General features: G+C 40.2%; 2 long non-coding RNA genes across 2 annotated transcripts; one reads left to right on the top strand and one right to left on the bottom strand.

The window, feature by feature from the left end:
- Positions 1 to 31961: 31961 nt before the first annotated feature.
- LOC122431126 lies at positions 31962 to 53471 on the top strand. The gene is made up of 3 exons (XR_006266450.1): positions 31962 to 32093; positions 39522 to 39526; positions 53460 to 53471. It is a non-coding gene; the product is annotated as an uncharacterized LOC122431126 (long non-coding RNA).
- On the bottom strand, positions 51394 to 71603 carry LOC122431125. The gene is made up of 3 exons (XR_006266449.1): positions 71459 to 71603; positions 66957 to 66960; positions 51394 to 51405 (listed from the first exon to the last, which is right to left on the bottom strand). It is a non-coding gene; the product is annotated as an uncharacterized LOC122431125 (long non-coding RNA).
- Positions 71604 to 72089: the final 486 nt, after the last annotated feature.

The following is a 72089-nucleotide window of genomic DNA, read 5'->3' as shown; positions in this document are numbered from 1 at the left end:
CTGACTCTTTGTGACCCCATGGACTGTAGCCTTACAGGCTCCTCCATCCATGGGATTTTCCAGGCAAGAGTACTGGAGTGGGTTGCCATTTCCTTCTCCGGTCCCATCACTAGAAAGTGATAAATCTGATATCTAAACTCAGGTCTCTTTTCCAAAGTGTGTACTCTTTCCAATATATGTTGCTCATTATTATCCAAGTCAATGATCTTTTGATCTCATCTGATCTCATCTTGTCCAATCTTACCATGGTCAATAGCTGTGGATCTGAGCAGAAGGTGTTTCCTGTTAAAGAACTGAATTTCTTAATTTACTGGGCAGATATTTTTGATATTTTTCTCTTTTATTAATCTGGGAATTATCTTTTTTTTTTTTTTTCTCACCTTGCCTCCTCTCTCTCTGTCTCTCCCTGTCTGTGTGTGTGTGTATATATGACTTTCTCCTATGAAGATTTTGTTAAGAAAGTACTATTTCATGTCTTTAGTTAAGTGACCCTTCCAATATCCATTGGGAAATCAAACTTTTACAAAAATTAACTAAAAGATTGGGTTTTTATTAAGCCTGGAAAAAAATATATATATACATATATATATATATGAGTCCTGAAATAAAATAACTGAAGTTCTAACAGACTCTGCTGCTGCTGTTGCTGCTAAGTCGCTTCAGTCGTGTCTGACTCTGTGTGACCCCATAGACAGCAGCCCAACAGGCTCCTCTGTCCCTGGGATTCTCCAGGCAAGAACACTGGAGTGGGTTGCCATTGCCTTCTAGGACGAGACAAATATTTTGTTTCTCATCTGAAAACCTTTGTACTCTTTTGGCTAGTGTGAGCTGGGCCTGAGAGAAGGATTAAGTTTACTAGTAAGTCAGGTTATATCAGAAATTATATCAGAGTTAGATGAAAAATAGGTGGGTAATGATGAAATAACATTATTTCTATAAATCTTCCTATAAACTTCTTATTAGTGAGAAAGAGACTTCTGCAAATCCAACCTAAGTTCTAACCAAAGGTTGGCTCAGGGTTGTAGAGGGCCTCAATAACGCTTAGGATTTGAATTTGGTATTAATCTAACATGAGGTTAACAGCTTCAGAGTTGATGCTGCATAAAATTCTTTTTGCAGCATATAAAGTTTGTTGTGGAAGTTGTAAATATATTAGGTAATATTTTAAGTGCCCAAATCCCTCTTTTCTCAAAATCTATTAACTTTGGGTGAGAAGCAAACTAGTTATACCCTTAGATTGATAAGACACCAAATGAAAAATAGAAGTTGATAATAGTGGTGTTTACTCCTGTCAAGTCAGTGGTGGTTCTCTTTCTTAGTTAATGGGGATCCTTTCTTGAACTCTTTTGTAAAATAAATCCAGGACTGGAATGAAGGAACCTCACCTAATTCTCCCACCAGTGTCACCTATATCTTTACCCCGATTTTACCTTCTTGACCCCTTTTTTACTGCTTGTCAGTCTCACTAGATCATAACTCCAGCATCATCCAGATGGGAGGTATGACTTATCAAACTCTCCTCACATGCTAGTGTTCTTCTAGCATTTTTCAAGGATTAGTTTATTAAAATTTCTTCATACCTCCATCAGGTAGCTAGTTTCATTATACTATTTTACATGTGAGGAAATCAAGACCCATACAAGTTAAGTAACTTGCAAGGCCACACAACTCCTAAGTGGATAAACAAGATTTGAACTTGAGAATTTTGTTGCCAGAGTCCAAACTCTAAACTATCAAGATATACTGCCAAAATAAATGCCTGTGGAATGAATGTCTTTAGTCTGTGTTAATAATTACATATGGACATATTCTATATAGTCAGCATATTTGTTTATATTTATGTTAAGCATACAGTATATATGTACTGTATTGACTTATTTTATATTAAAGCTGTTAGCATATTATGTATGCTAACAGTATTTATCTAGCAAAGACACACCCATGTGTAACATAGGACTTTCCAAGTTGCTCACTGGTAAGGAATCCACCTGCCAATGCCGGAGACATGGGTCCGATCCCTGAGTCAGAAAGATCCCCCAGAGAAGGAAATGGCAAATCACTCCAATATTCTTCCCTGGGATATCCCACGGACTGAGGATTCTGGTGGGCTACAGTCCATGAGGTCACAAAAGAGTCGGACACGACTGAGTGACTAAACAACAATATGTGACATATATGGTACCTGAAAGTGTAAAGTGAAAGTGAAAGTCGTTCAGTCGTGTCTGACTCTTGGTGACCCATGGACTATACAGTCCATAGAATTCTCCAGGCCAGGATACTGGAGTGGGTAGCATTCTCTTCTCCAGGGGATCTTCCCAGCCAGGGATCAAACCCAGGTCTCCCACACTGCGGGCGGATTCTTTACCAGCTGAGCTACCAGGGAAGCCCATATGGTACCTGACTTTATCATCATTCCACAAATATTTGTCAGGGTAATGTATTATATATTATTACATATAATATATATAATAAACGAATATTGAACTCGATATATGATTTATAAAGCATGAGTAGAGAATTAATACTAATATTTATTTCATGAATAAACGAACATATTCCCTGTGGTCAGCTTAGCCCGGTGCCTCCTTTCACATTCCTTCTTGCTCTGTCCCTGTGACTCTGGTGGCAATCAGTGATTCAGGGAGTATGCATTCAGGCCGTATATACAGAAGTGATGGAAGCCTCTATGCTCTCAGTTATTACTTTTGGTTCCCCAGTTCCTGAAAGAACAAATGCTCTTTACTGTGGTAACTTTCCATCACTTTTTTTTTAGTGATGCAAAGCAAAACTCGTTTTTCTAGGACCTTTTTGTACCCAAGGCTTTTTTTGATTTCGTTCTCCCTACATCTTCCTATCGATGTATAAGTCATAGTTAAGAGCATCCTAAGTATGGCCAAATACACTTTTCTCAGGGTTTCCCTGGTGCCTCAGATGGTAAAGAATCTGCCTGCAACGCCAGAGACCTAAGTTCAGTCCCTGAGTTGGGAAGATCCCCTGGAGAAGGAAATGGCAACCCACTCCGGCATTCTTGCCTGGAAAATCCCATGGACAGAGGAGCCTGGCGGGCTACAGTTCATGGGATCACAGAGTTGGACACAACTGAGCAACTAACAACACACACTTTTCTTAAGAAGAAGCAGAATATTGACTGAGGACAGATCTCTTACAGATGATCATTCATTTCCTTTGTCTGAAGGATGAGCACACTCCTAGCTTTCCCTGCTAAAAGATACACCTTGTAATTGGCAATTAAATGAGAGAGAAAAAGTGATAACCAAGTCCCCTACATTAATTTTTTAATGAGGGAAAAAAAAAAACCTACAGTTTTGATCAAACAGCAAACTGCAGACTAAGAGAGAAATTTGGGAATATCTACTCAGATTGACTGATTCAAATTGTGGAATTTCGGCAACATTCCCAGGTTGGAAATTGGGCAAAAGATGACCATTAGAGCCAAGAATAAAGGAGTTAAGAGTCTTTGATTATATATATTGCCTCATCCTGAACCAAGAGTAGACAGACAGATTTTCAATGAAATACCTCTAGCTTGGATATCGAAGGATCTCTGTCTCTTTATATACATGTACATACTCCTTTGTTGGTCAAATAAAGTTGTTTGTATTCATGCTGTTGCTTTAAGACCCCGGTCTTTAGTGAGAGCTTCCATTTTCCCAGAGCAGTTCAAATGAACATGGAATTGAAAACAGATGTGGGCTTCAGCGTGTTATTGCACCAGGGCAAGTGGGGCACATGGAGGGGAGGAGGGGGAGGTGGCAGGGACCGCGCCAAGGGACCTTCAGCAGCCCCAGGACTCTCATCACTCGAGGGGGTCTGAACTCGGAATTCCACCAGCCTGCACTCTGAAAATGAACTCCTAACAGAAAACAGATGGGGTGGCCCTCGAGGTGGGGGAGGGGGGACAGAGGGAGGCGCCACGGGGAAAGTGTGGTAAGGAAGGTGAGAGCAGGAAAGGCAGAGAGGGTGTATTCTCATTCCCGCCTAAGGAAATAAAAGTGCAAGAGGAGGTGATGGGACTGAGACTTGCCTAGAACACCTAGCGCCGCCTGCAGACAGAATTCCCCTGGTTGTTGCCCCGCTGAGAAGAAGAACCAGTGACATTAAGACGCTGCAAGAGGAGGGATCATCAAGCCAGATTTTTTTTTTCTTTCTTTTTTTTTTTGCCTGGGAAACATCTCATCCAAACAGACCACTTGCTTTTTGCAAATGCCAGTAGTCCTGATAAATCAAACTCGCTGGAGTCAGCACAGTCCTCATGTTACTTTCCATCAGGGCTTTGTCTGAGCAGAGGCATGCCAAGGGGTGTCTGATGTGGGGGAGGAGGCAGCCGGTGGAGTGCATAGTCTGGACAATAATACCTCCTAGGTCTTTCCATCCTGGGAACCAGAGTTGATTCACTTCTGTTTTCTTGGACCAACTTATCAGAGATTTGACAGTTTCCAGATTTAAATGAGACTTTTCCCACTTTTTTTTTCTTTTTCTTTCTTTCTTTCTTTTTTAAACAGCTTGATTCTGCCTCTTCAGTAAACAGAAGAAGTAGAGAGCTATAGGGCTAGAGTGAATCTAAGTAGTATGTCATTTGGGGGTTTGTTATGTTGCATATTAAGGATGCTGAGCTTGCACTACATGCTTGGGGGATTATTTGGCCCTGGATGTACTTGTTTGGCAAAATAGCTTTAAAGGTTCTCATACATACCATATAATCACAAAGTAGTGACTCTCAGTGGGAGGGGATGTTGGGGAAGGGGTTTTTGCCTCCTAGGAGATTTTGGCAATGCACAAAGACTGGTGCTGAAGCTGAAGCTCCAATACAACTCTGGCCACCTGATGCCAAGGGCCAACTTATTGGAAAAGACACTGATGCTGGGAAAGATTGAGGGCAAGAGGAGAAAGGGATGACAGAGAAAGAGATGGTTAGATGGCCTCACTGACTCAGTTGACATGAGTCTGAGCAAACGCTGGGAAATAGCGAAGGACAGGGAAGCCTGGCGTGCTGCAGTCTGTGGGATCACAAAGAGTTGGACATCACTAAGCCACTAAACAACAACAGCAAAGTCACTTTTGGTTGCCTCTGGAATGGTGGTTACTATCTTCATGGGTGGAAGCCAGGAATGCTGCTAATATCCTACAATTCACAGGACAGCACCCGACAGCAATGAATTATCTGGCCTAAAATGTCATCATGCTAACACAGAAAATCTATTTATAATGTTTATAGGATCCTTGTGACAATTTGAGGAGAAGGATGATATGGATATACAAAATTCAAGGATCATCCTTAAATCTCATTTTAAGGTTATATCTTCTTCTTTAAAATAAAATTTATCTAGCGGTGCCAGGTCTTAGTGGTGGCACGTGGGATCTAGTTTTCTGACTGGGGATCGAATCCCCGCTCCCTGAATTGGGAGTGCAGTCTTAGCCACTGGACCGCCAGGGAAGTCCCAAGGTCACATCTTTAAAACCTGATGCTCCCCAAACAAACTGATGATGCTAATGACAAAATAGCAATAAGGACTAGTAGCTATATTTCACTGCATGCCAAGGCACTGTGTCAAGCATTTTACATAATAACACACTTGTTTTTCACAACAGTTTTGTGAGCTAGATACAATTATTTTCCTAATTTACAAGAGAAAAAACTGAGAGCTTCAGTAATATGTCTGAGGTCATAAAGCTACTGAGTGGCTTCATGCATGTTTAGCCTGTGTGTAGTCACATGGTGTCTGTGCTTAGGGGGGCCATGCTTGGTTTAACATTCTGTTGTCACTGCCTTAAGTTCTTCATAATTTTATCATTGAACATGTGTTTGTAAATGAGGGTCAACGGGCAATAGATCACGCACATGAGCAGAGGAGGAATGGGTCTTACAGGAGTTGCTTGTTGACTCAGCTCACATGCAGTGTTCATGGTGTTCCATGAACACAGAATTCCAGTGGATCCACCATGTATGGGGGTCCAGAGAGACTTACAGCAGGTACAGTATAAGCAGGTTATAGATATGACTAAGCACGGTCATTGGGAGCCCAGTTCCTAACACTGTCTTTTCACCCAGAATTGGCATTGAACACACAAAGAAGGCAGGAGCATTCTAAAAAATGCCTATGTCCAGGCATCCTAGTCTGTCCCTTCTTACTCACATTATTTCCCTGTATTAGCCAACAACTGGTGCTTGAAATGATGACATAGAAGGAAAGGGCAAGGTAGGAATGCCCATAATTTCTCTTCCTTTCATCCTCCCTTACATATCAGTAGTACAGAGTGTTGCTAGGAGGGTCTCACATCAAAATGTGAACTAAAAAGCAGTTGACTCAGTTTTGTGCCATGTTTTCACTGCTTTGCTGAGAACAAAATAGCTATGCATATAGGAGCTATGGAATATGAATTGTGCAATTTCAATGATTCTGCCTACACTTCAAATGCTCTTATATTTGCATTGAAACTGGTATTGCACAATGTAAAGATGGATGGTGAAATTTGTGCTGACAATTTAATTTGACATTAAATTGCAAATAAAACACCATGACACAAAAGAGAAACTGTGGAAGAAAGGAAAAGCCTCATCTTTTTGTGTCTTTAATGGCACTTTCTCCCTGATATGTGGACAAGGGACCCTGCAATTTTAGTTTGAGCTGGGTCCTGCAAATTATGCAGCTGACTCTGAATGACAGATTCAGGATTCAAATCCTGGCAGCGTAGACCTGAAATGTATGTTCTTATCTACTAGGATACCCATTGCTACTGTAGGATCCAATGTGGTAAAAATGAGCCAGTCTTTCAGAGGAATATCTTCATTTGTGGCAAGATGCTTGTGAGGGTACAAATGTTACCAGTCTGTTGGAGGGGTGAGGGTGGGTCTTTTTCCTTCACATGGCAATTGTTGATATCTGTGGGTGTCCTGAAGGGCTCTTCCTGGGCTGCGTGCTCAAAACTAAGGGAGAAACTGATCTTTTATGTGGCGCACACCAATTTGTATGTTTTAATACTATACTTTCTGGTGGCCTATGACTCTAGTGGGCAATAACTGTGGATTTTGCTTATTGATCTCTGTGATTTTATTTATATATACACATACATGTATCATGTGTGCCAAGTTGCTTCCGTTGTGTCCAACTCTTTGTGACCCTATAGACTGTAGCCCACCATGCTGTATATGTACCATATACATCTATATACGATCTCCTTTTACATGTGTTATCTCAGATTAAACTTCCCCATGTCTTTAAAAGCTGTCTCCTTCTCCTCTCCTCTGCCGGCAGGGCATCTGTGCTGGCCATTCTGTTAGGCTTTCAGTTAATGTCTTTTGCGAAGTGAAATATTATTTAGGGAAGTCCCCGTGATTTTTAACACATCCAATAAAGTTGATATCTTTGGAAAGCTGCATTTTTATAAGATTTATTAATTTGTAGCATCTTGGCTTATAATCAGACATACTGAAGCCACTTATAGAGCCCAAGAGAATTACTCAGTAGTATTTTGATGAAATAAGTGAAAATGACCTAGAAATGCTTTCCTCTAAAATACATGAGGGTAAAAAGTTGAGGTGAAATAATTCTCAAGTGTTGTTGAACTGGATAAGAAGTTCATTTGGGTGTTTCTGTGACATGCTACCCAAAACCCTGAATGAACTTTTTGGCCAACTGAATATATATGTTTGGGACATTTGGGGTTTTTGTCCTGGACGTAAACTTCAGTGAAATTGTTTGGCCTTTGCTTCTGTTTTAAAACCCCATGGGAAATGGTCAAGGAAAGGCAATTCTAAGAAAATTTCATCTAATCTACATTGTTAAACTTCAACATTGCTAAGAAAATCACATTTATCTTGAGGAACTGTATTCACAGCCTTTGATCTAGCACATGAAATGATGAATAAATTGGCATTCACCTTCCTTAGGAGGCATGATGTAAGTATGCATCTTACCTCTCAGACCCATGACTAAGAGGTATGATTCAATACACACTCCTTACGCACAGGACCCTGGAGCAGTAGAGGGGGTGGAAGCATCTTACACTGTTCAAAGAACACATTATCTTCAACTTTTCAAGAAAAATACATAGAAATATATAAGCCGTTTGACATACAATTATTCTTTAAATATAGGGTTTGTGTGTACATCTTACTTATTACTATTATTGTTGTTATTATTATTATTTTGGCCAACTTAAGTCAAAAGAGCAAAGAAGTTATCATTGCCCATAGCTTATGGAGTCATACATAACTGGGTTTAATTTCCACTACCTATTTATTATTATGATTTTTTAACTTGGGTACATTTCCATGACCTCTCTAAACTTCACTTTCTTCATTTATACATTTAAATAAAAGTCATCTATCTACTCTATGGGGATGTTAAAAGATTGTTTTTATTCAGTCACTATGTTGTGTCCGACTCTTTGGGATCCTATGGACAGCAGCACACTAGGCTTCTCTGTCCTTCACCATCTCCCAGAGTTTGGACATCAAACTCGTGTCTATAACAGAACAGAAATGTAAATTAACCAGCCCATAGCAAATGCTCAATAAATCAATACACGGTGCTTATTACATTGTGGACACAAGAAAAATGACTAGTTAGTTTTGTCCTTAAATATTAAGAAGAGCTATGCTGAAATCTGTCCAGTTTCTGTTGATACCAACAAACTGCAATTACTAAAACACAATTGCCAAAATACTACAATTACTTTTGCAATAATATATTCTGTTTTAAAATGATAAAATGCTTGGTCAGCCAAGACACATAATTGTGAGTTACTAGATTTATTTGGTGTAGGGTTTCCTAGTGTTGGGAAACTAGAAATGGGCATTTAAAAACTATTATTTACATAAACATGTATGCAACAAATATAGCTTTGTGATTTCTTGATTCATGGATAAAAGCATTTCAAATCTCTGCTTAGAGACCCTTGTAATTTACATCAAAACAAGAACACTGGCATTCACATTGAGAGGAGTTTAGCATGTCGGTGTTAATATCTATTTTCCCCTTAGATTTGATATGAATAAATTAAGAAATAACCTGTATATGTTAGATTATAATATAAAAATATCATGGATTGGCTCTTTGGTTTTTTTTAAATTTCACCAATTACTAATTTAGCTAAAAAATACTGTAAAGAGAAAAAAAAGTATGGTGAAATTTTATAAGTTCTTTTTCCTGTTACTATTTTAACATTTAATGAGGTTTGTTTTTTTTTCTCTTAATATTTACATCAGGAAAAAACACCACCAACCAGTTTAAATTTCTTTATTGTAATTAACTGTATGTCACCTTTCAATCATTTTCTTGAAAAATATTTTGCTTGACTTAGCTGATTTGGTTGGAGAGACTCTGAGTTTAGGCAGTTCTAAGGAAAGTGAAGGGGAAAAAAATCAAGGATAGTATCTGAAATGCAAGCATGGTAGAAATTTAAACATAAGGCATATGATTTCCTTTGATGACATTATAAACAGAAAATCATGTCATTCATTCATTCTTTTATTTATTCCTTCACCATATGTCACTTACTGTGCAAAGTTCTGATTCCTGATTTTTCTACAACTGTATGCTTTTTAGCTCCTTCCCCCCCCTCCTTTTTTTTTTATAAATAAGAGCTAACTAGTAACCTGGACTCCTGTAAATGTGTAAGTTTTCCCAAATTCTTGTAACTTAGTATCTGCTAAATCCAGCTTGAGAAGCTCCAAATGAAACACAACTTAGGAACTGTGCCCTTAACCTTGTTTATCATTAATCTAAAGACAAATAACCTTTTTGAGCTAATGTGAAAACTCAGGCATTGAAGTCCATAAACACAGACGCACATTCATACTCAAGTGTTTTGCTGAATCAGTGGAACCAAATGATGCTTTGGAGGCAAACTAACTGCTCTGTCAGCTACACATCAGATAATTGATGCTATTTATGATAGAAATGAAATTGGAGACAGAAATGAGAACAACAACAAACAAGCTTCCTTGGAATTGTTCTGTTTTCTTTGGAAAAAGGGAGGGAGCCAGTGATTCAGTTTGGCATTACATTGACCTCATCAGAAAGAGCAATGCCAGATCCTGGGGTAAAATTGACTATCCTGCAAATACAAGTAATATTGAGACATATTTCACAACTGGCTGTTTCCTGGCAATCAGATTTACCTTAGGTGAAGACCATGGGCAAGTATGAACTGGAGAAAAAAAAACAGAGAGAGACTGAATACAGTATGAATCTCTTCTAAATCCTTTTAAAACAAAACCAAGAGCGATGTCAGTATTTTTTGTTTATTTATTTATGGCTGCACTGGGCCTTTGTTGCTGCACATGGACTTTCTCTAGCTGCAGTCAGCAAGGGGCTATTCTCTGCTTGCAGTGTGCAGGCTTCTCATTGCAATGACTTCTCTTGTTTTGGAGCATGGGCTACCAGGATATGTGGGCTCAGTAGTTGTGCAGCATGGGCTTAGTTGCCCCTTGGCATGTGCCATCTTTCTGAACCAGGGATGGAACCTGTGTTCCCTGCATTGGCAGGCAGATTCTTAACCACTGGACCACCAGGCAAGTCCCAATGTCAATACGAAGAAAATTACAGAATGCCTCCCAGACACTTAGACATATCTTATGAACTTGAAATTTCACTTGACTATGCAACATAGATTATACAGTGTTGACCATATGATGTAGTCCTGACATGATCCTCAAAAATAAGTTAATGATAATAATAGACGTCATATATGAAGCACTCCCTGTTGGTTTAGAAACTTTATGTAATATAACTAATCTTCATAAAGTCATCAAGGATTGACAGCATTACTACCTTTGCCATTGTAGGACGGGGGCTTTGCTAAGAATAAAATTAAATAAAGGTCTCAGTGTTGCCCTGTACTTGATAAAATCACAGCATATCTGGAAGGTGAAACTGTCTATAAAAATCCCGATGCAGAAATCAAACTGGGGTCTCCTGAATTTCAGGCAGATTCTTTACCAGCTGATCTATCAGGGAAGCCCCTATAAAGACCCAGGCAGCCATAATAAGGACACATGACTCTTCAACAACCCTGGCAGAGGAAAGAGTCGTTTCTTTGTGGATGATGAAGATTTTACATAGACTTAAATTTTCATCCTGGACTCATTGTTTCCAAACTTGCTTTTCTGTAGGGGTTGTCAAGTGAGAGATGGGAAGAGCTGTGTCCGCTGTGACTTGTGACCTGTAGTCATCAACCAGCGCTGGTGGGGTGGGGGCATCATGAATCACCTTCGGAAACTTCCTCACACCATACAGCACAGTCCTCTCAGGTGATAAGGCAATGTCAGGGCTCTGAGAGAAAGACAGAGGTGACCATGGTATTATTTCAGAGGGGCTTCAGAGGACCCCGAGGCCACACGGTCAGGACACCTCTTCCCTCATCCACTTCTAAGTGTCCTCTTTCATGACGCTGGATTTACCCAGGGTGAGCCTCTCAACACTGAAACATTTCCTTAGTAACTTCATCACTTAAGGCCTCTGGAAGATCATTCTTTTCAAGCTTGAGACTCCATCAAAAAAGTGGGGAGCATATCCACCCCCTGAGGAAGCCCCATGGAACTGCAGTGTAGACTCAGAAGAATTCAAGGAGATGTGACAGGTGATCTGAGACAGCAGAGAAGGCTAGAATCCTAACTCAATAGCCCTGCATCTTCTGGAATTAAATATCTTACATCAAAAAGCACTTACACAGGACTATTGGTGGTTGTATTTTTATGTTTGTGTCTGAATGTATGTACTTGCCCATGAGAGATTAGAGAGATTGTGTGTAATGGCAATAATGTTCTTAATTTCCAAGACTTCTATCTTGCTTTCTGATTGTTCGTTATATACATAGCTTCCTATTCCTCTTATAAGTTGACACCTACACTTGGATTTTGAGGACATTGATTTGAATGATAATAAATTATCCAATTCACTTTCTTCCATCGTGTGTATATGTGTACCTGCATGTGTGTATGTGTCTATGTGTTTGCCCAGAGAGATCAATTTCTTACTCAAAGAAAAGTAGATCAAACTTTAAAACTAAATTGCCTGTGTATGAATACAAGGAACAATGATGTTGATGGCAGACATGAAAGCTCCTATCTCTCTATCTGGCCTCTGCGTTTTCACCTGCTCTTTGTTTCCTGCTTTAGCTGGCCACCCAAGCCATTAAACCCAATGTTCCTGCTGAGTTCTTCTGTGTGATGGGCATAGTGTATGAACATGACTAGGAAACTCACTAGGGTTCTCCCCTCTGGCTACTGTTAGCAAGCGAACAGTCTGTGATGAGCATTTCTTGGTAGTACTGCTACCCTTTCCACCCTTTCCTGTTATATCTGGAGGTCACTTATACACATGAATCATCATTGTTACGTGTGATCTAATGACTGCGTGATCTATGATACCTCATATCATTTACTGAGCTTCCATTTATGTTGGTGCTAAAGTAATTGATGCTTTGCATTGTTGAAATTTGTGTTTGATATTGGGGTATGTTCTTAAATAAACGTGGTTATGTTATATGCCATTTTAATGCACATTTCCCCCTTTGTTTTTTTGCTAATGACTTATTACTTGCTGTGTATTTTATTTGCATTTTAGACTAGGGAAATTGCATTAGACAAAAAGCAAATTTGAGTGACTTCCTTATTTGAATTCAAACTGGGTCATAAAGCAGCACACAACTCACAACATCAACAATGCGTTTGGCCCAGGAACTGCTAACAAACGTACAACGTAGCAGTGGTTCAGGAAGTTTTGCAAGGCATTCGAGAGGTTTGGAGATGAGGAGTGCCATGGCCAGGAAGTTGACAATAACCAACTGAGAGCCATCATCAAAGCTGATCCTCTTACATCTACACAAGAAGTTGCCAAAGAGCTCAGTGTCGACCATTCTACAGTCACTTGGCACTTGAAGCAAATTGGAAAGGTGAAAAAGCTCGATAAGAGGATGCCTCATGGGCTGACCACAAATCAAAATATTGTCATTTTGAAGAGTTGTCTTCTCTTATTTTATGCAACAACAATGAACCATTTCTTGATCGCACTGTGACGTGTGACAAAAAAGTGAATTTTATATGACAGCTGGTGACGACCAGCTCAGTGCTTGGACTGAGAAGAAGCTCCAAAGCACTTCCCAAAGCTGAATTTGCATTAAAAAAGTCACAGTCACTGTTTGGTGGTTTGCTACCCGTCTTATCCACTATAATTTTCTGAATCCTGGTGAAACCATTGCATCTGAGAAGTATCCTCAGTTTTCAGGAAAACTGCAATGCCTGTAGCTGGCATGAGTCATCAGAAAGGGCCCAATTCTTCTCCACAACAATGCCCGACCTCATGTCCCACAATCAACGCTTCAAAAGTTGAACCAATTTGGGTTATGAAATTTTGCCTCCTCTGTCATATTCACCAGATCTCTCACCAACCAACTACCACCTCTTCAGTCATCTCAGCTAAATTTTTTGCAGGAAAAATGCTTCCACAACCAGCAGGAGGCAGAAGATGCTTTTCAAGAGTTCCTTGAATCACAAAGCATGGATATTTCCACTGCAGGAATAAACCAACTTATTTCTTTTTGGCAAAAGTGGGTTGATTGTAATGGTTCCTAGTTTTGATTAATAAAGATGTGTTTGGGCCTAGTTACAATGATTTAAAATTCACAGTCTAAAACCGCAGTTACTTTTCCATCGACCTACTATTTCATGCCAGAAACTTAAGAGTACAGTAAACAATACAATATTAGATTATTTACTTAATAGTACCCAACATCGTATGAGGTAGCTGTCCACATCCCATTCTATGGATAGAGCATCTAAGGTATGGATATATTAAGAAATTTTCCAAAGACCCCACATTTGATAAGTGGTAAAACATTGAGTCAAACTCTAATCCATTTAATTACAAGTCCACTCCATCCAGTCTTAGAAAAATGCCTGTCATGAACTTCCATAATCATGTGTTCAACAAGCATTCATTGATCACACACTACGTGATAGGCACTGCTCTAGGTGATGGAGACCCTCCCCCTGCCCCAGTCACCTGATCAGATCTCTGTACCTTTGGGACCCCTGGGATGCTCTGGGTAGGTCCAGACGGTATTCTAAACCCATTGCTAAGGATTAACAGTCATCAATGATTTAAATTCAGTAGCTCCGATTTCCTATCAGTTCCTTAGAGGAGGATAATGTCATTCCCACAGGGTCCCTAGAATTTCCCCTTCTTACTTGCCTTGCGATTGCAACTTGCAGTTCTGCACAAGCAGAAAAGTTATGAATGGTTCTGTTCTCCATTCTTTTCACTCCTCCCACCTCTGCCTCCCAACAGGAACAGCTGTTTTCTATTACACGATAGTCTGACAAGGTGCTGGTCTGGCGCGGTGTCTTTTTGGCAGGTAATTTTGATGAGGCCCAGAGGTAAGAGGGTGGGTGTCTCTGATGGGTTTCCGGTCCTGTTATCAGCCCCGTCCCGCAACCCCAGACATGGCTGCCGTCTGTACACAGGGCTGATTTCTGGCTCCAGGCCCATGCTTGCTGAGAGCATCAGTCATCTGTCAGGGTTAATCCATTAACTTTTTTCTACTTAAGCCCAGAGCTAGGATATGAGGCAAACATCCAGCTTTCTGGCAGAGAACTTGGTCCTTGAATATTGAGTAACACTGCTAGTTCTGACTGGGCACTCAGGCTTTGATTTGCTTTTGTCATTTTTTGTCCTTGATGTAGGAAAGTAGAATAGCAATTCCAAATATTACGAAATAGTATGAAAAAAAGCAAATGCTATGTGAGAACAAGTTGCCCTTCACACTTAAGCTATCTTCACGGTTAGGTTATCTGCAAAAGAGTAAGCCCAGTAATGCTTTTGCACAGGAAAATCTTACCTGTGGCTTCAAACCAGACTTTATATTGTCCTTGATTTTCAGGGGGAAAAAAAAGGTACCCTAGCACCAAAGCACAGCTAAAACCATCTGAGTTTTATAATCGGGTTCTATTCTAATTACTGGACTTTTGATGAATGTTTCCAGGAACTGGTTTTTCCTCGCACTCAACTTTACTGTTTAGATGCAGCAAACAGCTGGGAACTCTAATAAGATTTATCATTAAGAAAGAAATTGTTCCTGCCTTTAATTGGCTTTGCTACATTTGAGCGATTACTTTTTGTGAGCAACACCGGATGTCAGGAGACTGGGGTGCTTATTCCAACTCTGTGATTAATAGTAATACTAACAATAATAAAATATGACAGCAGCATTTAACATTCAGTAGCATTTAATACTAACAATATTCATCAAGCTCTTACTCTGTGCTAATGTGGAATAATGTGTGCAATCTGATTTAAACTTCACCTCAACTCTGATAAAACAGCTATTATTCTTCTCATCTCTCTTTTACAATGAGGAAATTGAGCTTTAGAGAAATGAAATAAGTTGTCCAAGGGCAATACTTATTAAATAGTGCAGGTCAAATTTATTACCAGGCTTATCTAGTTCCAGAGTTCTTATCCTCTGAACCAGTCTTCTTAACAATTACTGTATAACCTTGGACATGACATCAGCTCATTTTCCTCAGCTGTAAAGCAGGGATGGGAGTGGGGCTGCAGGATATGTTTGCGAGTTTCTTTCTTTCTTTCTTTATTTTTTTTATTAGTTGGAGGCTAATTACTTTACAATATTGTAGTGGTTTTTGTCATACGTGAGTTTCTTTATAATGCCAAGATCCTTAAGGGAAAAAGATAGGACACAGTGGCACACTCTAACCTGTTACATGAAGCTTATTTTAGAAGTGAACATGTTGTTGTTTAGTTGCTCAGTCATATCTGACTCTTTGTGACCCCATGGACTGTAGCTCACCAGGCCTCCTCTGTCCATGGATTTTTTCCAGGAAAGAATACTGGAGTGCTTGCTGTTTCTTTCTCCAGAGGATCTTCCTGACCCAGGAATCGAACCTGCATCTCTTACATTGGCAAGAAGATTCCTTACCACTAAGCCACCAGGGAAGCCCAGAAGTGATGAAAATGATACTGTAACGAGTTTATAGAGTTCTATGTCATTTACCAAACCCTTTGATTTCATTATTGCTATGAACTGAATGTTTGTGTCTCCCAATATTCATGTGTTGAAGGTCTTATCTCTGATGTGAAAGTATTTGGCCTTGGGAGGTAATTATATTTAGAGAAAGCCATGAGAGTGGAGCCCTCATGGTGAGACTAGTCCCCTTTTAGGAAGAGGAAGACCCCAGTGTGCTCTCTCTCTCTCCTCTTCCCCTCTCCTTTCTCCTCCTTGTGAGTATACAGCAAGAAGATGATTGTCGGCAAGCCATGGGGAGAGATCTCACCAGGCACCTTGAACTTGGACTTCCCAGCTTCAGAACTATGAGAAATAAACATCTGTTTTTTAATCCATTGAGTCTGTGGTACCTTGTTAGAACTACCTGAGCAGACTAAGACACTTACCTTATTTGATTCTCACAATTCATCTCAGGACTGAAATGGACAGAAGAGCTACTACTATTTGAGTTTAGCAGATGGCATTAAAGCTCAGAGGTTTACTTGCTCTGGGAGGCTTACAAGTGTCTGTAAGTGTCTTTGAATGTGGCTCCTAGCCCAGTGTTCTTCCTTCATGATTCAATTCTACAGCCTGTGTAGATGATGAATTCTACACGAGACCTTTTCTAATATTAGGACTTTAGACGGTCTTAGCTAAATTCTTTCCAGGTAGCCACAAGTATGCTTCCAGACTCAGAACTTTTTATTTATGAAAATGCCCCATTGCCAGTTTCAAATGAAAGTCATTGGGGCACTAAATTAAGAGATTAGTTGTAATAAAAATCTGGGACCAAAATTTAAATAGAACTCTTTACTCATGACTCTCTAGTTTTCATAAACTTGAGAAGAGCCCCCTTTCAGGCTCCAAAATATAAGCTTCAGGAATCCTTTTCTCTCTCGGTCTTGCCTGCTCAGATGCGTGAAATCTCTTAGTTTCTTGAGCTCTGGTTACTCTCTCTTCTCAGCAGAAATCCCCACTGACTGGCTCTTTCAAAACCTCAGAGGAGTCAAGCTTGATCCTGGAGAGAAGGAGCACGAACGTGCCAATTGCCCTGAATCTTCTTCGTGGCTGTGTCTCTGGGTTCTGGTTAAGTGGACTCTTTGGATGGGTATATGGAGATGTACTTTTCTGAGACCAAAACTCTGGGATCCAGTACTCATCCTGATGATATTTACATGTGCATAGGTGTCCGTACTTGGCACTGACAAAATATAGAGATGTTTTGGTCAAGGCTTCATTAGAGAAGTCATCTGAAAGGTCTCCTCCATTGTCAGCATCTTGATCCTGATGGATAGGAGAGAGATAAGGAGGAGAGAAGGTCAGAAGCTCAGTGCCAGATAGGACTTCCTGTCTGAAGGAAGGTCAAGTGCCTCGGCACTCAGAGAGTTCCTCTTGCTCCCCATCTTGCCCTCCTTCAGATGCTCCCAGAAAACTAATGATGGACTCCCCCTGCCCCACATGTGTTTGAGACACAACAACACACACATCAACATCCTGTCATCCCTCCCTTCCTACCGTTTTATCTCTTCCCCCACAGAACACTTCACATTTAGTTGTGGGTATGACCCTCGACCCCAAACTCTGAGCCAGACCCCAGTTAATCCCCCATGTTCTCTTTGAGGAATCAACAGAGCCAAGAGGGTCTGATGACAAATACTCTCTGGTCTGGGCTTAATTCCCTTGTAATTCATCTCCTCTGCTTTGACGTGGTGTCTTTCGGGAAGTGCCCCTCTTAACCAGCACAGACATTAAGGCTAAGTGGACAAATTGCATGTCATCCCCAAAGACTCTCTAGCATTGGGGGAGGGAGCAAAACCCAGCTTTGCCAACACCCACGCTTCTTTCACACCACATATTAATATTCTGGCATATTTGACTCATCTCTTTTCTTCAGATATAGATAAAATGAATGCCTGGCAATTAGGTGTGTGGGAAGGGTTGGTTGAGGCTAGGAGAATGTGTAACAGATGTTGCAAGTGATAAGGAAGGAGGCTATGATGAGACTAGAATGGGGGCCCTTGTGGAAATTTGGACTGTGAATGGTCATTGGGTCATTGGTTGGTGAAATCCACACACACATACAAACACACACACACAGAGGAAGCATCAAGAGTTACGCTTTTTCTTTCTTTCTTCTCTTTTCTTTCTTTTTAGTTTCTTGTACTTCTCTCTTCTTTTGAAACTACCCCTCCATCGTTTTGTCAGTTTTTCCTACAGCTTTATATGACATTGTAGACTTAGTCACAGTAACAGCACTGAATGAGGTACTTAGAAGACCAGGTGCTATTATTTGAAGCGCTCTGCCTTCAGGCACTGGAGAGACCCAGATGGCATCAAACATCTTTCCTCAGTTTGCTTTAGATTGCACAACTAGAAATCCATTTATTTGATTTCATAAATCTTGACCTAGTGACAGTGAGGTCACTAGGAAGTGTTTAGGCCTTAGATGAGTGAGTCCAGATTCAAATTCTTACCATCCATGCGATCCTTACCTTCATTTGTAAATAAACAAAGTAAAAATAAATGAAAATGTTAAAAGGAAAAATAAAGTAGTACTAGCCTCTAGGGTTATTTTAAGAATTAAAGGAGGCAGTGCCTCAAGGGCTGAGCATAATGCCTCCTTAATAAAGTCATCAAATCACCATCATTGGGCTTCCTTGGTGGCTCAGTGATAGAGAATCCACCAGCCAATGCAGGAGACATGGGTTCGATCCCTGATCCAGGGAGATCCCTCATGCTGTGGAGCAACTGAGCCCCTGCGCTGCAATTATTGAGCCCACGCTCTAGAGCCAGGAAAGCAACTACTGAGCTCACGTGCTACAACCACTGAAGCCCGCTCATGCTAGAGCCTGTGCCCTGCAACGAGAGAAGCGTCCACAAAGAGAAGCCCGCACATCACAACTAGAGAGTAGCCCCTGCTCCCCACTACCAAGACCCAGGGCAGCCATAAATAATGATTAAAAAATAATAGATCATTTGGTTTTACAGCTTCTGATTTTTTTCCCCTTAAACTTTCCAAAGATAATTCTCATGCTCAGTGAAGTTTGGGAACCATGGATCTAAAGGAATGTGCTCTGGGTGAAGGAGTCAGAAAGCATGATAATTACTTCCAAATCTTTTTCTTAAAAATCCATCTAAATTAAAAAAAAAAAAAACTTAAATTTATTGTTATGAGCCAGAAACAAACAGAATTTAGAACAGCATCACAAAACAGCACAAAACATTAAATATCTTGAACACACTTACAAAATACGTGCATGGCCACTAATCAGGAAACAAAAAATTATTTATTGAATGAAAAAGAAACAGAGGTGAACTCAATGTTGTGAAGATAGTGATTATTCCCAACTAATCATTGAGTCAATGAATGATTGATGTGCCATCAGGGAAATACATCTAAATTGGATTACACTTAGGCCTCTCTGGGCTTCCCTGGTACCTCAGATGGTAAAGAATCGGACGGCAACGCAGGAGACCCAGGTTCAATCCCTGGGTTGGGAAGATCCTCTGCAGTAGGAAATGGCAACCCCTTCCAGTATTCTTGCCTGGAGAATCTCATGGACAGAGGAGCCTGGCAGGCTACAGTCCATGGGGTTGCAGAGTTGAACATGACTGAGCTACTTGGCATGCACGTAAGCGTGAATCTATGTGTATATTTAATGTAGTGGAGCTCTTTTTTTCCCCACTACCCACAATATGTTATGAAATTGGTATCGTAGAGAGTTGAACATGACTGAATGATTAAGCACAAATACGAGCAAGGCCTCTCTCGACTTTGATTCTCCCAAGTGTTAAATCAAAATGTGGAACTGTACACTTCCTAAGAGACTTTTACATTTTTAATATATTTCATTCTAGTAATAGAAAACTAAATTATTTTTAAATAAACTGAAAATAAAGCCTAAATTATTTTTGTAATTTTGACATCCACATCTCACTCTTGTCTTGGACTGAGATTACATCAATAAAAACCCATAGACATTTTTGTGTGTGTGTCACCAAAAAGGCAACATCTCTCCAGTTTGCAAATAATTTTTTGCATCTAAGTAAAGATCTCTATATTTTTATTGCTTAAATTTATTTTCATCTTGGTGAACATTTTTATTGAACTACAATATACAGAAAGATGAATAAACATATCCCAAGTGTGCAGTTTGATAAATTTCTAACAATTACTCCTGTGGACCTATCACCTAGATCAGAGAACAGAATTATTTTCAGGTCCCAGAGACCACCTTTATATTCCATTCCAGTTAACATCTACTTTCCCTTGGGTAATCTCATTATTATGACTTCTAACACATTGATTTTGCTCTTTTTTGGAACTTATCTATGGGATCACAAATATGTTCTCATTTGATCAGGCTTCTTTTGCTCAATATTATGTTTATGACATTCATACATATTTGTGGAGTTATAGATAATTAATTCTCATTGTTGCATAGTATTCTGTGGTATAAAATACACCACAGTTTATAACAGGTTATATATATGCTTCGCTTCAATAAATTTTGCCGCATGATTTTCCAATGTTACTGTGTCAACTTAACCTCACACTAGGAGTATATATGTGTTCCAATTGCTCCATCTTCTTGCCATACTTGGTATTTTTTATATTTTTCATTGTGATTATTGTGGCATGTGTGATATCATATTGTCATTCTAAGTAGTCCTCCTCAGTGGTTAATGAAGTTGAGTATGTTTTTGTCATGGTTATTGATGATTTTCATGTCTTCTTTTTTGAAATGTCTATTCATGTCTGTGCATTTTCCTATTCGGTAAGCTGTCTTTTCCTTATCAATTTGTTAGAGTTCTTCATATAGTCTAGATATAAATTCTTTAAAATACATTTATTATGAGCAATTTCTCCCACCCTGTGAGTTACATTTTTGTTTGTGTCGTAATTTCCAGAATTTCTTCATTTTTAATTAATTTCAGAATGTAACATATAATTTCAGGATGTAACAGTTTCTCAGGGACTGTACAATACAGCTTTTTCATTTTACATCTGGGACAAAGTCCAGAATGGACTTAGTTCAATCTTAACTTCAGAATTTCTTAGTTTTTATATGGTTCAGTTTGTCATTTTTTTTAAAAAGACATTTATCTTGTAGAGAACTATTTAGGGTTATATATGGTGTGTGCCCTTAATGTTAATACAAAACAGTAATGCAGTTAATTTAAAATCAAAGCAGTTCATTTGGAGAGGTAGCACTCTGAAATGGTGTAAGACGTCTTAACTCTAGTGATGGTGCATAGAGCAGAAAGCAAGTTGCTTTTAACAGCTCTATAGGACTTCCGTGAGAAATAGTTCTGAGAAATGGGGAAGTCATGAGGGGGACCCAGCTTTGGAGCACTGCTGGAAAGGCAGGTCTTGGCAGGACAGGGGACTGAGGGCTATATGCTGTGTGAGACTCTGGTAACTTAGAACCAGAAGCAACAAAAATCCCTGAGATGGGAGATAGAAGGGCAGTAAAGAAAAATATCTCTTGTCTTTCACATCATACCCAGGGCTGACTCTGAGTAACTCGGTGTCATAATTTGTTTTTTTCTCAAATGCTCTAGCAGAGGACACTGAATGTTTCTATCTCACTTTGTCTCAACTTGCCAAGCCAGTGTTTACAAGTCACCTGGTCTTTTCCTGGGCTTCAGTTTTCCTCTTGCATGAAGGGAGCCAGATGAATAGCTATCTTGTCATACTTTGTCCTGGAGCCAATTGCAGTCATGGGGCTGTAAGACTCACTCAATAACATTCCATATCCAGTCATGTGTGGTCTCCACTACATCTCAGAAGACGACTTTGTTCAGCCGCTTTAACCACCATATATGTGTTTGTGTGTGCTTAGATTAAGGATCTTCTCTGGGAATGGGATCCAAGGTAACAGAATGACCCAGCAGCTGCTGGGGTGACAACCTATAGGAGGACATAATAGGAGTCTCAGACAGACAGGAGAAAAGGGCGGGTAGAGGCTGTTTTAACCAGCTTTCCACAGTGAGTTAGATTTACACTTACTCACATGGGGGGAGCATTTGACCTGTTTCTAGACCATAAGTTCACACTATACTTGCATATATTAACACATAATTTTTTTTTTTAACTGGAAAAAAGTCTTCTTGAGTAAATCACATTAGGATATTTAAATTCCTTCATCAGGAATAGCATTCCTTGCTATTCAGAACTAAACCACTTCAAATTAAAAAACAAAAACATTATCTTACTTTACCAAAATTATTTTCATCTGGATAAATTCTTTCTAGTATAAGTTTTACAAAGAAAATGTCATTTTTGGTCAGGTCAAGATTTTCTCACACACAACTGTGAGCTGCCTATTGTGGCTGTGATGTCCACAAAGCCCAGGGCTCCCATGTAGAAATTTCAGGTCCATATTTGCAAAGATATTTTGATTTTTCAGTGCTGTGTATTGTATGCTGAAGTAGCAATACTCTGAATTCCACTTGCAGCTAAGGGCTTCCTTGAGCACAAATCTCCTGAGGTTAAATCTCCTGACTTAGGGTTCCTTTGTGGTTATTTAAAGGAAATCAGAGGTGAGCATCTCCTGAGCTCAGGAGGTTGGTTTCTCAGGGAAATATCCAGAGTCAGATTCCTGTACTGAGCAGCCTTTGCTTGGCTTCCCATGACCTACAGATATCTGAAGACTTTTTAAATGCTAAGAGGATGGCTTCTTGTTTATAATAGAAAAGAATGCAAGATTTGAGGGGTTTATTACTAGGGGCCAAAGAATAAGCCTCTGAATTCTCCCAAGAAACTCTCAGCACTGTTGTTTCTTCTGGATCACATGCCTTCCTTTCTTTCTCTTTCTTTCCTTCCTTCCTTATTTTCTTTCTTTTTTTTCTTTCTTCCTTTCTTACCACAAGCCTTTTCAATAAGCTTTTGGGTAGATAAAGAACCTTTCTCCATATCCGCTTTTCTGAAAAATGGGGGGCATAGAGCAAGGCCTGCATTTATACTGATCTGTAGAAACAACACATGATCATTCATTCATTCACTGTTTGAAAAGTACTTCTTAAGCAGCTGACATATGCAGAACACTGTTCTTTATGCTGTGAGAAATGCAACAAACAAAACCAACAAAAAACCAACCAATTGTGATACATTGTGTCTTTCCTCAAGGGGACCATATAAGAGAGGGAATTTAAAAAGAAAAAGATGAATGATGTTCATCTCAGGTAAATGACACAGACATTACTGTGTGAATTCTTGGAGGAGATGCTCAAGAGTATGAAGAAAATCTGAACATCCACGTGCAAAGTACACACTTTATCTACCCCCTGGTTAAATAGAGGCATGGAGGCTGAGATACCCAGAGTGATAGTCAGCTGGAGGCCAGGGCACTCACATGGAAGAAAGTTGAGAATTGAGAATTAAGGTGGAAAAAGTAGATGGAGGCTGTACTGTGGAATGCTTTGAATGTGGAGTACAAGCAGTTCCGTACATATGGACAGGCTCCGTTCCAAGAGCACGGTGTGTAAGTCCAATTTATTCGTTAAGTACAAAAAGTTAGCCTGAAAGTGAAAGTATCAGTCATTCAGTCATGTCCAACTCTTTGCAACCCCATGGACTGTAGTCCACCAGGCTCCTCTGTCCAGGCAAGAATGCTGGAGTGGGTTGCATTCCCTGCTCCAGGGGATCTTCCTGTCCTAGGGATCAAACCGGGGTCTCCGGCATTGCAGGCAGATTCTTTACCATCTGAGCCACCAAGGAAACCCCCAAGGGAGCCTAGGTACCAAAATAACACTCAGCTATATGGTACTGTACTATAATAAGTTTGCAATACTTTTCATGCAAATAATACGTAAAAAACAAACACAAAAATGAAGAAAACACTTTTAATCTTGCAGTACAGGACCTTGAAAAGTACAGTGTTACCAGCTACACCACTGATACTTTTATGCTTACTTTTGGACACCCTGGGCTTGAAATAAAGCTATCGTACTATTGTACTCTCTACAATATGATACAGTGAAGTACACAAAAACACAACCAGGTTGCGTGTATGTGACAATATATACCAGACACATGGACTAACCTATGTGTTGGACATTGGAATGCACATTTGCAACTTTGAAAGTTTGCAACTTGAAGGTTTCTATGTAGGGGACTTACTGTAAGTAATTTCTCTTCTCTGATGAGCAATTATCGGTTTCAAGGGACTGGCTTCTTCTGTTAACTGACAAAGTTCTGAGGACAAGATATTTTCTACTGTCTTGCCCAAAGTGAATCCTTTTTGATCGTATAATGAAAGCAGAATTTATGATTAATCTGGAGAAATGACCAAGAAACCAGAAATAGGACACCAGTCTGACACCACAAGTGGTAATAAGTTTTATACACATATTAACTGATTAACCTGCACAACAGCACTTACAATGAACAGGGAGAACACGATGATCATTGTCTGGTTTTACAGATGGTTACACTGAGGGCCATAGGCGTTATTACACATCAGGTAAAGGACAAGCTCTTACTGACCCCCAAGCTTCTTCATTTTGGGGGGTCTCTAAACATTAAAAAATCCACACTGCTCCAAAAAGCCAAAATCAGACATACTCTAAAATTTTCTGTAAACTGTAGCATTTATTTGAGAAAAAGAGTGGCTTTTATCTTGATCCACAGAGGCAGGGGTGGGTGGGCAGGATTATGGAAGATCCCTTTGCAAAGACTTAAAAAGGAGGGGAAACATCTACTGATGTTCTGAACACCACATCTTAAACATTCCTGTACACGTCAGTCTCTCAAGATGAACAGATGCTATTTGAAGCCTCGTGAAAATGCAGCCACACCCACTCAATGCTAACTTTCCTCCTTTCTAGTAGGTGAGTAATTTATGAGGACAACTTATTTCTTTCAGGACCAGAGGGGTTGGTTGAACAATGATTATAACACTTCTGTGTTCATGGGATCAGGGTTGCATCCTTTCTTGTGAGGAAAACTGGGCCGCCCTGTCATCACTGGACACTGGCAACTGATACCCTCACCAGGCTCTATGAAATAGAACCTCGTGAATGATGCTAATGACCCTGGCGTTCCCCTTGTGAAAACAAGACTTCTAACCTAGAGACTTTTGGTTTATGTTGACCCTGAGTTCTCTCTGGACTCTCAGGAGTACCATCCAGAGTTGTTCTAAATTGCTTCTTCCCAGGCTTCTTTGTTTTAAGACTCTCTTTTTTAAAACTTTTTTTTTTGTATTGGAGCATAGCTAGTTAACAAAGTTGTGATAGTGACAGGTGAATAGCAAAGGGTCTCAGCCATACATAGATATGTGTCCATTCTCCCCCCAAAACCTCCCTGCCATCGAGGCTGCCACATAACATTGAGCAGAGTTCCTTCCTTGTGCTATATAGTAAGTCTTTGTTGGTTACCCATTTTAAATACAGTGGTGTGTACATGTCCACCTCAAACTCCCTAACTATCCCATGCCCTGGCAACCATAAGTTCTCTAAGTCTGTGAGTTTCTTTCTGTTTGTAAATAAGTTCATTTGTATCATTTCTTTTTAGATTCCATATATAAGGGATGTTAAACAGTATTTCTCCTTCTGTGGCTGACTGTTGCAAGACTTTTTTTTTTTTTTTTAAATAATTCCTCTTACTCTTCCTCTTGCTCTACATTGCACCCACCATTAGGGACATATAGATACAACTCGAGGCCCACATGCTTTGGTGACAGGCAAGCATCATGGTGACAGGTATGCATCTTTATGCCAAGGCAGGGACAAAATTCTTTTCTCCTGGAGGCAGCTGTGGACTAAATAACAGAGACAAAACTACTTAGCTCCTGAGAGGTGGGTTCCCTGGGCCCTTAGGGGAGTTTTTGCTTTCTGACTTTCAGTATCTCCACATTTTTATCTTTTTCTTGGGCTTTCTTTCTCTTCACTAAATGACTTCCTTCTCCAACCTCTTCTGATGTTCTGCTGCTTGCACGTTGGTCTATTCCTGGATCAAGTCAACTGCCAAGAAAGGACCGTCTAAGTCATTTTCTTCCTATGGGGGATTTCAAGGAGTGCAGGGCCAACATAAAAAGATTTCAGACCCTGGGAAGAAAGTATTTCTTGTTTTGATTCATCTTTCATTAACTTGCTTATTGAAGGGCTGACTACTGACAGCAAGAAAAACACTTCACATTTTCTCTAACAACTATTTTCAGACATGCCCCTGCTGGTAGCTCCCTTTCTGTCCTCTCATTACATCTCAGGCATATTCCATAGATTTGTAGTAACTTTAAGGCATTACAAAGTCCATTCAAAACTTGAATTTCATATTCAATTTTACTTTTTCCTTCTATACAAATTCAAGCTTAACTTATTGTTTGGAAAACTAATGTGTGTGTGTGAAGGGGGGAATTTAATTTTCCTTGTTTCCTTTACTCCCTCTCTCTGCTACTTCTGGCTTTCCAGAGATAGAGAGGGAAGCTTTAAGAAAAAGGGGCAAAAGGCTGTGGACAGGTGTGAAGGCCATCTGGCCACTGCTGGACGTCTTTCTTTTCTGCAGTAGCTGCCCTACTGGACAAACTTCTACCTTAGGAAAAATCCAGAAAAGAAGCAGATGTTGATTTCTATACTGGTCTATACCCACCAAACCCCAGTGCATGCATATCACACCTGGCAGAGTTCCCTCAGCTCAGCAGCGGTTCTCATATGGTATCATATCATGTGATACCTGCAGCTTGGCTTAATCAAGGCAATGGATATGTTCTCCATCTCACTGGGCCACTTCATCACCATCTCTTCAAGTAGAGTTAACATAAAGGAATAAATCCTTCCCACAGGAAGGAAAAGGGAAAAGTCAGAACATTTTCTCCCATACTCTTCTGTTCTAACAACTCTTTCTAGCTTATTAATTCCTCTTTCTGGCCTTTCTTTTACAGAAGCTGGTTGCTTCCATAGAAGCTAACTGGCTGGAGAGGTACATGACTGATTCAACTCTTTATTGTGCTCTGGAAGGCAGATAGTGTAACTTTCAGAAATCATCCTTAAAATGTAGGGGTCTCTTCATGCATTGTTCCTAAGTTTGAGACTGAGGGAGGAGGAAAATCCCATTTAGTCCCATTTAACATCCTGCTAATATTCTGTTTGATGGCTCAGATGGTAAAGAATCCACCTGTAATGCAGAAAACCAGGGTTCAATCCCTGGGTTGGGAAGATCCCCTGAAGAAGGAAATGGCAACCCACTCCAGTATTCTTGCCTGGAGAATCCCATGGACAGAGGAGCCTGGTGGGCTATAGTCCATGGGGTTGCAAAAGAGTCAGACATGACTAAGTGAATAACATTTCCACTTCTGATATTTTTTTTGACATTGTTTGTATTCTCAGACCCAACACAGTAGGAGTTTATTAAATGTCTGGACAGATGAATTAAGTTAGTGGTTAAGTTAGTGAAAGAAGAGGAAAAGGAAAATTATTTTGGAACAGAGGTCTGAATATAATAGAGTATTTTTACAAATTTTTAAAAGATTTTTTTGATATGGATCATTTTTCAAGTCTTTATTAAATTTGTTACAATACTGCTTCTGTTTTATGTTTTGGCCACAAGGTATGTGGGATTTTAGCTCCCTTGTCAGGGATTGAACTCAAACCCACACCCCATACATTGGAAGGTGAAGTCTTAACCACTGGACCACCAGGGAAATACCTATAATAGAGTATTAATGGCAATTCCATTAGATATCTATTGTTGCATAATAAATTACCCCAAAATTTAACAGCTTGAAATAGCAATTCTTATCTGACACTGTTTCTGAAAGTCAGGATTCGAGCAGCAGATGAGGTAGGTGGTTTTGGCTCAGGATTTCTCATGAGATTGCAATAAAGATGTTGGCCAAGGCTGCTGGCATCTGACTGCCTGACTGGGCTGGGGGATCTCTGTCCAAGATGGCAGCCCCACGCCCTATGGGCAAGTGTCTTTTTCAGTTCTTCATCACATGGGCTTGTCCATAGAGTTGTTCACAACATGGCAGCTGGGTTTCCTCAGAGCCATAATCAGAGAGGGCTGCCACACCCTGTGGGCAAGTGTCTTCTTTAGTCCTTCACCACATGGGCTTGTCCATAGAGCTGCTTACAACATGGCAGCTGGGTTTCCTCAGAGCCATAATCAGAGAGGGCTGCCACACCCTGTGGGCAAGTGTCCTCTTTAGTCCTTCACCACATGGGCTTGTTCATAGAGCTGCTCACAACATGGCAGCTGGTTTTCCTCAGAGTCATAAATCAGAGAGGGTTGTGGGGGTTGGGGGAAGGGATCATATCAAAAGTTGTAGTGTCTTCTAGAACCTACTGTCAGACAAGACATGATTCTCACTTCTGGCGTTTTCTGTCACACAGACCAACCAACTCTGGTGTAATGTGTGAGGAAAGAGCGCAAGGGTGTGAATAACAGGAAGCAGGGCCCACTGAGGCGCCTCTTGGAGCATGCTCCACAGCACTCGACTCATGTGTCTTAACTCTTTGAATGCGCATACATTCAACACCTGAGGAGAAATAGACCAATTCCTTGAAAACTGCAAACTGCCAAAATTCAAACAGGGTGAAACAATCAGCTTGAAAAGTTCTAAGACCATTCAAGTAATTGAATTTATAGTCTAATCTCCTGAGAAAAGAAACAAGAATGAATTGGGAGATTGGGATTGACATAGTTACACTACTCTGTATAAAATGGACAATTAATGAGAATTCACGTATAGTACAGGGAACTCTATGCAATGCTCTGTGGCAACCTAAATGGGAAGGAAATCCAAAAAAGGAGGGGTATATGTATACGTATAGCTGATTCACTTTGCTGTACAGCAGAAAGTAACACAACATTGTAAAAAAATATACATAGACTTCAATGAAAATTAAAAAAAAGAAATATCCAGGCCCATGTTTCATTGAAGAAGTCTACCAAACATTTAAAGAAGAATTCACAGCATTTTTACACAATCTTTGTAAGACTGGAATTACCCAGATAGCAAAAACAGGAAAGAAAATACAGAGAAAACCTACATACCTAAATCCCTCATTAACTTAGATGCAAAAACAGTCAATGAAATATTAACACATCATGAGTACTAACACGGAGGAACAAGATGGCGGAGGAGTAGGTGGACATGGAATACATCTCTCTCCATGGATACACCAGGAATACATCTTCAGACACAGAAGTGCATGTAGAACGCCAGCTGAGGGCAGACAGGAGTACCTTACCAGCGGAAAAGAATATATAGAGCCATGAAAAACTCGGTGGGACAAAGGAACTAGGGGGAAAAACTGGAGTGCTAGTAGGACTGGACCTGCCCTCCTTGGGTGGGGGAACTGAAGCAAGGGTCCGATCCCCACATCGGAGTCAGAAGAGAAATGTTTAAGGCTGAGAGGGAAACAGCTGATCTGTGGCAGCCTAAATGGAATGAGAATCAGACGGTCCTTGCCGCAGCCATACATACCCCAGATGGTGCAGTGGCTGGGAGCTGGAGTTTAGGGATTGTGGAGCAATACCAGGGTGAGGGCTGCTGTTGACTGTGGAGAGACGGATCGAGGGGATGGAAGGGATGAGACTGTGGTGGGAAATGCCTGTGGAAGAAAGCTGGGCAGCCATGGAAGCAAGGAGATACTGCTGAGTCACATGTAGGGGGTGGAGCCATCACCATAGCCTCTCTCCCCCTACATGCCAGCGTTGGCAGCTGGACAATATAGAGAGGCTGGCCCATCAAATGCCTGGCCCACTGAACTACAGAGCAGGACCACCCAGGTGCTCCTTTAAGTGACTGATGCACCGATCCACAGAGTAGGACCCCACCCAGGGGGCCCCTCTATGTGCCTAAGGCAGCAAACAACAGAGAAGGACCCCAGGCAAGGGAGCCCTCTAAGTGCCTGAATGGGTGGAACTATGGAGAAAGACTGGCCAAAGAGGCCTTCTGATTGGCAGCTACAAGAGGCTCAAAAAAAAGACTGATACGGCCATAACTCCTGTGACAGAGGCAGTCCGGGTCCCTGCACACTTGGCGCTGCCGGGGTCTTTATAAGCTAAGCAACTGTGTTACCTTCACACTCAACTCTCACTGGGGCAAGCTGCCACAGGCAAAAAAAAGTCTTGCGCCTATGAGTGCAGGGTCTCATGTAGTGTCCGACTCTGCAACCTTGTGGATCGTGACCTGTCAGGGAGGGGGGTTCTCCAGGCAAGAATACCGGAGTGTATTGGCCAATACTGGTTGCATACCCTTCTAGAGCATTATATTTCCTGCTGCCCTAGCTGCCAACTCCCCCGAGTACCTGGTGCTGCCAGAACCCCCGTGACTCAAGCAGCTGCACCTCCACACCTGGCCCTCACAGGGGCAAACCCAGGTCCTCCAGGGCAGCCTCAGGAGCAAACCCCAGTGGACGACCCACGTCCAGAGGTGGAAATAAAGCCACAATTGGAACCCAGGGGCAGTGTGACTAAGGAACAAGACCCAAAACCTTCCCACCAGTTGTACAAGCTGCAGATTAAATATACACGATCAGCTAGTCAGACTTTGTGTCTGTGGAATATATAAAAGGTCACTGAGAGCTCCCACAAAAGAAAACCCACAAGTTCTGAGAGCTGTGCACATTGGAGGCAAGAACACAGAGGAGTGGGACCAGCTTAGAATCTGAGCTGCCCTCCAGAAGGTCCAGAGATCAGCAGAGTGTTGGAGGGCATCCTAGGGAGGTGAGGTGGACTGTGACTCCCAGCAAGGGAAAGGTCTCTGACAGCAGTGACTCAAGAAAAACATTTGTTATTTTTATGTTTTGACTCTTTGGATTTTTTTTTTCTTTTTTTTCTCCCCCGCCCACCATCCTGGCCACCATCTCTGTTGTAGTTGTTGATTTTATTGGCACTATGAAATCTAAGTGTTAGAGCTTTTTTTTTTTTCTTTTTTTCTCAGTCACATTTTTTTATTGTTGTTATAAACCTCTGCTTCTATGTTGGGCTTTTGCCATTCTGGGGAAGATTTTTTTTTTCATTTCTCTTTTTTTAATTTTAATTTTTTAAACCTATTATTATTTTTTCTACATTTATTCCTTTGTTTGCTTTTCCTACTGTTCTTTTCCCCTTGCAGTTAATCTTTAATATATACAAATCTTCTTTATCTACCTCTATTTAACTTTGCATATCTATTCTTTCTTTTCTTGCTTTCCTTTAGTCTCAACATATTTGTTAGTTTTATTTTCATTGCTTTATTCCAAATTGGCACCTTGCTTTAGTTTTGTTTTCCAGTTTGTGCTTTTAGTTAGTTTCACTCTGGTGGGTATAATTTTGGGTCTCCTTTGTTCACCAGGTCAATCTTTTGTACTTTATTTTTGTTGGACTGTTTAAACTTTGCCTATGGGTGGTGTATATGTATATATGTATATTCAGTCACACTTTTTATTGTTGTTATAAGCCTCTACATCTACTTGCACTTTTGCAGTTCTGTGGAGTTTTCCTTTTTCTTCTTTTCTTTTCTTCTTCCATTTTTTAGTCTTTTCTCTTTTTTATAATTTTAATTTTTTAAAACCTATTATATTTTTCTACATTTATTCCTTTGTTTGCCTTTCCTACTGCTCATTTCCTCTTGCAGTTAATCTTAATGTATATAAATCTTCTTCATCTACCTCTATTTAACTTTGCATATCTATTCTTTCTTTCTTTTCTTTTCTCTCAATATATTGTAGTTTTGCTTTCATTACTTTATTCCCCACTTGGCCCCTTGCTTTAGTTTTATTTTCCAGTTTGTGCCTTAGTTTTGTTCTTAACTGGTAAATATAATTTTTTATTTCCTTTGCTCTCCAGGTCAATCTATTGTACTTTATTTTTGTTGGACTGTTTTGACTTTTCTCATGGGTATATATGTATATGTGTATATTCCATTATTTTAATTATTATTTGCCTGGTTTTGTAATTGCCATTTGTCTGGGGTTCATCTTTGGTTTCTCATTTTTGCATATTTGTTTTAATCTCACTTAATGCCATAACAAACCACTTGTGGACTCTTTGTTCCTGACCAGAGATAAAGCCCTGAGCCTCTGGAGTGGGAGCACCGATTCCAAGACCCTAGGCTATCAGAGAACTAACCCTGAAAGTGAAAGTGAAGTCGCTTAGTCATGTCTGACTCTTTGCGACCCCATGGACTGTAGCCCACCAGGCTCCTCCGTCCATGGAACTCTCCAGCCAAGAATACTGGAGTTGGTTGCCATTTCCTTCTCCAGGGGATCTTCCTGACCCAAGGATCGAACCCAGGTCTCCCACATTGCAGGCAGACACTTTAACCTCTGAGCCACCAGGGAAGCTTGTAGGGATATCAGATAGTGAGAACTCACACGAAGGAAACCACTGTAATACAAGACCCAGCATCACCCAACCACCAATAGCACCCAGTGCAGGGATGCCTCATCTAAACAACAAACAAAACAAAAATACAAACCCAAACATCAGCAGACAGGATTACCACCTCACTCAGCCTTTCCCATCAGAGGAAAAACAAACAAACAAAAACTCAGCACAAATCTCACCTTATCAGAAAGCTCAAACCTTATACATTCCTTATAAGAAGCTTACACAAACCACTGGACCAACCTTAGAGGGAAAAAACCAAAAGGAAGAAAGAATTCAACCTTGAAGCCTGGGAAAGTGAAAAGTGATGTTGCTCAGTCGTGTCCAACTCTTTGCAACCCCATGGACTGTAGCCTACCAGGCTCCTCCATCCATGGGATTTTCCAGGCAAGAGTTCTGGAGTGGGCTGCCATTTCCTTCTCCAAGGGATCTTCTGACCCAGGGATCGAACCTGGGTCTCCTGCGTTGCAGACAGACACTTTACCATCTGAGCCACCAGGGAAGCCCAAACATGGTAAGTTAAAAAAAAATAAGCAGAGAAAAGGCAGATAAATACCACAAAAATGAAGGAACAAACTACAAACACAGAGATCCAAATAAATGGAGAGGAAATAGGCAAACTACCTGAAAAGGAATTCAGAATAATGATAGTAAAGATGAGCAAAAACCTTGAAAGCAAAATGGAGAAAATGTAATGCTCCATTAGCAAAGACCTAGAAGAATTAAAGAATAAACATGCAGAGACAAACAACCCAATTACTGAAATTAAAAGTACTCTAGAAGGAATCAATAGCAGAATATATGAAGCAGAAGAACAAATCAGTGAGCTGGAAGATAAAATGGTGGAAATAACTTCTGAAGAACAGAATAAAATAAAAAGAATGAAAAGAACTGAGGATCGTCTCAGAGACCTCTGGAACAATATCAAACACACCAACATTTGAATTATAGGGGTCCCAGAAGAAAAAGAGAAAAAGAAAGGGTATAAGAAAATTTTTGAAGAGAGTATAATTAAAAACTTCCCCAACATGGAAAAGGAAATAGTCATTCAAGTCCAAGAGGCACAAAGAGTCCCATACAGAAACACTCTAAGACACACACTAATCAAACTAACAAAGACTAAATACAAAGAAAGAATATTAAAAGCAGCAAGGGAGAAGCAACAAGTAACATACAAGGGACACCCCATATGTTTAACAGCTGATCTTTCAGTAGAAACTCTGCAGGCCAGAAGGGAATGGCAGGATATATTTCAAGTACTGAAAGGGGAAAATCTACAACCAAGATTACTGTACCCGGCAAGGGTCTCATTCAAAATTGATGAAGAAACAAAAAGCTTTTCAGACAAGCAAAAGTTAACAGAATTCAGTACCACCAAACCAGTTTTACAACAAATGTTAAATGGATTTATATATTCAAGAAATACAACAGAAGAAAAAAAATCTACAAAATCAACCCCGAACAATTAAGAAAATGACAATAGAAATATATATATCAAGAATTACTTTAAATGTAAATGGGTTAAATGCTTCAACCAAAAGACACAGACTGGCTGAATGGATACAAAAACAAGGCCCATATACATGCTGTCTACAAAAACCCACTTCAGCCCTCAAGACACATATAGATTGAAAGTGAGAGGATGGAAAAATAAATTCCATGCAAATGGGAAGCAAAAGAAAGCTGGAGTAGCAATCCTCATATCAGACAAAATAGACCTTAAAATAAAGAAGATTACAAGAGATAAGGAAGGACACTACATAATGATCAATCCAAGAGGAAGACATAACAATTGTAAATATCTATGCAGTCAACATAGCAGCACCTCAGCACATAAGACAAACACTAACAGGCATAAAAGGAGAAATTGACAGTAACACAATAATAGTAAGAGACTTTAACACTCCACTCACACCAAAAGACGTATCATCAAAACAGAAAATTAATAAGGAAACACAAGTCTTAAATGATACGTTAGATGAGATGGATCTCATTGATATCTTCAGGACATTCCATGCAAATGAAGAAGAATACACCTTCTTCTCAAATGCACATGGAACATTCTCCAGGATACACCACATCTTAGGTTACAAATCAAGCCTCAGCAAAGTTAAGAAAATTGAAATTATATCAAGCATCTTCTCCAACCACAACACTATGAGACCAGATATCAATTACAAGGAAAAAATTGTAAGAAACACTAGCACATGGAAATTAAACAACATGTTTCTAAATAACCAACAGGTTACTGAAGAAATCAAAAGGGAAATAAAAAAATTTCTAGAAACAAGTGACAATGAAAACATGACAACTCAAAACCTATGGGATGCAGCAAAAGTAGTCCTAAGAGGGAAGTTTATAGCAATAAAATTCTACCTCAAGAAACAAGAAAAACATTGAATAGACAGCCTAACATTACACCTAAAACAACTGGAAAAAGAAGAACAAAAAAATCCCATAATTAGTAGAAGGAAACAAATCATAAAGATCCAAGCAGAAATAAAAGAAAAAGAGATGAAAGAAAAAATAGTAAAGATTAATAAAACTAAAACCTGGTTCTTTGAGAAGATAAACAAAATTGACAAACCTTTAGCCAGACTCATCAAGAAAAAAAGAGAGAAGAACCAAATCAACAAAATCAGAAGTGAAAAGGGAGAGATTACAACAGACAATGCAGAAATACAAAGGATTATAAGAGACTATTATGAACAACTATATGGCAATAAAATGGATAACCTTGAAGAAATGGACAGATTCTTAGAAAAGTTCAATCTTCCAAGACTGAACCAGGAAGAAATAGAAATTATGAACAACCTAGTTACATGCACTGAAATTGAAGCTGTGATCAAAAATCTCCCAAAAAACAAAAGCCCAGGACCAGATGGCTTCACAGGAGAATTCTATCAAACATTTAGAGAAGAGCTAATGCCTGCCTTCTCAAACTCTTTCAAAAAATTATAGAGGAAGGAACACTTCCAAACTCATTCTATGAGGCTGCCATCACCCTGATCCCAAAACCAGACAAAGACAGCACAAAAAAAGAAAACTATAGGCTGATATCACTGATGAACATAGATGCAAGAATCCTCAACAAAATTTAGCAAACAAAATTCAGCAACACATCAAAAATCTTATACACCATGATCAAGTTGGGTTTATTCCAGGAATGCAAGGATTCTTCAATATACACAAATTGATCAATGTGATACACCATATTAACAAATGGAAAGATGAAAACCATATGATAATCTCTATCAATGCAGAAAAAGCCTTTGACAAAATACAGCACAATTGACGATTAAAAATTTTCAAAAAATGGGCATAGAAGGCTACTACCTCAACATAGTAAAGGCCATACATAATAAGCCTACAGCAAACATTGTCCTCAATGGTGAAAAACTGAAAGCATTCCCCTTAAGATCAGGAACAAGACAAGAGTGTCCACTTTCACCACTATTATTCAACATAGTTCTGGAAGTCCTAGCTACAGCAATCAGAGAAAAGAAATAAAAGGAATCCAGATCAGAAAATAAGAAGTAAAGCTCTCACTATTTGCAGGTGACAAGATACTGTACATAGAAAACCCTAAAAATAGTATCAGAAAATTGCTAGAGCTAATCAGTGAATTTAGCAAAGTTGCAGGATACAAAACCAATACCCAGAAATCACTTGTATATACTAACAATGAAAAATCAGAAAGAGAAATTAAGGAATCAATCCCATTAACCATTGCAACAAAAAGAATTAAATATCTAGGAATAAACTTACTTAAGGAGAGAAAAGAATTGTACACAGAAAATTATATGACACTGATGAAAGAAATCAAAGATGACCTAAACAGATGGAGAGATATTCCATGTTTCTGGGTAGGAAGAATTGATATTGTGAAAATGACTGTAACACCAAATGTAATCTACAGATTCAATGCTATCCCATTCAAATTACCAATGACATTTTTCACAGAACTAGAACAAAAAATTTCACAATTCATTTGGAAACGCAAGAGATCCCAAATAGCCAAAGCAGTCTTGAGAAAGAAGAATGGAGCTGGAGGAATCAACCTTCCTGACTTCAGATTATACTACAAAGCTACAGTTATCAAGACAGTATGGTACTGGCACAAAAACAGAAATATAGACCAATGGAACAAGATAGAAAGCCCAGAAATAAACCCATGCACCTATGGGTACCTTATTTTTGACAAAGGAGGCAAGAATATACAATGGGGCAAAGACAGCCCCTTCAATAAATGGTACTAGGAAAACTGGACAGCTACACATAAAAGAATGAAATTAGAACTCTTCTTAACACCATACATAAAGATAAACTCAAAATGGATTAAAGACCTAAATGTAAGACCAGAAAGTATAAAACTCTTAGAGGAAAACATAGGCAGCACTTGATGACATAAATCAAAGCAAGATCCTCTATGATCTACCTCCTAGAGTAATGGAAATAAAAACAATAGTAAACAAGTGGGACCTTATTAAACTTAAAAGCTTTTGCATAGCAAAGGAAACTATAAGCAGGGTGAAAAGACAACCCTGAGAATGGGAGAGAATAATAGCAAATGAAACAACTGACAAAGGATTAATTTCCAAAACATACAAGCAGCTCATACAACTCAATGCCAGAAAAACAAACAACCCAATCAAAAAGTGGGAAAAAGACCTAAACAGATATTTCTCCAAGGAAGACATATAGATGGCTAACAAACACGTGAAAAGATGCTCAGCATTGCTCATTATTTAGTTCATTATTAGAGAAATGCAAATCAAAACCACAATGAGAATCACCTCACACCGGTCAGAATGACTATCATCAAAAAGTCTATAAACAATAAATGCTGGAGAGGGTGTGGAGAAAAGGGAATGCTCTTGCACTGTTGGTGGGAATGTAAATTGATTCAGCCACTATGGAAGACAGTATGGAGATTCCTTAAAAAACTAGGAAAAAACCACCCTATGACCCAGCAATCCCACTCCTAGGCATATACCCTGAGGAAACCAAGGTTGAAAAAGACACATATATCCCATTGCTCATTGCAGCACTATTTACAATAGCTAAAACATGGAGGCAACCTAGATGTCCATCCACAGATGAATGGATAAAGAAGTAGTGGTACATATATACAATGGACTATTACTCAGCCATAAAAGGGAATGCATTTGAGTTAGTTCTGTTGAGATGGATGAACCTAGTACCTGTTATACAGAGTGAAGTGAGTCAGAAGGAGAAAAATAAATATATTCTAACACACATATATGGAGTCTAGAAAAATGGTTCTGAAGCATTTATTTATAGGGCAGCAGTGGAGAAACAGACATAGAGAACAGACTTATGGACATGGGGAGAGGGGAAGAGAGTGAGATGTATGGAAAGAGTAACAAGGAAACTTACACTACCATATGTAAAATAGAGAGCCAACGGGAATTTGCTGTGTGGCTCAGGAAACTCAAACAGGGGCTCGGTATCAACCTAGAGGGGTGGATGGGGAGGGAGATGGGAGGGAGGTTCAGAAGGGAGGGGATATATGCATACCTATGGCTGATTCATACTGAGGTTTGACAGAAAACAAAATTCTGTAAAGCAGTTATCCTTCAATAAAAAGTAAATTAAAAAAAATAAGTATTAACACATCGTAAGTATAAAAGGAAAAAAATTTTAAATATCCTTCAGCTAGCATCATACTTATTGATAAATAAATTTCCTGCTAAACTGGTAAGGAAGTTAAGATTAGGAACAAAACAAGAATGTCTGCCCACTGCTCCTAATCAGTTTATTACTGGATGTTCTAGCCATTATAGTAAGGCAAAAAAAAAAAAAAAAAATTAAAAAAGGCAATTTTGAAAGGCAGAGATAAAACTGTCTCTATTTTCAGACGGCACAATTATGTACACAGAAAATTCCAAAGAATGTACAAAATAATAGTTTACAAAATCCTCTTCAAATTAAGTAAAGACAACAATTCTCCTCATATTGATCTATAGGTTTAATATAATTTAATAATTATGTTATTATAGAAAACTTAATTATTATAATAATTGCTGTCTAAATCTCAGCAAGGGATTTATAGACATATCCAAACTTATAAAAATTTGCATGGAAAGGCACTTGCCTAGACTAGTTAAAACAATCTTTTTTTCAAACTTTTTATTTTGTATTGGGGTATATCCGGTTAACAATGTCGTGATAGTTTCAGGGGGATGGCAAAGGGACTCAGCCATACATACACATGTATGTAGTCTCCCCCAAATTCCCCTCCCATCCAGGCTGCCACATAACATTGAACAGAGTTCCCTGTGCTATACAGTAGGTCTCCATTGGTTATTCATTTTACTCATAGCTATGTCTGCATATTTATGTACATAACAAGCTTATTAGAAAATTTATATGGAAAGGCTCTAGCTTCGACTAGTTAAAACCATCTTGAAAGTAAAGAATACAGTGAAAGGGAATCACTCTACCAGGTATTAAGGCTTACTACTGTAGCTAAAGTCATCAAGACCACATGAAACTGGTGCAGTGGTAGACAGTTCATCACCGACTTGATGGCCATGAGTTTGAGCAATTTCCAGGAGATAGTGAAAGACAGGGAAGCCTGGCATGCTGCAGTCCATGGGGCACAAAGAGTCAGACATGACTTAGTGAACTGAGCAACAACAGACAATTCAGCAGAGAACAGAACAGATAATCCGTAAGTAGATCCACATTAATATACCCAACTATTTTTTTTAACTTTATTGGAGTATACTTGATCTACAGGGTTGTGTTTTATTTCTGTGATACAACAAAGTGACTCAGTTATACATGTACGTTCTTTTTCATTTTAAATGAAGTTCACTGAGGGTTGAGAGTTCTGGGTTCTGGCATCGGCTCCTGCCGGGGTTTTCACCCCACTGCCAAGTCCCTCTTTCTCTGAGACTGGCCACGTGTCTTACTTGTGTGGTGTCAGGCGCTGCTCTAGGCAAGAGGGACCTCTGTGGCCTCGAGACCTGGGCACTGCTTCTCTGGGCCACTGTCTTGAGCCAGACTGTGGAGTGGTTTTGCCCGGCCCTGTTCAGAGATGCTCTCAGGGGCGCCCTTTCATGACATGCGTGGTGCCTTCATGCGGAAACCCGAGGAGTCATTTGTCTTCCAGCTGCTCAGGGCTCTTGTGTCTGAGACCCTGCTATAGAGTCAGTGGAGTGGCCAGACCCCAGTGCTCCTCCACTCGTCCTGGGGTGCATCCTGCCTCCTGTCCCTCATAGCTACCAGACTGTTTACCTCCCAGAATGTTTGAGCTTGAAGTTACATTAAAGTGACTTTAATGTAAAGTCATTACATTACATTACAGGTGTTTGAGAGAGAGAAAAAAAAAACCTCCAAAAACCCTCACCATTTCCAAGGACAGCTTAATTATGGTGCCTTTTCCTTTCACATCCTTCTGTCCCCTAGGGTGAATTTCCAGCATTAAACAAACACTTCAAATATTTTGGGGGTTTCCCTGGTGACTCAGCTGGTAGAGAACCCACCTGCAATGCAGGAGACCTGGGTTCAATTCCTGGGTCAGGAAGGTCTCCTGGAGAAGGGAATGGCAACCCATTCCAGTATTCGTGCCTGGAGAACCCCCATGGGTAGAGGAGCCTGGAAGCTACAGTCCATGGCATCACAAAGAGTTGGACAAGACTGAGTGACTAACACTTCCATTATAGTTTATTACAAGATATTGAATACAGTTCACTGTGTTATAAGTAGGTCCTTGTTGTTTATGCATCCTGTACATAATAGTTTGTACCTGCTAATCCCCAACTTCCAGTCCTTGCCTGCCCCCATCCCTCCACCCCTTGCCAACCATAAGTCTGTTCTTTTTATTTGTGAGTCTCTTTTTGTTTTGTAAATAGATTCATTTGTGGTTGAATTTTAGGTTCCACATAGAAGTGATATCATACGGTATTTGTCTTTCTGACTTAATTCACTTAGTATGATAATCTTTAGGCTCATCTATGTTGCTGCAAATGGCATTATTTCATTCTTTTTTATGGCTGAGTAGTATTCCGTTGGCTGCTCCTTTCAACAGTGTAAGAAAGTTCCTTTTTCTCCACGCTCTTTCCAGCATTTATTATTTGTAGACATTTTAATGATGGCCATTCTGAGTCATATGCGGTGGTACCTCATTATTGTTTTTATTTGCAGTTCTCTAATAACTAGTCATGTTGAGCATCTTCTCATGTGCCTATTGGCCATTTGTAGAAACCTCTAGGTCTTCTGCCCATTTTTTGATTATTTTTTTGTTGTTGTTGCTGCTGCTATAGAATTGTAAGAGTTGTTTGTACATTTTGGACATTAAGCCCTCGTCAGTTACATCATTTACAAATATTTTCTCCCGGTCTGTAGGCTATCTTTTTGTTTTGCTTATGATTTTCTTTGCTGTGTCAACTTAAATTTTTAAGTTGCTTATGATTTTCTTTGCTGTGTTAACTTAAAATTTTAAGTTAAACTTTCTATTCTGATAAATACAGATGACAAGCAGCTGTTAAGAAGTCATTCAGGGAGATCCCACGCCCCCTTTACCTAGTTTCCTTCGGTGGTAACGTCTTATAAAACCATGGTTTAATATCACACCCAGAAGTGTTCTGTGGCCACAAAGATCCTGTGTTGCTCCTTTATAGCCACATTCCCCTCCCCCTGCCCCCAGCCAAAAGAGCGTTGTATACAGACCTAGAGAATGTTACATGTGTAAACAGAATCACACAGTATGTGATTTGAAACTGGTTCTCTTCACTCAGCATACTTACTTGGATACAAGATGTCGCATGGATCAATAGGTGTTTTTGACTTGCTGAGTGGTACTTCACCGCATGGACAGACACACTGGTGTGTTTAACTGTTTATCCCCTGAAGACAGTTGGGGTGTTCCAGTATTTGGCCATTATGAATACAGCTGCCCTAAACAGACTTGCCAGCCCCCACAATTGTGTGATGAGCCAATTCCTTAAAATAAAAAAATATAAAAGGAAAAATTTAGTAAATAAATAAATAAACATTGTGTATATGTGTGTGTGTGTTTGTGAATGTGTGTAAACATGTGTGTGTACATGTATTTTCTTGTTGTTTTTTTTTCCTGGAGAAGCCTGACTGATACCCTAATTTTCCCATATTTACTACTGGAATGTCTGCCTTAGGGAGACGATGCTGCTAATTTGGTCAGCTTCAGAGCCCAATTTAAGTCAAATTCACTACTGCTTTGAAATGGTAGAGTTTTTCCATCTTGTGTTTTTGTTTCTCTTGTCCAAACTTCCAAATATTGAAATGTTTTACATTTGTTTGTCTTCCTCTGGGCCAAATGATTATAGTTATTCATGGCAACCTAGTTCAAGAATTTTATAGCTCATTGAATTTTAGACGTAGAAAAGATCTTTGAAGTCATCTAGTCCAAATTCCCTCTTAACAGAGGAGGAAAGTATTGATTGCTGATCTTGGAACTGAGCTGAGCAGCCATGTTTTCTCAAGCAATCAACTCACTGAGTGCTCAACTCACTCTTCCATTCCCTTCCTCAAGCCAGCAGCTTCCAACCTTCTCCCAGCCCCTGGTGGTCTTACTCAGGCACCATAAAGTAAGCCAAACTAGCTCCTGGGATGAGGATAGATGACTGTGGAGAGGGTGGAAGAACTAGCTACATTCTGTTTTGTACCCTTACCATGAGCCAAGACACCCAGATCACCTAAAGCTAGGGTGACTGACTACATCTTTGGATTTTTGAAGCCCTCTAGGATCTCTGGCACATTCAAAACTAACATATTCCAGTTGGATTCATATGTGGTTCAAATATGCAACTTTCCCTGTCCAAATAAATAAATAAATTTAAAACATTCAAGACACAGAATGAGTTTAGCTTCCAAAAAATGGCTGGTAGAATTTGTTTCCTTTCTAAATGTAGTTTCATTTTGAAATCAAGTCTGCAGAGATTAATGCACAGCTTATGAGACTTGGCACAGAGAAAGTGAATTGACTTTCTTCTGGGAAGTGTGAACCTTCTTTGTGTGCAGTTTTATTCTTCTAACTGCCACTGGATATCTTGGTGTTGGGGGGGGAGTGTTTTGTACTGAGAATAGTGAATTTGGGGTGTGAAACAAATATACAGTAGTGCTAATGCCTAAAAAGAGATAGAAATGCAATACTGTACATCTTAAAAAATGTTTCTATACAGATAAAAAAAGAAAAACTTGAGATGCTTGAGTTTTAATCACACTAAGCTTCAAGCCTAGGTCTTGACTCCAAAATGGGCACACACATTTCTTAGAATAAATGAGTACAGTGTTTCATGGTTAATTAAAGATTTTCAAGCACATCAATGAACTGTGATATTAACTCTATGAAACTTGTTGTGTAGCAATTGGGAAAACTGAGGCTATGGAAAGCTTTGTCACTTCCCAGCATCAAAACACTTGTAATCAGCAGATTTGGGTCTTAATCTAGGTTTACTGGTTTAAAATTTTATGTCTTTCCACTGCAGATTCTGGTCACATAAATATGAAACAAAATATTAGATTAAGCAGCTGTATCACTCTTCTCTTTATTTATGGTCTGGGGGAGATCAGCTATCCTGAATTTTTAATTCTCAATGTCTAAATTTAGGGTAAAGAATTCTAATAATGTTTTATTTTTATATCTGTGAATAAATGTCTACCATAAAAGTTAGGCTATTACCCCACTATTATAAATAATGGCCATGAAATTCAAGTGCTTACATGATTTATGCTGGCTCGTTGGCACTCACCCATGACTCACAACTCCAAGTCAGCAGTTCTAAATCTCACCAGTCCCACCTCTCAGTTGGGGAGTTCCCAGGGTTAGTGGTCTTCAGAGCCAAAATTGTTCCCTGAGTGAGCCTTGAGGGTGAGTGAGTCACCGCTCTGGGATGAAGCTTGATAGCCATTCAGTTTAGGTGGAGTCTCTTTGGCACCCAGGTCAACAGAGAACACAAAAGTGACTCACTCTCTAGCTCACCTACCTACATGATTGTCACAAAATCAGCAAACTTTCCATTTATATAAGTTTGACTTGTATCTCTAATTGACTCACTGATCATCTATGTGGGACTTCTGAAGGATAGTATTGGGAAGGCAAATCAGCTTGCTTATCACTATTGGCTTAAGCTGGCTGAAAGGTTAATCTTTACCCAAAAAGTGCATACCTGGAAGTCAAGGTCAATCTACCTGTCTAAGATACCCCTCAGTACTTATGTTGTCATGAGTCTCAAAGATGTTTTCTTTTCATCCCCTCCTACCATGATAAAGGTCTACATTTTCTGCTCAAATTTGAGCCCTTTCCCCTTTTTCAACCTGTAAAAATAAACTTTCTTATCCCAAGAAAAAAGATCACAGCAAAATATGGCTTGAAGACTTCTCAGAAATCAAGTAGCACTTACGAAACACTATTTGCTTATATTACTGTAAGTGTCAACGAATCAAAATCATGTGGATTAAATTTCCTTGCAAATAAATAAGGACTCACTAATGAGGAGTTGAGTTTGCATTTTGCCAAAACTACAGCAATTTAGTAAAGATGTGTAGTCTTTCTTGAGCCAGATGGACTGCTGTTCCATAGCAAAAAGTAAAATAGATCATAAAAAAAATGTTCCTATATATCTTCATTGGGCATTCTGAAATCATTTTCAAAACTGACCTGTTATCAATTTTGGTTACAGCTAAAAATGAACACATGTAGTAATTTTAGATTGATATTAACAAATACTGTGCAATTAATAAAAAATTCTTGCCAATAGGTACATAAAAATGTGCTCAACATCAGTGATCATTAGGGAAATGCAAATAAAGACCACAATGTGATATCATTTCCAAGCCTGTTTAGAATGACTGTAATCAAAAAGATAAGAGATAACAAATGCTGGCAAGGATGTGGAGAAAAGAGAACTCTTGGGCACTGTTAGTGGGGTTATAAATAGGGGCAGGCAATAAGGAAAACTGTATTGAGTTTCCTCAAAAAATTAAAAACAGAAGTACCATATGATCCAGCAATTCTACTTCTGGGAATATACCTGAAGAAAAATGAAAACACAATGTGGAAGAGATCTCTGCACCCCCATGTTCATAGCAGTGTTATTTACAATAGCCAAGACATGGCAACAACCCATGTCCATAGATGGATAAAGGGATATAGAAGTTGTGATATATATGCATACACATATATGTTACTCAGCCATGAAAAATAAAAAACTCCTGCTGTTTTCTATTTTTGACAACATGGATGGGCCTCTTGAGGGCATTATGCTAAGTAAAATAGGTCGGGCGGAGAAAGCCAAATACCATATGATTTCGCATGTACGTGGAATCTAAAAAAGCGAGAAACCGAAGTCAGAAAAAGAGATCAGATGTGTGGTTACCAGAGGCAAGGGCTAAAGAGAGGGTGAATCAGAAGAAGGAGGTCAACAGCCTCAACGTCCAGTTATAAGATAGATGGACACCAGGGATATAACATACAACATTATGACAATAGTTAACGTTGCTGTTTGGTGTATTTGAAAGCTGTTAGAGAGTAAATCCTCAGAGTTCTTATCACTGGGAAAAATATTTTTTTCCTCTTTTTTTTTTTTGTATCTGTATGAGATGATAGGTATTCACTAAATTTCTATGGTAGACATTTCACCATGTGTGTAAGTCAAATCATTGTGCTGTAGATCTTAAAATTATACAATGCTGGATGTTAATTATATTTCAATAAAACTGGAGAAAGAATAAAACAAAAGATATAATATTTATTAAGTTTATTTCTAATAAAAATATTTGTAACATAGTTAGCAGAAAACCCTACTGATGTAGTTAAAAGTCTCATTATTTTCTAAAATAGAAGTGGTTACACACTATTTAGCTGAAGCGTGACCTATTTATTAACTATTCACTCACTATGAAATCTTCAACCATAATTCATGTTGTTAATCTTTTATTTCTTAATGAAAGGAATTGACACACACACACACAAAGCAACAAACCTAGGGACACACATTTAAGGTTCAGAGACACAAAGAGCAAGTCATTGACAAAGCAAAGCAGGGAATGACAATGTCTTCTGAGTCCTCTAGTCAATTTTTTTGGGCTTCTATATTGGAGTTCCCCAGGAGGCGCTAGTGATAAAGAACCTGCCTGCCAATGCTGGAGACATAGACACAAGAAACGTGGGTTCGATCCCTGGGTTGGGAAAATTCCCTGGAGGAGAGTACGGCAACCCACTCCAGTATTCTTGCCTGGAAAATCCCATGGACAGAGGAGCCTGGAGAGCTACAGTCCATAGAGTCACAAAGATTCAGACATGACAGAAGTGACATAACATACACACACACATTTTTATACTAATGGTAGTTTTAATAATGACATGTGATTTTAATAATGACATACATGATGAAAATAGTATTAAACGTGTTAATGCAACCTGAGTGAAATATAAAAACGTAACTTTACATCTATGTTTGGAAATGGGTTATTTAATTATTCCGCAATGGGATTCATCCAGCTAAAATATATGCAAAAATAGTTTCTAAACTGGAAGAATTGTGATCTAAAGACGACTAATATGATCATCATTTTCCCAGCCATGTTACCACTAATATACAAGTAACTACAGACTATAGAGAATAATTTGACTTGTTCAGGATAATGCTGGCCAAAACTCTGGAGAGGAATTGGATAAAACAAATGTTTTTATTTTTGTAATGCATTTTGTCCCAAAGCCAAGACTTACAGGATTTTGCTTGGAATTACATTCTGTTATTTGCAAGCAAAGAGTTCCCTTGGCTGTTAGATTGGCAGAGCAAGTGAAATACTGCTCATCTGAGGCTATTTAATCTTAAGACTCTGAAAAGATCCAATCTATTACTGCTGCTAAATTTAACCTCCTGTGAGCCATGCTTCGGGGCATGAGGTTCACCATTGTCCCAGGATGGAAAGTGAAAGTGTCTTCTGCCCATGGTTTGGTTAACACACTCAAACAGAATCAACAAGATAGAATCTGTCCTTATGAAGGGTGAGCCTTCAGATGTTTGTTAACAGTTATTTCTTTAGGGCCTGCTGTGTATTCAGGCTCGTTGTGAGGTCCTGGGGCTATTTCTGCTTCTAGGGAACCCGGAGTCTAGTAGTGGGGAGAAATGCATAAACACATGATCATGTTAAAATGTGACTCTTACTATATTACCAGTAGACACAGGGTGCTATGGTGTTTCAGAATTCAAAATGACTAGCTATCTGCGGTTGGAACTGGGGTGGGGTTATACCACCTACCTACTGCTATGTAACACACCTTTCCAGAACTAAGTGGGTTTAAGCAATTGGAGTTTATTTGCTCATGTTTTTTCTCTGAAATCTGAGCTGAGGCACACATTTCTTCCGTTGGTATTTCCTGGAATTACTCAGGGTGATTCAACCAGGTCAGACAGACAAAGAAAGGTGCTCACATCCCTGGTCATTAGGTCGGATGTCAGGTTACCAGCTGAGCATCTTGGTTCCCCTCTGTGTGGCCCCTCCAGCAGACCAGCCCAGGTGTTTGACAGGGTGGCTGCAACTTTCCAAGAGAGTGAGAGCAAAAACCACAAGGCCTCTTGAGCTGAGGCTTGGCAGCCGTATGATGTCACATCCACTGCATGTTATTGGAGACAACAAGGAACTGGTCTATTCCAGAATCAACAATGGTGGAAACCATCCCCACCTCGTGATGGGAGGAGCTGAAAAGAGACTGTAGCCATTTTAACAGTATTAAAGTTATAAGGTATTCCTCCTCCTGACACTCAAAGTCTGGGGCAGGATTTTTCCTCTAAAGAAATACGTCGCTGCTTTTTCACTAGTTCTAAAAATGACTGTTCTTTGCTCCTCAGTGGGTGCTTTCTGTCTTTTTTCTTAACTTTTTATTTTACGCTGGAGTATAGTTGATCAGTGAGACTTCTCAGGTACCACTAGTGGTAAAGAACCCGCCTGCCAATGCAGGAGACAGAAAAGACACGGGTTTGATCCCTGCGTTGGGAAGATCCCCTGTAGAAGGGGAGGGTAACCCACTTCAGTATTCTTGCCTAGGGAATCCCATGGACAGATGAGCCTAATGGGCTATAGTCCATAGCGTTGCAACCCAGGGATCAAACCCAGGTGGATTCTTTACCAGCTGAGCTACCAGGGAAGCAGGGTGGCAAAGAGTTGGACAAGACTGAAGTGACTTAGCACACACACGCGCACACACACACACACACACACACACACACACACACACACACAGAGTTGATTAACAGTGTTGTGTTAGTTTCAGATGTACATCAAAAAGATTCGGTTATAAATATACACATATCTGTTCTTTTTGAAGTTCTTTCGCCAATTAGATTGTTACAGAATACTGAGCAGAGTTCCCTGTACTTTCAGTGGGTCTTTGTTGGTTATCCATTTAAAAATTGTTTTTATTAAAAGTGGAAGCAAAACCCCTGGCCTATAAAAAAACTTAATTTTTATCATACATTGTAATAAAACATCATATGGATTAAAAAAAAAAGAAATTGTAGCCATTTTAACCACGGCATTTAGTTAGGGAATATGTCAAAGGAAGTCCTTCTAAAACTGAGTCTTAAATGATTTATATTAGTTTCCTATTCAGGTGTGCGTGTGTGTGTTGGGGGAGAAGATATTCCAGAAAAGACAGAGGAAGCATTCCAAATGCAATGATTAAGATGAACATGAGCAAAAGCATGGTGCAATATTTGTGAAATTACAAGTAAACATATATGGATGAATACAGAATGCATCATAGCTGCCAAGGGTAGGGAGTGACCTGAAGGGGAATAACAGTGAAAGGAGGGACGGAAGTGAGTCTAGGATGATAGGTTGGCAGATGGTTAAAGGATTATGAGAATGATGAGTGATTTACAACATGTTCTCTAGATGTTGGGTAACCAGGGATCATTTTTATAACAAGTTTCAGGCCTATGTAGCCTGTGGAAGTCACTGAATAAGAATCTGTTAGATAAATAAAAGCAGCTTAGTGAGGTAGTTAGAGTTGCCATTCTTAAAAAATAGGGTGCAGGACTTCCCTGGTGGTCCAGTGGTTAAGACTTCACTTTCCAAAGTAGGGGATGTAGGTTCAGTCCCTGGTCGGGGAGCTAAGATACCACATGCCTGGCAGCCAAAAAAAACAAGCAAATAAAAAACAGAAGCAAAATTGTAACAAATTCAACAAAGACTTAAAAAATGGTCCACATTAAAAAAAAGTCTTAAAAAATAGGGTGAAATTAAGTATATATAGACTTGGGAATCATGTGGTGGGTGAAGATAGAAATTTCATGCTAACCCTTACCAAGAGCAGCAGGCTGTTTTACAGGGGACCAGCTCCTCTCAATTTACTTATTATGAGTATTAGATAATCTTTATATCTGCAATCTGCTATTTTTGAAAACCTCATCATAGTGGTGAAGGGCTCTCGAGATGTTTAAGTTGATTAATCTTGAAAGATCAAACAAGGCCAGAAATGGAGAGGTCACCTCTCTGTGTTTTCAGGATGAGGGTGGAATGACCAGAGACGATAGACTTGGAAACATGAAAAAGAGATCCTTGAAATGCAGGGCCTGGTGGTTTTTAACGTATTTGGAGGAAATATCAATGGCTTTTAGTTTGTTTTTTTTCATTGGATTTTAAAAATGGGCCCTGAATAGAGTTTAACAAGATGTTGAGAGAGAAATGTTGAGAGAGTTTGAAAGACCAAAAGCCACACTGAAGACTGGATTCATAAATATTCCAAACCTAACATAGCCTTTCGCAGACTTTCTTTTTCTGGCAAAATGAAACAAAAGTTTATTTTTTTGCAATGTTTTCTGTAAATCACAAAGGCATTGAATATTTCTGAATGCCCTCAACTCTACCAGCTCCTGTAAATTATCTCTGGAAAGACTGTTAGTACCAATGAGTTTTTCAACTTTGAGACAAGAAATACTGGTAAGCTTTATGGTACCTAGGTGAGGTCTTGGGAGAAAACATTTCTGTTCACTTTACTTTCAGGTTAAAAATGTTTCTAATTTGGGACTTCCCTGGTGGTCCAGTGGCTAAGACTACACACTCCCAATGCAGGGGACCTGGGTTCAATCCTTGGTCAGAAATTAGATCCTGCGTGCCACAACTAAGACCTGGGGCAGCCAAATAATGTAAAATGAAATAAAAATGCTTAAAAACAACAAAATGCTCCTAACTTGCTTGCAGCTTTCTTTATGTCCTTGATCTAACTGAGGCATGTAAACCTTTCACAAACTTATTAAATCATCCTTTGCTAGACAGACCTGTAATGTCATAGAAAGCTTTGCCACTTAAAGCCTAGTTTGGACTATTGCCCAGACTGGACATCTATTTTGTTTTTTTTTCTTTAGCAAAATTCCTCCTCAATGAATCAAGCCATCCCGGGCTGGGATAGAGACTCTAAGATGTGTTTTGCTCTCAACCAGTGGATAATTGGGATTGCTTGTCTTATCTGCCTGCAGACTCTCAGTCTGCTGGCCAAATATATGCTGGCCACATGTGAAGGAGTATTTCCCTGCCAAGCACAAACCATAGAGAGTCATCCTTAATAATTTCATGAGTAAACAATGTGGTGATTGGTCCCAGCTCTTGGCGTGCTGGGTTCCAGGGGCTGCTGCTGCTGCTAAGTCGCTTCAGTCGTGTCTGACTCTGTGCGATCCCATAGAAGGCAGCCCACCAGACTCCCCCATCCCTGGGATTCTCCAGGCAAGAACACTGGAGTGGGTCGCCATTTCCTCTTCCAATGCATGAAAGTGAAAAGTGAAAGTGAAGTTGCTCAGTCGTGTCCGACTCTTAGCGACCCCATGGACTGCAGCCTACCAAGCTCCTCCGTCCATGGGATTTTCCAGGCAAGAGTACTGGAGTGGGGAGCCATTGCCTTCTCCGGGGTTTCAGGGACAGCTCTGGCCAATAGGAGTTGGATTAGAAAGTCCCACCCTGTCCATAGACATCCTTAACAAGTGCAGTGGGTAGACAACATCTGAGAGGAAGGCAGAGCCCCTCAGCGGCTGTTGGCAGAGAACCCTTTGGCTGCTTTTCCAGGCTAGGAGCACAGTATTGCCAGAAGCCCAAAGACAAGTTTTCCTCTGCCTAATTAAGAAGATGCTGCAGGAAGCAAAATAGCCCAGGCAGAGATCTTGGGCTTTCCCAAGTGCTCCGTTCTGCATGTTAAGTCTCTTCAGTGATGTCCGACTCTTTGCGACCCTGTGATCTATAGTCTGCCAGGCTCCTCTGTCCATGGGACTCACCAGGCAAGAATACTGGAGTGGGTTGCCATTCCCTCCTCCAGGGGATCTTCCCAACCCAGGGATCGAACCCACGTCTCATGCCTTCTGCAGTTGCAAGCAGGTGATTCCCTGGTAGTTCAGATGGTAAAGCATCTGCCTACAATGTGGGAGACCCGGGTTTGATCCCTGGGTTGGGAAGATCCCCTTGAGAAGGAAATGGCAACCCACTCCAGTATTCTTGCCTGGAAAGTTCCATGGATTGAGGAGCCTGGTAGGCTATAGTCCATGGGGTCGCAAAGAGTCAGACACAACTGAGCGACTTCACTCACTTTCTTAACCACTAGTGCCACCTGGGAAACAATGAAAGGAAGGCCGCTGCTATCTTTGCCTGATTCCATTTTGATGGAATCGCAGCACACTGTATGCATTCAAGGCTGCAGCTGCTTAATTTAAAGAAGAGTTGTGGGTAGTGACAGAGGACAGAGAAAGCTTCCTGCAAATTGCCTCCATTCCCACCACCTTCAACTCACTTTGAAGGGGTAGAGAATTTCGAAATCCTCAGTGAAAATTTCTCAAGTGTTACCATGAGGCTTTCTCTTCAGCAGTATCATGGGGAACTGCATGACAGCAGTTAGATTCTCTGCATTGAGTGGTTTGTTTCATGTACAGACCAGCTCTTGACCTCATTGTGGTCTCCAGTCCCAAGGAGAATTAGCACCACTTGGCTGAGTTTCCTTAGCAACTAAGTAAGTTATCATGTAACAGTGCATTGTTTGTTTAAAGAGTTGTCTCTCACACAGTTTTCTGAACAACTTTACAGAGACCAGTATCTTCAACTCCTCAAAGGAAGATCAACACAGAAAATGCTTCACAATATTTGTTGGCCTATTCAATATCGATATTGACACAGGTCAATGGAGGGACCCTTCTGTCTGCTATTTAAACTTTCTTGTCACTTCCAGTATCTCCAAAATGCAAACCAATAAAATGTAAGAATCAAATGACTTAATATTGCAAACTAATTAAGAGTCCAGAGGTTCTGGAATTAGATCTTGGTGTGAATCTCAGGCAAAATATTGATTATGCAATTTTAGGCAGATTATTTAAAATTTCTATACCTGCAGTTTTTTATTTGTAAATTAGTGTAATAATATTACCCAAATTATAGTTTTGTGAGAATCAAATAAAGTGCCTGATATATCATAAACATTGAGCTATTACTATTATTACCATTATACCAACTAATTCCATTATCTTCAAGTATAGGATACCATACTGTTGTCATTTTAAGGTTGATATTTTAAAGGGCTACCATAACATTTCTTAGGGCTTCCCTGATGGCTCAGATGGTAAAGAATCTGCCTGCAATGCAACAGACTTGGGTTCAATCCCTGGGTTGTGAAGATCCCCTGGAGAAGGAAATGGCAATGCACTCCAGTATTCTCGCCTGGAGAATTCCATGGACAGAGGGGCCTGGTGGGCTACAGTCCACAGGGTCTCAAAGAGTTGGACATGACTAAGTGACTCACACACACACACACCCCCCACACTCATCCCATAACATTTTACCAGTTGTCCCTTGTAACTATTACTGAGTGTGAGTAAGATGTGGTACAGCCTTTCTCCAATTGCTCTTTTGTTTTTAAAGATGCTTGAACTCTTTTTGTGTTTTTTCTCATATTTTCTTGGCCACACCACATACCATGCAGGATCTTAGTTCCCCGATAGGGATCAAATTCATGCTACTTGCATTGGCAGTGTGGAATCTTTCTGTTTTAGAGTAATGGTCTAATTTTTAAAATTTATTTATTTTTAATTGGAGGATAATTGCTTTACAATATTGTCTTGGTTTCTGCCATCCATCAACATGAATAAGCCATAGGTATACATATGTCCCCTCATTCTTGAGTCTCCCTCCCACCTCCCTCCCCAACCCACCTCTCTAGGATGTCATACAGCAAATTCCCACAGGTTATCTATTTTACATATGGTAATATATGTGTTTCAATGCTTCTCTCTCCATTCATCCCACCCTCTCCTTCCCCTGGTGTGTCCACAAGCCTGATCTCTATGTCTGCGTTTCCATTGCTGTACTGCAAATAGGTTCATCGGTACTATCTTTCTAGATTTCATATATATGCATTAATATATGATATTTGTTTTTCTCTTTCTGCTTACTTCACTCTGTACCACAGGCTTTAGGTTCATCCACCTCATTAGAACTAACTCAAATGTGTTCCTTTTTTATAGCTGAGTAATATTCCACTGTATATAGGTACCATTGTTTCTTTATCCATTCATCTGTCGATGGACATCTAGGTTGGGAAATGCAGAGTCTTAACCACTGAATCACCAGGGAAGTCCCAAGGCCCTTGAATTCTTTGGAGAAGGTGCATTATAAAGCTGAAGAATAAGAATTCTAATTATTTGTGTCACCAACAACTGCACCAACAGTCAAAATAACTAGGGATTCCTCCAAGGATTTTAACAACCTTTAGAAGGCAGTATTTCCAGAAATTATCACGTCACCGGGAAATTTAGTTTTCTGCAGTAGAGTATGGTAATGCACTTAGCTGTAAGGCTCTTATTTTCAAACAATTTGCATCAGATTCATCTGTGTTAGGAAAGTGGAAATAAAAAAAATTGAGTCAGCTAAAATTGATTGTCTCCTTTCATTGGCTTCTGGGATTCCACTCCACACAAACAACGACAATGCCAGCTGGTATTTCAGCTGGAAACATCTGCAGGACCCTAAATCTTTCTTTGCATCATTTTTTTTTCCTGTTAAACTTTTTCTCTCTTCTGTCGGTGATTGCACACATTGAACAAAAGTGCGCTTGGGAAAGAGACAGTTACAGCTACAGATGGTGTGGAATAATAAGATACAGAACAAAATATAGAAACAAGGGGACTATTGAATAACTAGGACAAAGGCTAAAATTACATAAAATGTTCAGGTAATCAGAGAGAAAAGAACATTATGAAATCAAATCAGTTTTTAACATGTAGATATCACCCAGTGTTTTTGCTACAGCTTCCAGTAAAATCTCCCAGTTCTACACATTACTGATAGTAAAGCTATTGATTAGTAATTGTTGTTGCTGTTGAGTCGCTAAGTCGTGTCTGACTCTTTGTGACCCTGTGGACTGCAGCACACCAGGGTCCTCTGTCCTCCACCGTTCCCAGAGTTTGCTCAAATTCATGACCGTTGAGTTGGTGATTCTATCTACCCTCTCATCCTCTGTTGCCCTTTTTTCCTTTTGCTTTCAATCTTTTGCAGCAACAGAGTCTTTTCCAGTGAGCCGGCTCTTAGAAGATGCATAACTCATAATTTTCATCTAATAGTTAATTGATGCAATCATGCAGATGTATCATATTATTATAAGAATGTAGCATTTTTATAAATTATTATGCAACACTATAGTCATATAATAATGTAAATATATTATTGTATTTATTTCAATAATAGCCTTGTGGTAGTATCTATTTCACTGATGACTTTCCTTTCCGATCCGATTTATATATTAGAAAAGAATGAATGTGAATCACCAAGCCATCCTTGGGACAGAGTCATTGATCACGTGTATGATCACTGGAGGATCATTGGAAGATCAGTCATTCTTTAAGGCCCCTGAACATGAGGGAACTCATGCTTTATAGTCTAGAAGCAATAAGTTACCCCTCAGTAACCAAGAATATGCACAGTAACTCCAGAAGTCCCCACCCTCCAAAATGTGTGTAAGCTGAGAGAAAAGAAAGGCTGAACTAGAGAAATATTCCTACAATAGTGTTTGTAAAAGAACTTCTAAAATCATTGTATCTGAACTACGTGTAGGGTGTTTGTTAAAAATGCAGAATTCAGGGCCCATCCTAGATCTGGACTCAATCTTTGGGGGTGGCTAGTTAGCTTAATAGGCCAATAGGTAACCCTCTGGCACATTAATGTTTGAGAATTCTTGACCTAGAAAGTCAGGGAGTTGGAGGAACCGGAGAAAGTGTATGGATACCAAGATTCCTAAGCTATAGGCTTTTTCATATGAACCCTGAGAAGTGCTTCTTGGGACCATTAGCATTGATTCATAAATAAAAACACCGTGAGGCTGCCCATAGCTAACTAAAATATCCAGTAGAAAAGTAAGAATTACATTATTACTATTACCTCCAGTTACAAAATACTTTTCAGAAAACTCATATCCTGGGAAAAGCGAGCATAATTACATTCTATCACATTTCTCAAAGTCTTTGGGTAATGGAATTTGTGACTAGTTAGTTCTCTGAACTGCAAAACTCTCTATTTGACTGTTATGTATTTTAAGTCTACTGTTCAGTTAGATTCCTTTTTTCACTTTCTCTCTAGAATTCAAATCCTTAAAAAAATGTGGAACAAATTCCTTCCCAGACTGATGAAAAACAGTCTTCTACAAATTGTAAGCCCACATGTGGGAACTCAGGACTTTGTATACAGATGTATGTGAATGAATGGTTGTGCAAAGAGTTAGAAACCATTGCCAGCACCGTCTAATTGGCACTGGTCACCAACCTGGCAAAGGCCCTAGCATTGCATTCTTTATTTACATTACTAGTAATGTCATTTATTATGTTACCCAATTCAAGAGGGTCTCTGCAACCACAACTCTCCCACAGATTGACACTTGCATTGGAAATCTGTAGAAGCACCCTTCATGAGGGTTTTTTTTTTTTTTTTAAGCTGTCTTTTGTTTCTGTTATCTGCAGAATCTTTCTGGAGTCTGTAATACATTAGGAGTTCAAACAGGAAAGGTGACTGCAAATGTGCTTTCCAGTTTGACCAGATGTGCAGCCAGTGTCATGAATTCAATTATACTATAAATAGAACACAGAGGCATGCTATTTACCACTTGGTAATTAATAAAATGTGCCGAATGCTAGGACGTATCTCCTCCCTATTACTCAGTTACTAGAACCACCATTCTTTCAGTGAAAGACAGGTCCTGCAGATGTTAGAGAATGGATTTCATAATGGGAGTCTCTCTATAATAGCCTGAGAAAATATAGCTTCAACTGCAAGCCCAAAGAGGCTGCAATTCTTTCCTTTTCCCCCCAAAAGTAATAAAGATGAAGACAAGAGAGAGGTTTCAGTGAAGAAGAAAAAAATCTCTGATCTAATTAAATATGTTTCAAATCTTGAAGGTAAAGAGTAATGTTCTTGTCCAATTGGGCTACAATAGTTGCAATAAAATTTAAAATGGGAGAAAACATAGTAATCTATTCATCTGTCTCATGTGAAGAGTTTTCAACCTATTTCCCCCACTGTGATTTCAGGTTCAGACAGTAAGGACAATTTCTGTGTGTCAGTTTCCTGCTGAGTCATATGCAATGAAATAGGAATTATATCCAGCATCATGTGAGTAAGCCCCAAAGTTAATGAAAGAAGTTAAAAACTTGGAGAAGGCAAAATCTATCTATCAGTTCACTTCAGTTCAGTCCCTCAGTTGTGTCTGACTCTTTGTGACCCCATGGACTGCAGCACGTCAGGCTTCCCTGTCCTTCACTATCTCCCAGAGTTTGCTCAAACTCATGCCCACTGAGTTGGTGATGGCATCCAACCATCTCATCCTCTGTCACTCCCTTCTCCTCCTGAACTCAATCTTTCCTAGGGTTAAGCTCTTCACATCAAGTGGCCAAAGTATTGGAGCTTTAGCTTTAGCATCAGTCCTTCCAATGAATATTCAGGACTGATTTCCTTTAGAATTGACTGGTTTAATCTCCTTGCTGTCCAAGGGACTCTCAAGAGTCTTCTCCAGCACCACAGTTTAAAAGAATCAATTCTTTGGCACTCAGCCTTTTTTATAGTCCAACTTTCACATCCATATATGACTACTGGAAAAAACATAGTTTTGACTCTTCAGACCTTTTTTGGGAGAGTGATGTCTCTGCTTTTTAATATGCAGTCTAGGTTTGTCATAGCTTTTCTTCCAAGAAGCAAGCATCTTTTAATTTCCTGGCTACAGTCACCATCTGCAGTGATTTTGTAGCCCAAGAAAATAAAATCTTTCCACTTTTTTCTAAAGGGTACCAGAGATGAAAAATCCAGGGAAATATATAAGTTGCATTTTTGGGTGGCCGGGTGTATACACTTTCTTGATAAAGTGCTTTCCAGTGTAAACGTTAAACCAGCCACTTAACATTTGCCTGCTTCCACCCTATGAGAGCTAGGGCAGGCATGTAAACAGAAATGCAAACTTCCCAGAACAACATTCCTGCTGAGGACACAGAGATTATTCATTCAAATTCAAAATAAGTCCAGTGTATATGTTTCTCTAACAGCAGGGGCAGGAGCTTGCCCATTCTCCCCTACTTCTCTGTCTCTCCCTCTCCCCCTTCCTCTCTGTCAGGCGACAAACTTAAATACTGTCACTCTGTAAGCATGATGATTGATGCTTGGGTCGATCTTTCCTGTGGCTGGTCTGGGTTATACCAAGCTCTCGTTTCCCCCAGCTGCTTCCGATGTGACTGTTACATAAGATCACACTTGCCTTGCTCACTCCCTTACTGGAGGAACCGTTGTGGTTCAGTTGCCCCTAAATGTATTTCAGAGCCAAGTCGTATACAATAGAGGCAGGAAGACATGGCTCTGTGAACAGTTGTCCAGCAAAACTGAGTGGAAAGTTCAGAAATTATACAATGAATTTGAATATGTTGAGATGTGGCTAATACTGGACTAAGGAAAACTATTTGTTTACATGAAAGATACCCTGATCTCACCCCCATTCAATTCAAGTGTTTCTTAGACATCTCTGATATTTTTTTAAATGATTTATCTAGCAGCAAATTCATTAGATTTACATCCCATTCATTGGGTTTACATCCCATTTTTATTAGCTGTCCGTCCCACTTTCTGTGTACTTTTTTTTAACCATCTAGGCCATTCTCAAGCACTCCAGAATGTAGTCACTTAGAGTTGAGACTCTGGCTAAGATCTGCCTTAAAAATTGATGATGGAAGAGGGAAAAGATGTTTGTTCAAGATGTCATGTATTTCTGAAAAAAAAAAAAAAGATGAAACTGTAAGAAGGAGGGAAGAAAAGGAAAAAGGAAGAAAAAGAAGGAAGAGAGGATAAAAAGGAAGGAGGAAGAAAACAAAGACAGAAGGGGAGAGTATGGATGGAAGGAAAAGTGGAAGGAAAAAGCATCAATACAACTATTTGTTGACTACAATTACTTAAGGAGGAAGCGTCCAGAAATAGCTACCTTATGTGACTGCCTGAACCTTGAGGCTGTTGCCCCTTGGTTCCAAAATGAATATGCTATCTGAGTACGAGGCACAGAATCAAGTTCTGATTCAGTGAATTGGTGTTAGGGTGGAAAAGATCCATTAAGTCATGTTGTTGCTTTGTTGTTAAAAAAAAATAAAAATAAGTGAGCCCATAGTATTGGCCTCTGGGGCTTAATCTCGTCACATTTCAGAACAGTCCAAGCTTGAAGGCTCCCACCATTTCCCTCAGAGACTATTTCATCATCCAGATGATCTTAGACATAAGGAAGTTTTCCCAGTTATTATTCCCCAAGTTCCTTTTTTTCTAAATGTTACTGCATTATTTACACTATTTCACTCTGCCTCATTTTTATACCTGGGATTTTATGGCCTTCAAGTACTAGAAGATGGTTGTCATTTAACGCTCTTTATTCATCCTGTGGCCAAGAGAACACAAAAGAGTTATTAAGTTGGACATTCCTGGAGGTTGTTAAGCTCTATTCATAAATCAGAAATCCAAAAGTCTTGGGAACATGGACATGTTAAAAGGAAATTTAGCTTTTATATACACATTTGTTTGTCAATTCCAAATGCTTCTGTCAACTGAGGTGTCCACCAAAGTTCTCATCGAATTTTGTGTATGAATGAAACTAGCGTGAGAATGGAAGAGCCACAGGCTTTCTGATTAAGAGGAAAACTCCTTTCATTATCGTCTGGACTACTTTTCCAGTAGCATGGATGTGAGAGTTGGACGGTGAAGAAAGCTGACTGCTGAAGAACTGATGCTTTTGACCTGTGGTATTGGAGAAGACTCTTGAGAGTCCCTTGGACTGCAAGGAGATCCAACCAGTCCTTCCTAAAGGAGATCAGTCCTGAATACTCTCATTGGAAGGACTGATGCTGATGCTGAAGCTCCAATGCTCTGGCACCTGATGTGAAGAATTGACTCATTAGACAAGGCCCTGATGCTGGGAAAGATTGAGGGCAAGAGGAAAAGGAGACGACAGAGGATGAGATGATTGGATGGCATCCCCAACTCGATGGATATGAGTTTGAGCAGGCTCTGGGAGTTGGTGATGGACAGGGAAGCCTGGCATGCTGCAGCCCATGGGGTTGCAAAGAGTCGGACACGACTGAGCAACTGAACTGAACTGTACTGACTTCTCTGTATACTGCTGAGACATCGAAATATTTCTCTCAAGTTATCTATCCTTCAGCCTTCTCTAGTAAGAGATACACAGAGATAGAACAAGATAAACTCCATGAAACATATTAAGCTATTTTTCAGAGGCAACAGCATAATTCCCATCTTCCATGAGACTGTATGACATCTCCTCGCTGCCCTGGAGGGACCACAGCAATCACAAAACTCAGATTCTTTGAGCATCCACTCACAGATCAGGGATTCTGGAAACTCAGTCTACCTCATTCAGTTCTCAGATCCTTATAAGACAACTTGTCACCAATTCACAATGAGGAACATAAGCTTAGAGAATGAATTAACTTGCCCAAGTTCTCACAAGTTTTCACTGCTGAAATTACAGTTTGTCACTATGGGATGGATTTGGAGTTCCATGACAGTTTCATTGTGTGACACATCGAAGTAAGACTACACGTCAAAGCACAAATGCTTAATTGCCACTGGACCAGCTTGATTCTTCATGGAGAAAGTTTACTTCTGTGACAGCCAGCTAATTCGTAAATTCAGTATTTAATTAGGACCTAGTATGTTCCTGGCAATCTTTTAGTGCTGGAGACACTGTGGTAAACGGAGTAGGCAAGCATCCTGCTCTGACAGGGCTCACATACTAAATAAAATAAATATTGGGTTGGCCAAAAAGTTTGTTTGGGTTTTTCCCTAAGTTGTTACTGAAAAAACCCGAACAAATTCTTTGGCCAACCCAATACATATGATGTGTATTTTATCAGAAAGTTACAAGTACTGTAGAACAAATAGAGCAATAAAAGGGGGATAGAACTACAAATTAAGAAATAAATACATTTGTAGTTTATCAGAACATTCTGTGTGCTAAGAAGAACACAAAGCAGGAAGGGTGGTTAGATAGGGTTGGAATGAGGAGGGAAATTCTTTCTGCAGGTGACATGTAGACCAAGACTTAATTAAAGAAGGTGAGGGAGTGAGCTGGGTGAATTCCAAGGAATAAGCACACTGGGTAATCCACTGCAAAGGCTCTGAGGTTGGTTGTCTAATGTGTTCAGGGAAACATATGAGAGCTAGTCCAACAGGGGTAAAGTATATGAGGGAAAGAATGGTAAATGACGCTGTCAGAAAGTGGTAAAGGAAGGTTCTATTGTCTCTTGTAAGTCATTGGGAAAACTCTTGATTTTTGTTTTGAGTGAGATGAAAAACTGTTGGATGGTTTTTCGCAGAACGACATTATCTTGTTTACATTTTAAAGAGTCACTCTGGTTGCTATTATAAAACTGTGCTCCCTATAGAAAAGCAGGGGTCAAAATAAGGCCTATTAAGGCTTAGTAGCTAATAATGATTCCACATCATAACAATAGACTTTTCTTAGACTCTGGTACTTACTTTATATTCATTATTGCATTAATTTTCACAACTTATGTGATGGCTGTCATCATTATGCCCTTTTTTGTAATTTGTGGTTGAGGGTTTATGTAATTTTTATAGCAGTTGACCCAACACATATGTGGGGGCATACTTGACTTGAATAAATTTAGTTGTTTTGAAATAAGTTTTAATTAATATAATATGAATATATTTGAGACTTTTATGACAACTGGTATGGTAATTGGAGATATCAAAGAAAACAAATGACTCTCAATCCTAAATACACATAAAAATTACCAAGAGCTTTTAAATTATATCTTGGCTTCTTCTTCTGCCCAGATTTCCTTGCCCTCTTCAAAAAAAAAAAAAGAAAAAACGTGTGTGGACTTTCCTGGTGGTCCAGTGGTTAAGTTTCCGCCTTCCTCTACAGGGGTGGGGTGAGAGGCAGATTTGATTCCTGGTCGAGGAACTTCAGCATGCTGCAAGTTGTGGGCAAGAGAAGAAAACTCCCAAAACTGTGTGTTTATCTACTTTGAAATGTATAATTTTAAAAAGTAAATTAAAAATATAGTACTGGCAAACTCTGCTAATAATTCTTAATTAACAGCTAAACAACTACGTGGACCAACTCAAATGTTTATGAAATAAAAGAAATACTGAAAAATAAACAAATAATCAGGTTTCTGTAGAGAGAGATGCAGCACTTTTGGCCCTCGCAAATGGAGATGTTTTAAATAAGTGATGTATTGGCAGAAAAGGGATTCTTATGGGTGGGGCGTTTCTCATTTTCTCACCGCTCCCCCTCTGAGACGGCCCAGGCTGTTTACAAAGACTTTGCAGTAGTTTCTTGTTAAAACTGGGCTCAGGCAATAGCTGAGGGCGGCGGGGGAAGGTCAGGACCAGAAGGCTAGAAATAGCCTTTGAGACAGGCAGAATGGTGAGCCTCACACAGGGAATCAGCAGGAGGAAGGAATATTCTACAGATAGGTAGGGGTTACTCAATAGGGACCAACTGCAGTAAGAGGCGAAGCCAGCACTACAGAAGCTTAATGGAGCAGAGGTCTGCTTCTTGTCCTGTTAGTGGACAGTATGGGTCCATGGTGGTAGAGTGGGCTGTCCTGTCCTCTGCCGCACACTTAGGCATGTGGGGACCCAGGGTTCCTCCAGTTGGTGGCTCTCTGGACTCCAGGGTGTTGGCATTCTCTATAAGATTCATCCCTGAACAAAGCTCAAAAAGAGACAGTAGAGAAACGTGCCAAATTCTAGCGGCCAGTCCAGAAACTTACCCTCACTGCCTCTGCCAGAACTCAGTCCTGTGGTCCCATCTGAGAGGAAAAGGAGGAAAACGGGTAGAATTACCTGCCCAAGGAGCCTGGGGAGCCTGGGGATGTGCCATTAAAAGTAACCTTTGCATGAAAAGCTATTTCAAAATTATTTTCAAAATTACAGACTGAACTCTGCGGAGTATACCCAGGATATCACAGATATCTTTCAACATGATCTGATCAATGATCACATTTGAGCTTTAGAAATAGAGTCATTGGTATATGAGATAATGAGTATCAGCTGCCTGGGATGGACTCGTGGTGAATGAGGTCCAGGGCTGGATCCCACCTTCAGGGAGTCCTAATGATACACGTGAGTCAGAGCCAAGCCATGAGAAAAGCTTAGAGGTCTTTCTGTTCTTCCTGTTTCGGAACAAGATTGGAGATAGAATCTGAGGATAGACAAGATCAGGATGTGGATGTTTTAATTGTCACAGCTGCAGTGAATGGAGTGGAGTGAGGAGAAAAAAGATTCATCGTGGTTTTTATAGTTCGGAGGGCATGGTCTCACCCTGTCCCTCTGTAGTCCAGATGCTGGTTCTCGGGGAGGCCTGGAGCCGTCTCAGCTGGGACCGGCTCCTAGAGTTGCACTGGCCCTTTGTTGGTGGCAGGTGGTGGGAGGGACTGTGGTTCAGAGGCTGAACCTCAGTTCAGTTCACTGAGCTCTGTGTTAGTGAGAAAACCACAGCTTGCCTTTTCTCAGAAGCTTCTATGGACAGACCTCATGATAATGTACGTTGCTATGGGCATGATCTCTTCTCACTGCAAGATGGGAAAAGCTTTGCATAGTCCGCCATTTCCTGACATTCTCCGTAACAAAGAGTGTTCATGGGTATGTGTGTGCACCTGCATACGTGTGTACCTGTGTGTAAGAGAACTATAGGAAACTAACTTTAAAACCACGTGTCTTAAGAGACTTCTGGTGTCCATCCAAGGATAGGTTATGAGCTTCTGCTCTAGCTGCCCCAGGTGTAGAGCTAACTTGTTGTCCTGAAATTCAGACCCTCCCTCAACTCATATCTCCTTATTGTGAAGCCCATTTTTCAAGTTGGACATAAAAATCACAATGTCACAAAGGCAGGGGATCAAATACTAGTTTCCTATTTGTGTATATTTTCCCCAAATGTCATAAAATGTTTTTTTATTATTCCTCCCAGCCAGTCATGCAAACAATTTTGATCCACAGGCTTGGAACCAAAGAAATAAAACATGAGTCTAAGAAGAAGAAAACAGATTTGGAGCCTAGAAGTTATTGCTGTGTGTTTTTTTCCCTTTTGCCTCAATCCTAAATTTCATAGTTTTTCTTTTTTGGTTTAGGAAGTTTGGTTGAATTTGCCTCAATATTTTCTTATATATGAATACTTTTGGCTTCACGATAGGAAAATCCATTGTTTCCTTTTGCCCACCAATCAGTTAGCCAGCCAATCAATAAATGTTTATGAAGATCCTATTATATGTAAAGGCAATCTGTTAGGTAGTTTGAAGATGAGGAAGGTCAATTTAGCCTATACACACACACACACAGAGAATATGTAGTCATATCAAGGTGGAAAAGTGAAAGTGTTAATAACCCAGTCATTTCTGATTCTTTGTGACCCAATGGACTGTAGCCCTTCAGGCTCCTCTCTTCATGGAATTCTCCAGGCAAGAATACTGGAGTGGGTAGATGTTTTCTTCTGCAAGTGATCTCCCCAACCCAGTGATTGAACCCAGGTTTCCTGCATTGCAGGCAGATTCTTTACTGTCAAAGCCACCAAGGAAGTCCATGTTTTCATATATATAATTATATATCATATGTGGTATATATTTACATGTTGTAATTATGTATATGTAGCCATCCAGAAAAACATCTAATACTGCTTCATTGACTACAGTAAAGCCTTTGACTTCGTGGATCACAACAAACTGTGGGAAATTCTTAAAGAGATGGGAATACTAGACCAACCTTCCCTCTCTCCTGAGAAACCTGTATGCAGGTCAAGAAGCAACACTTAGAATCTGACATGGAACAACGGACTGGTTTAAAGTCGAGAAAGGAGTACATCAAGGCTGTGTATTGTCATTCTCCTTATTTAACTTACATGCAGAATACATCATGTGAAATGCCAGGCTGGATGAATCACAAACTGGAATCAAGATTGCCAGGAGAAATATCAACAACCTCAGATATGCAGATGATATCACTCTAACACAGAAAGTGAAGAAGAACTAAAGAGCCTCTTGATGAGGATAAAAAAAGGGAGTGAAAAAGCTTGGCTTAACACTCAACATTCAAAAAACTAAGATCATGGCATCCAGTCCCATCATTTCATGGCAAATAGATGGGGAAAACATAGAAACAGTGGCACATTTTATTTTCTTAGTCTCCAAAATCGCTGTGGACAGTGATTACAGCCACGGAATTAAAAGACACTTACTCTTTGGAAGAAATGCTATGACAAAGCTAGACAGAATATTGAAAAGCAGAGACATCACTTTGCTGACAAAGGTCCATATAGGTAAAGCTATGGTTTTCCCATAGTCATGTATGGATGTGAGAATTGGACCATAAAGAAGGCTGAGTGCGAAGAATTGATGCTTTCAGATTGTGATGTTAGAGAAAACTCTTGAAAGTCCCTTGGACAGCAAGGAGATCAGACCAGTCAGTCCTAAAGGAAATCAGTCCTGAATATTCATTAAAAGGACGGATATTAAACTGAAGCTCCAATACTTTGGCCACCTGATGCGAAGCACTGACTCATTGGAAAATACCTTGTTGCTGAAAAAGATTGAGGGCAGGAGGAGAAGGGGGTGACAGAGGATGAGGTGGCTGGATGGTATCACCAACTCAATGGGCATGAGTTTGAGCAAACTCTGGGAGACAGTGAAGGACAGGGAAGCCTAGCATGCTGCAGTCCATGAGGTTGCAGAGTCTGATACAACTTAGCAAATAGGCAACAACAAATATACATTTAGTACCTATTATGTAATAGGTATTCTGCAGAGTCATCATTGAGCTGGTTTGTCATTTTGAAACATGGGCAGGGACAATGGAAATTTTAAAAGTCAGGTGAAATGGCTCAGCCAAATACTTTTGCAATAATTGCTTGAGAGTCTGTTCCCAGGCATTTGTCTTCTGTAGGGACCAGCGTGACTCTGCTGGGAAAATGGGCCATGCAGACAAGGGGAATGACTTTCACAGCAGGACCCGGGCCCTCTGCCTGTCTGTAATGATACATAAAGAAGACTGGGCTGAGTTCAAAGATAGGGAACATCAATCCTTGATAACACACATTTTTTTAGGATGGTGCGAGGAGTCAGGAATGTGTGACATGACGTTTAGGGCAAGAAATGACAGATGAGGCTGCTGAAAGACAGGGCTCTTGTTACAGTACAAGCCCTCCTTTTCTCCAGAGTTGGAAGTTCAACCCACAGGTCTCACAGTTCCGAGGGAAGGGTGAGGTTTCGAAACAGTTTGGGACATCCTGGCCAGGGGAGTTCTGGGATTTACGAAAGCCTTAAGTCACACAGCACCGTTGAGAGTGCAGCGGAGTTTTGAAGTCATAACTTCTAAATCAGATCTGCTTCATCTGCAGCCATAGAGACACCGCGCAGCCACCTTCTGTCTGGATCAGCAGCCCTCTCAGCCTCCCTGCGCCCTCCTGCCTGGCTTGCCATCTTGCCCTCGGAGTCTCAGAGGTCACCTTCTTTAGAAAATGTTTTTTCATGACTCTAGAGACTAGTTAGATTCCCAGCCTAGGGGCTCAAAACAGGACTGCGCCTGGACTGTGTAGTATTTTTCACACTGCGTACTTTTCGCTTGTCTGCCTCAACCTCTGAATTAGTTCCTCTGAGGGCTGCGTTTGGCTTGTGTTTTTGATGCAGCGCACAGCGCCTGGCAATATGACACCCTCCATAATGCTGCTTCGCTATCAGATGGATCAGAGTGCTGCGTGTCTTCCAGAGCTCGGCCTGCGTTAGAACGCCAGGCCTTCTGGGAGCCCTTGCTTCCGGTTGCTATGGAAATGGTGCTGCGTTTCACTTAATGCAGAACATCTGAGAACCGGCCTGTGTGGGAGGAGTCCTGGAATGCAGGACAGTGAATGGCTCATTAGTATCAGTGAAACTTTCCTCCACGTGCAGAGGCACACACACCATTAGCATCTGGCCCCGAGTAAGTGGGAGACTCCGACAGATGTTGGAAAGGCTCTGTGGCCTGCGCCTCGTCATTCACAAAATTGTTTTTCTTGCTCTTCTCTTATCAGCCTTGAGAAAATCAGAATGATCTTCTCAATAACCCTAACTCTATATCCTTTAAACTGGACCCAATCCGTCTCCCCATTGTGGCTTCTGGAAGGAAAGAGAAAGGAGAAAAAAGATGGACAGGTGAGCACCGTTGTTAACATTATAGCTGGGAATTCCCTGGTGGCCTGGTGGTTAGGACCCTGAACTTTCACTGAGAGGGCACGGGTTCCATCTTTGGTTGGGGAACTAAAAGCCCATAAACTGTGTTGTGGCCAAAAGCCAAAAATAAATAAATAAATAAATAAAATAATAAAATAAACTCACATAATACTATATGTGTTAGGCACAGGGCCTTTGTGTGTGTGTATGTGTGTGTGTGTGTCCCTGTATTAATTTCTTAGGGCTGCCATAACAAAGCGCTGCAAACTAAGAGACTTAAACAACAGACATCTACTGTCTCACTGCTCTAGAGGCCAGAAGTCCAAAATCAAGGTGTTGGCAGATTGGTTCCTTCTGTGAACTTTGATGGAGAATCCATTCCAGGGTTCTCGCCTATGTTCTATAGTTGCAGGCATTCATTGGCTTGTAGAGGGTCCTCTTCTCCCAATGTCTTCAAATCATTTTCCCTCTCTATGTATTTGCCTCTGTGTCCAAGTGTCCTCTATTTATAAGGACACAGTCACCATGGACCCAGACTCTTCCGAATGACCTCATCTCACCTTGATTATCTGCAAAGACTATTTTCAAATGAGGTCACATTCACAGATACTAGGGCTAGGATTGCAATATCTTTCTGAGGGACACAATTCAATCCATATTGTACAGTAAATGGTTTAAGGCCATATTAAGGTAAAAATCTTCTCCCTTTTCCATTATTTCATGATTTAAGAAAGAGAGACTGAGAGAGGGAAGTATTCTGCAAAGACAATTGTCAAAAATGGCAAAGTCCAACTAAAGACAGATGAAAGTGGGAAAAGTTATTACCCATTGCTATCCATTGCTAAGGGGCTTCCCAGGTGGCACTAGTGGTGAAGAACTCCCCTGCCAGTGCAGAAGAAGTAAGAGGCATGGGTTTGATCCCTGGGTCAGGAAGATCCCCTGGAGGAGGGCATGGCAATCCACTCCAAGTGTAACTGCCTGGAGAATTCCATGGACAGAAGAGCGTGGTGGGCTACAGTCCATAGGACCACAAAGAATCAGACATGACTGAAGTGACTCAGCATGCATGCACACATGCATCCATTGCTAAATGTTTCTCTCTTACTGGTTTGTTACTAACTGAAATTTTATTTCAAACTAAGATGAGTACTACTGATGCTAGTCAAAACCTATTTCACACATTTATTCTACAAATATTTATTGAGACCATGATGGGCTTACAGGATTCTAGGAGGTAAAAAGCTCTGAAGTGAACAAGACAGATCCCTACTCCCATGGAGCTTACAATACAGTGTGCAGAGACAGTCAGCAAAGAAGCAAACCTAATTTCATTCATTTATATTTATACTTGTTTACATTTAATCCCTCATAATAAAATGTCAGGTAGTAAAAAAAAATCAAAACCAGGTAAAGGGATAGAAAGCTTCTGGGCATGATAAGTTTGGCTGCTCAGAGAAGGAAAGACAGAGTTCCAAGAAAGCCAGCTAAGAACCATACTGTATCTGAGAAAAGGGCCTTTCATTGCAGAGCAAAGAGCAGGTGCAAATGTCCTGGGCCAGGAGCATGCTTGGCAGGTTTGAGGATTTCAGAATTCAGAGCCCTTGAACCCTTATTTAATTCAGCAGTGAGGGCCAACAGGAAGAAAGGAATTAATTTAGACAAAGAGTAGAGTCAAAACCATGAGGCAAATTTAGAACAAGGAGAAGAATCGTATTGTAATAGAGCATAGCACAGAGATCATAAAATAAGGAGAAATATCAGCAACGATGACCATTTCCGTCTTCATTATCAAAAAATCAAACAGTATCAAAACAAATATCTTTTTTTGTTTTTGTCCTTGACTTCATACATAGTTTGCCAGTTTTGGTCTAAACTTTCTCTCAGTGGGAGAAGGCGAGGGTGGGATGATTTGAGAGAATAGCATTGAAACATGTATACTATCATATGTGAAACAGATCGCCACTCAGGTTTGATGCATGAGGCAGGGTGCTCAGGGCTGGTGCACTGGGATGACTCTGAGGGATGGGATGGGGAGGGAAGTGGGAGGGGAGTTTAGGATGGGGAACACATGCACACCCATGGCTGATTCATGTCAATGTATGGCAAAAAAACACTACAATACTGTAAAGTAATTAGCCTCCAATTAAAATTTAAAAAATAAACTTTCTCTCAGCCATCCTTTCTTTCTGGTCACCCACTGCCAATGGCAACTCATTAAGTGCTCACACAAACCATTGGTCATCTGTCCTGTTGATCCTTCACACAGTCACCAATTATTTCTGTAGCCATGGTTCCATTCCCAAAACACTACTCTCTGCCTCCAAAATATGAACTTATTTCCCTTTCCCCACAATTGTGGACCTGTACCCATCACTCAGGTCTGCACACCCAAAGACCCAAGAGCAAATAATTCAGAGCAGGGGAGTATTTGGGGATACTTAATGAGAATACTTATCCTTTAATATATTTATGTTTCTCCAGTCAGTCCAGGAAATGTCCTGGCCTGCTCCCCCTTCCGCTACACATTTGTTGTAGCTCTGGAACCCAGGGACCATGTGTGTGCAAGATGACCATGCCCTTCGGGACACTGTCATTTGTTCCAGGAGGTAAAGCTCAGCTCAGCAGAGACAAATGACATCTTTGATCTCCTCAGTTTAAATGATGAACTGGAGAGGATTCATGGTTGTTGCTGTTGTTGTTCTAGAAATATGGATTTGTAAGATGAAAATTTTACAAACTTGGGAGAGGTCAGGTTTTCAACACTTGGGTTTGAAGAATCAAAGGAAATGAGCAGAGAAGTGCAGGGTGGGGAAGAAAAGGGGAGAGAGAGAGATTCAGACAGAGATGGAAATAAGAGAGAGGAAGAGGGGTGGGAGGCGGGGAGAGGGAAAGGAGAAGAGGGGGCGGGGGAGGGAGGGAAGAGAGAGAAATAAAACAGAAGGAGGAGGAAAATGGAGTCAAAGAAAAAGTCTCTTGAAAGCATTTAAGCAAATTCTTTAAGTTTGTTCCCAAAACTCAGTTGCAGCCCTGCTCCTGGATTTTGTGGGACACCCTTTTGGTTTCATTAGAATATATTTCTGCTAGTGTGCAACCAAGGATTCAAATCATTCAGTCTTTTTTTAGATTTTGCCTCCACCCCAGTGTCTGTCTCTGGGCACTCCCACCTGATAAGAGGGTGAGTCTGTTAGTATCATTTTGGAACTTGACAAATATGTCTACTATGCCCATCATTTTGTCTCCTGAAGTCAAATTTGCATTCTTCAAGTAGCTACCATTTGCTGTCCTGAAAGAAAACAAGTAGGCTATTTTTAAGTTATACTACTGTGTTCTAAGTTAGGAAAATTTGAAGAATTGAATTACAAAAAGATTCTTCCAGAACTATTTCTGAAGGCACTAGATACTTAACCAGAAAGATACAGAAGTGCTAAAAGTTGAAGTCTAATGGTTACCTTCAATTGAAGAATAAATAAAATGAAAGCAAGACACATCTGGAAAGATAATTGTCAGTAGAGGAGCAGGATTCCATCTGTAAACGTGCACACAGATCCTCCAAATATAAGGCATACAGGATGCATAGATTTGGGTAGGATGACAGAGGTGAGTAGTAAAGAGATCAGCAGGTATCTAATGTATCCTGTACACCAAGCATTCAATATGTAAGTTTAACACATCTTGTGGAATTTAATTGCTATAAAAGTCTATCACACAGATATGGATGAGGAAATTGAGATTCAGATCATTTAAACCACTTATCCAAGACTCTGTGGCTGTTAGAGCTGGGACTAAAACATAGATATACCAAGTTCCAGTGTGCAATATTCATTCCTTTCTCCCTTCTGCCTTCCAGTTTCAATCTGTTCTGTCTTGCTCCCCATTTAGGGTAAAGGTTTACAAAGCATAGTCTGTGGGATCCCAGCATTCTCTGGGGGTGATGGCAGAGTTGAATCCGATACCTCTACTTCCACCTCAACCAGAGATCCTCCACATAGATATCCTTGGTTCAGTGTAATGGGATTTCTGTGTCAGATTTCTTTTGAAGGAAATATTCCATCACTTTAAGAAGTTTGAAAGCCATAACCACAAGCTAATGCGAGGTCATTTTTTCCAGGAATGCCAGCTGAATACCATCTCATCTAGGACCTTGAATAGATACAAATCATGACTTTTGTAAGGATAAAAAAGGAAATTTAGTTCTTTTTAACATGAAATGTAAATAGGAAAAATTAGGTGTAGGGTTAAGTAAATACATCGCATAACCCCACCTGAAACAGGAACAAGGATAGTCACCTAAAGTGGTGAGGAGAGGAAGGACATAATCTTTATGGGACAATTAATAGATAATAACTTTTAAAATAGACACAATTCCCTTCATTATATCAGGGTGCAAAATTCCAGTGACTCTGGCTTCAAATTGCCAAGAGTATGTCTAAGAAGAACCCCTTTCCTGTTAGGAAGATGAGCTGTAAACAGCTCATCTTGGAGGAAAAGTTTCATGACATTGAATTTGGCAGTGATTTTTGGATACAGCACCAAAAACACAAGCAACAAAAGCAAAAATAAGCAAACAGAAGTATACCGAGCTTAGAAAATTCAGTGCTACTTGAGCTTTTTCCATTTCTCATGCGTTAGCTGGTTAATCTGTTGTCTGGACGAGAGGCCCTTCTTCAAAAGTTGTTTACAGGTAAGGATGCTGATGAGAACCTTCACTCATGATAAAATATTGACTTGCATCCTCCTCCCCTGCAAACTGCTCTCCAGCAATCTCCGCCTCATGATATGATTATGACATCTAGGAAACAGCCCATTTCTCTAGGGAATAAAAAGCTCTCTGTCGCTCTCCTCTCTCATTGTTTCTCAGCATAACCTTCCTCTCCCGGCCCCTGGCCTCTGCTCCTACTCTTCTCTAGTCTCTGCCCCATGATCCCACCATGTCCCCAGGCCACGGCTTGAAGTGTGAGCTGCCTTATATGATTTATGGGCCCAGGGAGGCTGAGGTCAGAACACAGATTGTTTGGCAGGCATCCCCGAAGACCCCGTGCAGTGCTGGAGATGCAAGCCCAGGGGACGGTCACAGGATATGGGATCACGTTTTCAAAGAGCAGTGCAAAGCGGCACAGGATATCTGTCACCAGACAAGCAAAACAGTCATTGTTTTCTCCCCACCTTGTGACCCAGACCTGGGTCTGTAAAGAGACAGCAGCTGTGGTCCTGACACCCAGATAAACACCGAATGAAGGACAATGTATTAGAAGGAAGCAAGATGCTATGTTGTCTTGGCGGTGACTGAGATCCCTGGGGCTCCGTTTCTGTCTGGGGTTGTGTGTACCTAAACAGTGTGGGTGAGGTAAGATTCCTGGTGGGATCTGGACATGACTTGTACATGTGGCACAGGGGTAAAGCCTCCGCCTGCCAACGCAGGAGACACAGGAGACGCAGCTTCCATCCCTGGTTCAGGAAGATCCTCTGGAGGAGGAAATGGCCACCCATTCCAGTATTCTTGGCTAGGAAATGCCATGGACAGAGGAGTCTGGTGGGCTGAGGTCCATGGGGTCACAGAGAGTCAGACACAACTGAGCACGCACACACACCTACCCTCCATTACTTAATCAGCAACATGGTACTTACTGATGGTCCTCACTATGCTGTGTGCTGGGCTTAGGGGCTAAGGCAGGCAAGAGATGATGTTAGCACCCAAGCCCCCCAATCCAGGTGAGTCTGCTCCAATTCCTGGTCTGCCCCTCATCCTATGATCAACCTCAGACAGCTTGTCCAACCTCATGGAGGAGAAATGTTATGAGTATTATACTGAGATAGTGGATATTAGGGCTTCCCTGGTGACTCAGATGGTAAAGAATCTGCCTGCAATGGGGGAGACCCTGGGTTCGATCCCTGGGTTGGGAAGATCCCCTGGAGAAGAGAATAGCAACCCACTCCAGTTTTCTTGCCTGAGAAATCCCATGGACAGAGGAGCCTGGTGGGCTATAGTCCATGGGGTTGCAAAGAGTCAGAGA

This window comes from Cervus canadensis, chromosome 29, assembly GCF_019320065.1.
Source record: "Cervus canadensis isolate Bull #8, Minnesota chromosome 29, ASM1932006v1, whole genome shotgun sequence".
Lineage (NCBI taxonomy): Eukaryota > Metazoa > Chordata > Mammalia > Artiodactyla > Cervidae > Cervus > Cervus canadensis.
The sequence above is the reverse complement of the archived record's forward strand: the minus strand, read 5'-3'. Positions and strand labels throughout refer to the sequence as shown.